The sequence below is a fragment of the Lissotriton vulgaris genome, chromosome 3_2 (assembly GCF_964263255.1).
Source record: "Lissotriton vulgaris chromosome 3_2, aLisVul1.2, whole genome shotgun sequence".
In the NCBI taxonomy this organism is placed as follows: Eukaryota; Metazoa; Chordata; class Amphibia; order Caudata; family Salamandridae; genus Lissotriton; species Lissotriton vulgaris.
In genome coordinates, this window is record NC_141690.1 from 325696735 (window position 1) to 325768823 (window position 72089).

Genomic DNA, 72089 nt, shown 5'->3' on the forward strand with positions numbered 1-72089 from the left:
ATATGTGTGCGGCCATGACAATAAGCAGAAGCAGGTGAAAGTGATTAGAATCTTTTAGACAGTGAACAGAATACAAAACTCCACCATCGTGCTAATAGTTGCAGAGTATATATTCAGGCATATAAAAGAATCTCGAAATCTGCTACTATGCAGTCCTTAACCTAGTGTCTAGTGATGTGTGTATGTGCTCTGCCAAGAATTCCTGTACTGGATGATCCAACCTAGGATGTCTGAAGGGAAAGAATGTAAGTTCCCATCTGGGTCGCGAATTGAGCACCCTTGAGGAGATATCTGCAAGTTGTTGGGCCAAAGCTTCAGCGTGTGAAGACCTCCCCACTGACAACAAAGCGCTCCTCTGCCTAAACCCAGAAATGCTTATTTATTTATAATGAAAAGCATCCTTACAAGTCCTATGAAAGTCAGCGTTGTTAAGGTCTAAAGATAGCTGTGCTGCCCCGTAGATGACAAATAGAACAACATTAGCACAATGTGCTTTGAGGCCTTGTACATAGTGATCAAGGATTTGTGATAATGTTCATCAAAGAGGAATCTGTAAGCAAAGCAGTTTTAGAGAAATAATCCAACATTGTCTTACATGCAAATATGTGTAAAAGATTATCGTGTGAAAGGGAAGACAACCTAGAAAATGTGTACATGATATAAAGATGGTATTGTTTCTATATGGGCCTAACTAAGACACGTAACACCCACTCCTCAGACAAAGGGATGACCAATAAGCCATCTGAAAAATAGAAAAGCCATATAAGTACAGTGTATTATAAAAGTGTACGATATAAACTTATCTAAAAACAAATTCTTAAAAAGTCAATCATGCAATTTGAAAGTCAAAGCACACAGAAAGCCATTGCTTAATAATTTAAGACATATAAAAGTTAATAAAAGCAAGGTAAAATCACCTTTGAGAAAAAAGCAGGCTAAATTTACAGTTCCCACCAAACAGAATAGCCAATTGTTTAAGTGTTTCGAGACTAAACAAATCTGTTCCCAGCAACTGCAGACGCTGTTCCCAGAGTTTCACCTTGAATCAGGTTTATGGAGCAAATATGTTCCCATCCAGTCCCTGAAGGAGTGACCACAGCTTGCAGAAGGGACACAGAACCAAGATCTATTTCAATAGGACCTGAAGCATCCCAGTATAACTAAAAGATACATTCAGCAGCAATGGAATACTCTAGGGACATCTATACAAATTGGCCTTTAAGGGGTTCCCAGTACATCTATGTCTGATGGCTAAACCAATTCCAATCCGAGACACAGATCCAGGACACATTTGTAAGTGCACAGTAAGCAATGGAATTCAGATTGCATGCAGTGAAGCCAGACAGGCCGAAAGGCCAAGAACCAATGCTCATTTAGTTCCTGAAGCGAAGCTGTGCCGAAGCATTGCACCACTCATTCACGGCACATAAGCACAAGTGGTAGTGTTTGTTCCACTTCGTTTTGCACTGAGACATCCATTGCAGAGCAGAAAAACTAAAATCACTGTCCCAGCTACCAGGACAAACGGAAGACCTCTAAAAATACTTCCAAGTACTGAGTGTAAGAAAGATGGAATTACTTTGTCTGGAAGGTTCTAACAAACCCGCAGCCTACAGACTTAAAAAAGGTTGCTATTCCCTTTGTATCAGACATGTTAAATATACAATAGACCCGCTCCTCAAAATGCAGTGGGATGGAGTAGCGCCTGTATCTCTGGAATGGACCTGCAACCTGGAGATCAAACGTCTCTTTAGTGGGTTATGGCCACCCCTTGTTGAAGCAGCATGGCTTTCAGTTTGCTCAGAGCATTAAAGCAACATTGTTGGAAACATTTATCGAAGGCCATGACATTACCTCCCTTAATGTGTGGGCAGATGGAAACAGAACTTGAGTACAACAAGTAACTGTGGAATTTACAGGCACCAGGTAAGCAATGCCAGGCTTCATTCCGCAACAGCCTTGATTGTTAACCATCAAATAGCTCCCATTAGAGAGCGGTCTGATAGCTAGATGAATCTCGGCCACCAGTAACCTTACAGGTAACAGGACAAATTTGTTACAGATGTATTACAAGCCCCATGAAGCAAAATGTCCTTGCATAATAAGGACCCAATTAAAATGTTCTCACAGTAAGAACCACTGAGAAGGACTTTAGCATCCCCATTCCCACATTGAAACTTGAAAGGCAGTTCCCAATACTCAGTCACAAACCTTTCCCCTAGCACTTTATATCTGCCTACTGGTGATATTGCAGACAATATTGGAAATGGAATGTCAAAATGGGCAAAGTAATAAACCCATGGATTATCCAATCTGAAGATGCCGTTTCTGCAGTGGTGAAAGGCAACTTCTTTATTTTTTCAATGTGCAAAGTCGTGTATTTTGCATCTTTACGTGCCATGATTATTAGCTGTCCCATCATATGATATGGGGAAAACATACTAGTGGCATTAACACGGTGCCATGGCACGTGGCCGGAACATAGTGTCTCAAGTGTCCAGCTTAATATTATAATTGATCTCAGTTGTGACTACCCATGTTGTAATGCAGACATGTCTTGTTGTACAATGTCTACGGTAGATGACACTCTGTTGCCCAAAGAGTATATTCTAGAGGATAAGGTGGTCTTACTATTGTGAACCACTGCCAAAGCCTTTTCTGAGCTCACCCTGTCAATTTCACAGAGGTTTTCAGCAGCATCTTGCTGGGAAACTTTCTATAATTCATTGTATATGCCATACAATAAGAGCTTTTGACGTGACTTCCAGGGACCTAATAAAAAGTCCCTGAGATCCAGGTCATCAGTCAAAAGGGACACTTGTTGTTTCACTTGAGACAGTGTTGAGGTTTTTAGCCAATGAAGGCACAACTTCCCAACACTGTAAGTTATTACAACTCATGAATGGTCAGACCGCACATAAAACATGTCAGGTATTTTTCATTTTGAAGCCCTTGTGCTATCCAGGTATCGTGCTTGACACAACTTAGTTTCCAATGGCCAAGCTAACCATTCCTTCCAATTGGGGTCAGATGAATTGTATGTGCTATTACGCAGCATGGCATCCAATGTATCCTCACGGTAGCTTGTAAAATGTTGCCAATTTTTAAAATGTGCAAATGTGGAAATTAGTGGTGTGTTCAAGTCTTTCATCTTGGCTACTCCAATACTTATTATTTGTTGCACAGTTTTGTTCAGGGAAATTGTTGGTTTTGCTATCAGGCATGCTATAAAAGAAATCTCCATTCCGTGAAGCAGCCAGTCTCTCGTCCCCCAAATAGATTTTACATCTGTAGTGTCCTTCCAGAAGTCAAAACCCTATAGAGACAGCTAGAAATGAAAAGTTTGGTGTCGGTTAGAATATTTTCCTTTGCAGGAGATGGTGCAAGCCTATGAAAAATATGAGGCTAGGTCAGCTGTGTCATAATTAGAAAAATAGACAACATTATGTGCAAATGTTCTTGAGATACTGTTTGATGGTTTAGGGCAATGTTCTCAATGAGTTTAATTGTAAATAGCACATGGATCACTTGCTTTATGCAGGAAATTATGACCATAATATTAAAACAGAACATGGCCTCATAATTAGATGTGCCTTCATACAATTCATCTAGGAAAAACCTAGTTGAATGCTCTAGATCTACTACCAATACATGTACTGTATCATGCCCCAATCATCAGAAACTGTACTAGAGGTAATGTCATCATTTAAAGAAATTTTGAACAAATGAGGTATTTGTAATAGTTCAGTGGGACCATACACATCATACGATACCCTATCCAAAACATTTTCTTCTGGAACTGAAAAAGCTGAAATGTTCACTAGGGAAACTTCTCTCCTTTAACACTGCTTGTCGTTTGAGTAATAAGTTCACCAGTTGTACTGCATGCATTCTGGAAGCCTGGAAGACAGTGTCCTTATAAAAGCAGGAAAAAGACAGTCACCAAACCAATCCAAAGAATCAGGAAAAGTAAACCAATTGTAATCCAAAGATGTAACCATGGAGAAACAAATTATATCGTTTTCAGCCAAGGATAGGAAACATACACTTTCAGCCTGAAAGGGAGAGGCAGTTGTGATGGATCAGTTGAATCCGATGAGAAGTCATCAAAGTCGATGAAATAGCCGGAGGCAATCCGATCAATCTTTGGTAGCTCAGCAGGTTTTGTAGAACTGGGAGATAACTTAATCTGTGGTACATTGACGTAGACTGTGCTCTTGTCAGGTTTCCGAATTTAAATCTCAGTTTTTGTACTTGTTGACTGTACTGTTGTTGTAGTTTTAACAGGCAGAAGACATACTTCGTTGTTGTTAATTGTTGTCTCTCATTGGAGAGAGGACACTTCTTTGGTTATCAAAGCTTCCATTTGAACTTCCTGTACTGTAGTGAGAGGAAGCAGGTAGCTACTCAGGAGCCCATGTGGCTTACAGCTGAGAATAGGCCACATAGTGTTGTTTGATCAGATCAATGGAGTCAAATATTTTGTCTTTGTGACCAAGAATGGGCAGAAAAAAACGGTTCTGACACCTTCAACAGCCAGGGCAGGTACAGGATGTCTAAAATACATTCTTTTTCACAATTTTCTCCCTGACCAGATCCCCAACCTTCAGGACCCAGCCATGCCTTGCCGGCACTGCCTTCACTTCTCCAGTGGTGGTTTGTTTTTCTTGGATGTTGCTTTGTTCATTCCGAAATCATTTAGTTCCTGTAAAACAGCTAAACACCCACTCTCACCCACAAAACCACTCCCACACATACCCAAATAGCCACTGACACACCCAATCTTTGACTTATATATCCACTCACACACATATTGTCAAAGGTTACAGGTAGGAAACAGAATTAGAAAAACTCTAGAAATTCACTGAAAAAACTGTGGGCCCGATTCACAGAATGAACTTAAGACTCAATCCTAATCTTACTACTATTTTGGTATTCACAGAATGCACTTACTACTTTTGGCATTCACAGAATGAATTTACTACTTTTGCTATTCACAAAAGTTAGGATTTTGTCTTAAGTTTGTCTTAAGACAAACTTAAGACAGACTTAAGACAGACTTAAGACAAAATCCTAACTTCTGTGAATACCAAAAGTAGTAAGTTTATTTTGTGAATGCCAAAAGTAGTAAGTGCATTCTGTGAATACCAAAATAGTAGTAAGTTTAGGATTGAGTCTTAAGTTCATTCTGTGAATCGGGCCCATTGATTATAGGGACATTGCAGTTTGGAAATAGAATTTCATAAAAACCTGAGAAATTCACTCATAAAAAAAACAGTGACATTCAGCAGCTATACAATGCACTGCTTATGACCTCACATATTACATCACTCATGACATGGTCAGTAACATCACTGATGACATCACTGAAGAGATCTCAAATTAAATAACTAATGACGTCATCCAGTGATTTTGAGTGTTTTCTAAGTTGTATACTTTGTGTACTACTAATGAGTGATTCACTTTCTAAACACATATTATGTGAGTGGTTGTGTGATTGTGGTATTAGTGTGTGAGTGGGTGAGTGTGTGGCTGTATGAGTGTGTGAGTGGCTGTATTGATCATTTGAGTAGCTGTGTTGGTGGCCGTATGGGTGGGTTGGTAGTTGTATGGGTCTGTTAATGGTTATGTCAGTAGTTGTTTGAGTATGTGAGTGGGTGTGTGAGTGGCTGTATAGGTCTGTGAATGGGTGTATGAGTAGCTGTGTTGGTCTGAGTGGGTGTGTGAGTGACTGTATGGATCTGTAAGGCGTGTTTGGGTGGCAGTATGGGTAAGTAAGTGTGTGTTTGAGTGGCTATATGCCTGAATAAGTCGGTGTGTGAGTAGCTCTAAAGATGAGTGACCGGCAATGTGAGTAGCTGTATTGGTGATTGAATGGGTCCAAAACCTTAAACATTCACTGAAAAAAACAAAGGTTACAGGGACATTATAGTTAGGCTCAGATTTCACTCGTACAGAACAAGTGAAATTCAGCACTTAAAGGTACCTGTGTTAACTTATGCCCCGCAATGCACTGCTAATTGCCTCACTCAGGACATGGTTAGGGACTTTACTGATGACATCAATGATTGAGTATGTTTTATAAATGTTTATGAGTGTTAAACATATATACCAAGCTACTACAAAACTTACATTTCTATGGTAGGTGTACTACTAGTGAATGATGCTACTTCTAACATTTATTATGTAAGTGGCTATGTGACTGTGTGTCAGTGTGTAAGTGGGTGTGTGAGAGGTTATATGGATGTGTGAGTGGATGTGTGCAGGGTTGTGGAGGGGTCAGAGAATGTGTGAGTGGTTGTATGGGTTTGTCGGTGGGTGTGTGGATGGTTGAATGGGTGTGTGACTGGGTATGCGAGTGGTTGTGTGGATGTGTGAGTGCTTGTATGGGTCTGTGAGTAGGTAGACGCGTATATGAGTTGGTGTGTGAGTGGTTGAGTGGGTGTGAAACTGGATGTATGTGTGTGTGTGTAGGTGAGTGGGTAGGTGTAGGAGTTCATCTATGGATGAGTGAGTGGGTAGGTCATTGGCAGTATGGGTGAATGAGTGCATGTCTGAGTGCCTGTATGGATTTGTGCTTGCATGTGTGAGTGGCTGTATAGGTTTAGAAGTGGGTTTGTGAGTAGCTGTATGACTGGGTGTGTGAGCGGCTGTATGGGTTAGTGAGTGGCTTTATTAGTGGCTGTATGGGTGAGTCAGTGGATGTTTGAGTGGCTCTATGGATGAGTGTGACAGTGTGTGAACAGTTGTATGGGTGAGTGAGTGGGTGTATGAGTGGTGTGTGGATTTGTGAGTGTATGCATGAGTGGTCCTGCGGAATATTTATTCCACTGCATCAGTAAAGTGTCACCAAAATTGGCTTAAATAACGCTCAAGGACCTTTTGTTAAGCTGTCCATCAACATCAGAAAAGGCAGGAAGACCTTCACATTCTACTAAGGTAAACAGGGTGTGACCATACAAGCTGAGATGAGAGATGATTTTGAGCATTTCCCTACCAGGGTAATTAAAAGGAACCATCATGGACTCTATTCTCACCAGGAGATGACGAGAATGAAACCACTCATATCAGTCACCCCAGGGCAAATTGAACTCCAATAGATAAATGATGCAGTCACCTCCATTAAGGATTTCACATTGTTTTTCAATGTGCAATACAAGAGGAAACACATTGGTTTTACACAAGGGGAAGACGGTTGCATGGTCTCCCTCCCAGGGCTGAATTCGGCCCCCAAGACCCTGTCCCTAGTAGCCCAGCCACATCTCCCTGGGTGCCCTGCCCCTCCCAGGGTGCATGTTGGGGGCCGAGAAGACCCACAATGCCCTCACGGTCCCAGCTGGCTCTCTGCCTCCTGCGGGAGCTGGCATTCCTCCTGCACACAGGGAGCCGCAGAAAATGCAGCTACCTGCATGCAACAGCAGCACTTTCATCTCTTTCAATGCCCACATTTCTGCGGGCAGGAAAAGGGATGAAAACTCCTCATCCAGCAAAGCAGGAGCCTTTTGACAACTCCTGCTTGCTGGAAGTGGAGTGTTTGCTTGTGCTTGGTGGGAGCTGTCACAGCTCCTGCCAACCAAAAGCAAACACCTAGAACTACCTACTGGTGACCGCCACAAAAAAACTAAAAATATAAACAATTGAATAAGAAAATTATATTAATTAATGTGGACAATAAATTTAAAAATTTGAATTGAAAAATCCTAAAACTACATTCACAAAAAATAATTTAAATGTGAAAACAAATATGAATATTAAATATACTACTCCAACTTTAGTTTATGCAGCAGGTCAGAAAGTGTTACACTTTGGAGGGGCTAGATTTACTATTCCTACTCCAGTCACTGCAATGATAGGGAAAGTGTTGGACTTCAGTGGAGTTAGATTCACTATTCCCACTCCAGTACAAGCAACAGTAGAGAAAGCATTGGATTTTGGAGTAGTGAAATGTAGTATTCTCATTCCATACTACACAACAGTAGAGAAAGCGTTGAACTTTGATATTCCCACTCAAACCAGTGCAACAGTAGGGAAAGTGCTGAACTTCGTATCAGTAAAAGTTACTATTCCCATTCCAATTTGTGCATCAGTAGTGAATTCGGACTATGGAGTAATAAAATTTAGTATTCCCATTCCAAACAACACCAACAGTAGGGAAAGTGTTGAACTTCCAAGGGGTTAAATTTACTTTTCTCACTCCAAACAGGCCAACAATAAGGAAAGCATTCGATTTTGAAGGGGTAAAATGTAATATTCTCACTCCACCCTGTGCAACAGTAAGGAAATAATTGGATTTCGGAGGGGTGAAATTTACTATTCCACTTCAATCTGTGCAACATTAGGGAAAGTGTTGGCCTACAGACAGGTAAGATTTACTACTCGCACGCCAGTCTCTGCAAAAGTAGTGAAAGCGCTGGATTTTGGAGAGGTGAAATTTACTATTAATTCCGAACAGCACAACAGTAGGAAAAGTGTTGGCCTTTGAGGAGGTAGAATTAGTTATTCCCACTCAAGTCTGAGCGCCAGCAGGAAACACGTTTGATTTCAAAGGAATTACTCTTCCCACTCCAAACAGCACAAAAGTAGTGAAAGAGTTGAGCAGTGAAGAGGTTCATTTTACTATCCCAACTGAAGTCTAACAAAGAGTAGCAGAAATATTTCAATTCAAACTTATTATATATGTGAGTAACCCCATGAATATAGAAACCATTTTAAACTCTTAATAAAAGAAAACTATAAATTAACATTAAAACAAATATATATCTATATATATAAAAAAAAACTAAAAGCAATCATTTAGTTTACATAATCTATATTTAAACAAAACATTATCAATGAATAAATAAGTATTTTTCCTTCATTAATTAATTAATTCCCATCTGTACCCCTACACACCTAGCAGCCTGCACCTAAAATATAACTAAAACAATAACTATTCCATAATTTATATATTTCAAACAAAATACATAATCAATTAATAATTATTTTTTAATTACATATTACGTTATTAACTTCCTACCCTAGACCAATACTAGGCCTCCTACAACGAAAAGAAAATTACATTAAATAAGTACTCCACAATCTACATATTTAAAATAAAAGTACATAATTAATATACAAACAATAAATTGTTAATCAATTATTAATTCATTAAATTCCCAACCTAACAGCCCAACAATAAAAGTGAAGTAAAATAAATGTTGTTGAAATTCAATAGTAATTAAACATCAATTCACTAATTAATGAACAAGTAATTGGTAATGAATCATTGCTTAATTAACATTCTACTCTATACTGCTACAGGCCTAATAACCCACAAATAACATATAACAAAAATAATGTTTTATTACATAAATTACAAAATAAATAATAATCATGTAATCAAATGTTATTTATTAAATGATTTGTAATTATTTATTGCCTAATTAACTCTTCACACCCTATCCCTTACAAAGCTAACAATGTACTATCAAACTATAAATTACTAGTCAAATGAATAAAACATTCAAAATTACTTTAAATTGCAAGCAATATTTAAAAAACTACTAATAATGTGCATTTAACCTATATTGACATAAAATTAATAGAGCAACTAAAACACATTAAAATAAATACAAAAAAATAGTTTAATTTATTTATTTATTTATTTATGCAATTTTATATAGCGCAGACTTTACCCGAAGGTGTCAGAGCGCTTCACATAAGGACCAATAATGATATACAGGAGGAAAATACAAATGCAAACAATAAGTTACATGGATCAAAAGTGACACTAGTGAGCAACCAAAATACATGAGGTAGCAATCGGTGCATTACAGGAGAAAAAAGTGAAATGGGTGCAGGTTACAAAGATGTCCAAAATACAAGTCGAAGAATAATACTGCAATAAAAGGCAGACACTCCATCACAAGAACAAACGTTACGTAGGCAATGGAGGCACTTGTGCAAGTATCTAAAACAAACAAAATGTGTGAGGTAGCAAACAGTGTGTTATAAAACAAAAGTGACGTTTGCATTTCCAAAAGGGTACCATACACAGGTATTGGGATATTACTAAACATTTAAACTACCAGAACACACTGGGGAGGAAGATCCTACTCCTGGCCAAAAGACTTTCCAGTAATGGGAGGTCTTCCTTCAAATGAAGGCAAGGGTGTGAGTTAGACTTGGAGGTGTCTTTGGAGGAGGAGAACTTTAAGGTCCCGTTTGAAGGCCTGAGAGGAGGAGGTAGTCCGGAGCTGAGGCGGGAGAGAGTTCCAGATTCTCACTGCGTTGCCTGAAAAGGATTGGGCCATTGATCTTTCCTTCTTGAAAGTGGGGGGTTCAAGCAGAAGATTTTCCGCATTCCGAGATGGTCTAGAGCCTCCAGAGAGTTTCAGTTTATTCGACAGGTAGTGAGGAGAGGAGGAGTGCACGGCTTTGTGGGTGATACAGGCAGTCTTGTAGATAGCTCTAGCCTCGATGGGAAGCCAACGCAGGGAGGATAGCAGCGGTGTGATGTGGTCGCTACTTTTAGCCCCATAGATGAAACGGGCTGCTGAGTGTAGGACCGATTTCAGGGTGGATAGGTGGGATTTGGGGAGGCCAGTAAGTAGAGAATTGCAGTAGTCCAGTCTGGAGAGGACCAGCGATTGCACCAGTGTTTTAAGGTCATGCTCAGGAAAAAAGCGACGAATTCCTCAAAGAAGTCGCAGTTGGTATCGTGCAGACTTTGCAATGGAATTGATGTGAGGGATTAGATTGAGATTTTTGTCGAGTAAGACACCAAGGGATTTTGCGCTTTCAACAATGATATGCTTATTGTTGAGTAGATTTGTCTGATCCATCCAAGATTGAACCGGGGGAAGGGGCAAGTGAGGAGGAGAGGAGGAGGAATTCAGTTTTTGAGGGATTCAGAATCAGTTGGTGAGTTGACATCCAGTTTTGAATGGAGTCGAGAGTTGATCTAAGGAAAGTGAGATCATGGGTGGAGGCAACTTTGAGGTAGATTTGAGTGTCATCTGCGTAGAGGTGATAGTTGATCCCAGATTTACTTAGGAGATTTCCCAGGGGTTCTAGGTAGAGGTTGAACAAAGTAGGTGCAAGTATAGAGCCTTGAGGAACCCCTTGACCTACCGCCAGAGGAGATGAAAGGATGTTCGCTATTTTGATCATTTGGGATCTATCTGAGAGGAAGGAAGCAAACCATTTAAGCACATTACCCTCCATGCCCATTCTCTGTTGCAGAATGTTGAGGAGAGTGTCGTGGTTGACAGTGTCAAAGGCTGCAGAGAGGTCAAGGAGAATAAGGAGACAGGACCCCCCCCCGAGTCGAGTATCCTCAGCGCATTTCAATCACTTGCAATAGGGCTGTTTCAGTGCTGCAGTTTTGGATGAAGCCGGACTGACATTTGTCAAGAAGATCATTGTCCCTGATATAACGAGAGAGTTGTTTCGCTACACATCTTTCTGTGATCTTCGCAAGAAAGAGAAGGTTAGTGATGGGGCGTTAGTTATACCACTATATTAGAGAAAATGATAGTTAACCACTATATTACAGAAAATTATATTAAAAACATTGATGTCATTTACAAGAATATTATTTACCTCTTAAACCGATATCCCTGTTAATATTCGTGGAGAAGTGTGACTGAATGGTTGGAGCGGCAGACCCTGATGCAGAGGTCTGGCCCGGGACCAGGGTTCAATTCCTGCCTCGGCGGGTCTTGGGCTCAATTTCCTCAGACCTGATCATTCTCGCCTCGGTGCCAATTTTAGTCATGGGTCCCGCTCTGCAACTCTGGTCAATAGCTTGCTTAATCTCCACAACGGACCCAACAGCGCTGGGATGTCTGGCTTAACCTTGGGGGTGCCCAGGAGTGGACATTTCACAGGGAAAAGCCAGGAAGGGTTCCACAGCAGTATGCGTTACAGTGCCAGGACACCCCAGTTGGGGTATCCTGCATTAGTGCGCTTTACAAGTACAAATTACATTACATTTGTGTCACAATATTTAATTTTCAATATTTCTATCTCCTGATATCTTTAAAATTATATTTTTTCCAAACTCCTACAATTCACTATTTTACCTGATTTTTGAAAACATTTTTTAGAAAGCACCATCTAAATCCATTAGAAGACGTCTTGATCGCTCACTTTACTCGCTACAATTCAGGGCAAGTATTACATCCGACCATATTAATCAAGCCAGCGCCCTTACCCTCTGTGTTGTGTTGTAATGATGCAGCAATTATGAACTTCAGTGGTGTCAATAATTGTGACATTAACAAAGCCAAGTAGCTCGCTCATAGCTATATGACTTTGTTCATTATTTTAAAATAAGGAACACCAGTGCAATCTGCTTTGCAACATGACTTAACATAAACAGAAAAGCACTATAACGTGCTCAACAATGGCTCGTCGTAGTTTTTTTTTTTTTTTTTTTTACTGTGTGCAATGGTGCTTGGCAGCTCGCGCTACTATACCTGTAAAAAAAATGGCAAAGCCAGTAGATCTCCCATGGGCGAAACCTATTGGTTTTGCCAATGCTTGTTCTGTGTGCGGCTTTCATTTTGCAGACTCCATTGGGTGCTTATTTTAGGCACGCCCAGGAAATAAAATCTGTTAACTGTTAACAGCGGCCCTGCTCCTTGGAGCGTGACCACATTGACGCGCTGCCATCGGCTGTCTGAGGAACCGAGACACTGCCGAGGAAGCGAACACCTTGGCGAGACAGGTGCCCATGCCAAGCATGAAGGCACACTGGCCCCGACCTGCACTTCCATTAGTAATGAGTGAGCTGGCCTGGTTCAGATGTACAGTAATCAGGCCTCGCGGCACCCGTCTGACGCCGTGAGACTCCGCCATCTCTCCCGGCTGCCAGCTCTGCCCCGGGCGTCTCGGAAGAGCTCCGAGTGACTGTATCACCTGTCACGGCTCCAGATAGTGCCAGACGTGCCGTCTCCTGCCTCCATGTTCTTGTCTAGCCATCTCGGTGTTCGATGAGTCGCAGATTTGCTTTCCGTGCCGTCTATCATTTTTTTTGGGGCGGGGCGGGAGTCGAGACATCTTTCAGACGTCAGCGTGTGCGGATGCTTTTGTGATTCCCATGCATTTATTACTGTCAGGAGGTGAATGGTTGGCAGAGGCCTCAAGTTACTTTCGTTTTGAGTTACAGTACATGCCTGTAGTTTTAGAACGGATGCCACTGGCAGACCAGATCGGGGTCGTACTTTATTCAAAATTGTTTCTCTGCTGCTTTTCGGAAAGAGTAAAATAGTGGTACCTGACAGCGGGTGTAAAGCATTTGAGATATATGTGGCTCTCTAAATAAAAATATAAAGATAGCTCGGCATATTTGGTGTGGGAGAGGGGCAAATGCTGACGAAGTAGAAGCCGCCAATAACTTGTATCATTATTTTTCTTTTTTATAGAAAACGTTAATCCCGCTGAACAGTTCACAGAGACTCTTTATTTCTTTCTGCCCAAATTAGCAATTTCTGCAACAAGTAAATGAAAACAGTGAGACATGTCGACTTTAAATAACGTGCCTTATATATTCAAATCTAATACAAACAAATGCTTTCTATGACGAGAAAATAGCGCTTTACAATATGTTTAAGTTTTAGAATGCCGGACAATAAAGACAACGGCGAAAGGCACGATCCAGGTCTAAATGCTGAATGAAGGCTGAGAAGTTGGAAGTGACGTCAATGGTTTCGTTTACCAAACATTAGCTTGTTCCAAACACTCACGCCCTGAAAAAGCCTTTCATTTAATGTCAGAATAAGCTTTTGGATGAAAACCTTTAATTCACAGAAGTCACTTTTACACTTAGGTTTCTGTGTGAATACATTTCTTTCTGTGGGCGCGAATGCCCATGCCAGGTTGGTTAATGCCCGCAATTTTGTAAACACATTCAGGGGCATATTCTCAAGGAACTATCGCCGAGTTATCAGCACTTTATCGCAGCCAAAGTTGCAATATATTTATCTCCCCATTCACAACCTGGTGCTAACAGCCCATATACTAGTTTACCTATGATAGCAGCCGCAAAAAACATCGCCACAGATGACCCCGGCAACTATCGCTAATGAGATGCAGAGTAGGCGTTCCTGTGCAAAAATCAGCAACCACACCACGTGACAACATTCATAACGACTAGTCAGATCAGCGATAAGATAACTAAACATGCAATAAGCCGCGTTAGTAGCAGGAAATTAACACCTGCTCTGACCTGGTGTAAAGTCGGACTAGAACATGCACCAGAAAAGGGAGCCCAGTGCAGAGCCACATCTGAAGAAAAACAGATGCCATGGAGCCACTGATCATGCAACACGGACACTTAAGAGGGCCACAACACCCACCAACACCCCTTCCTGGACCAACCTCCACCACCCCCCAGCTACCCCTAACCAAAATATTGCACTCAATGTCACAAAATCATGAATAAAAGTATTTGCCTGATGTCGCACCTTTACAACAATTAACATACATGTGAGTACTGAACATCTGAATAATTCATTCGCCAATGAAAGTCCAAACAAAATATCACAATCAAATTTGTCTCCAAACAACTATTTTCAAGAGTCATGGCAGGGCATCACTGGTAAGAAACAACCCATACGTCTCAACGTTGCACACACATACGACTCATTGCCCAGAGCTGTGGCATATAGTCCACCGAATTACCACTGGTCTGAGGATTGCCAGTGGTATGAGACCAACAAACCCAATGACAGGCAATCCCAGGCACTTGCACAACCCCTGTAACGTGGAACTGTACTGTGCACAAATGCGGCATCTGTTGAGATCACTGCCAATGGCAGTGTTGCGAATCAGTTTCCGTTTTGCCTATGTCACCTGCATCCAGCCCTGGTTCCACTGTTGATCATGCACCTTCGAGTGGCCCATGAACGTCTGCCTATCCAATGCATCGGTAGTTGAATTGGACTATGACTTGACAGTGCGCCCCATGTTGGCCCACGAACAGGAGTGGCTGTTGTGCATGGGAGATTGCACAACTCCTTAGGTGCAGTGACCACATCGAGGCGCTCCCCTATTGGTCGGTGTTGCGGATTGGTGAAACGACGTGGGCGAAGCACTTCTGCCCGGACTATTTAATGGATTGGCTCTTCCTGTTGTTCCTTGAACTCGACAACAACGTACTCTTGGTAAGGTGACGGTGGCAGTGTCCTCGACCCGCTTGTTTGACCAGATTGCTGAAATTGCGCGATACGCTGTGTATGCTGTGTTAGCATATATGTTTTAGCCCATTGTATTTTAAATTGTATTGGCCTGTTTTAATATTGAAACGTGCATTCTGTGCTGACGACTAGCATGCCAGTTTCAAACGCTAATACAGAGCGCTTTCGCGCCAATTGTGCCCACCTGATTTGATAGGAGGAGGAGTTGTTTTCTTTCACAAGAGGGCAGCGAGAAGCCTCAGCTCAATTCTCCTTCCTGTCCGCCCCGTTCCGACAGGGTAACTAGTACCGTTGTGCGGAGGGCGGGCAGGTGAGAGCCAGGCATTTCCGGAAATCACTGGAGCGGGTAGCGCTCTAGTGGTTCTACCTCAGGGTCTATTTAGCCCTCGCCCCCTATCGGGCAGCCAAAGACACGCCGAAGAGCAGCCAAAGAGCTGCCCGTCTGCGCCCGTCCGCGACCGGAACGAACTAAGGGCTATGGACTCGATTCTTCAGGATAACCCTGCTGTAGGGACACAGTGTATCAGGTACTCTGCCAAAACTTTACATGACTTAAGGACATCTCCACAGAAAGGGTGCAATAGACACTCCTGGCCATGTCCAGAAGGCGCCCTCTCTTGCATTAACTGTCATTTTCAGGCATCTCATGACAGTTCCTACTCTAAGGCTATTAACGTGAAATCATTACCGCTAAAAGGATTAAAGTGTTTCCTTCTCAATGTCCATTCCCTACCCAAACACCAGTTGGAAGTATGGGATCTGGTACATACATTACAACCAGATCTATGCTTCCTAACGGAAACATGGTTAAAAACCCATACCGTTCCGGCCATAGCACTAGGGGTTCCCCTGGGATATAAGTTCATAAATTTAGATCGCCCAGAGAAAATAGGTGGCGGCTTAGCCATCATGTATAAAGCACACCTGAAGGTTACTATATTGGAACAAAAATGCTGCCCAAAACTTGAAATAATGATTTTTAAAATTAATACTGCCTCACACATTTTCTGGAAAGGAGCTCTTGCATATCGCCCACCAGGACCAAGTGCGGGCTTCTCTCTCTCTCTCTCTTAGAGCTCTTATTTTAAAGCGAAAGAAGACTTTCTTCTTCTTGGTGATTTTAACATTCATGCTGACATTTCAGCACATCCAGAAACTATATCCCTGATCACTGATTTATTTACTATTGGTCCAGAACTGCAAAATAGTGGGCCTACACATATAGGAGGCCATTCCCTAGATCTAGTTTTCTCTAGCTGTCCTAGAGTACGGTGCCTTCCCACAGCCCAAATAAATTGGTCTGACCACTTTATAGAGGAATTTTCCTTATTAGGAACTAATATACCCTCCCAAAAGAATACTCTCCCATCGATTTGGCACCGACAGTGGCACAAAGTAACGGTAGAGGAATTGCAGAGGGTTTGGAAACAGCCTGCTCCTATAGAAAAGGATGATGTAGAACTTGCTCTATCTAATTTTAACAATTCACTCATAGAAGCAATTGATAAAATAGCCCCTCTGAAGTTGCACAAACAATACCCCACCTCCAAGAAGGAAGCTTGGTATACTGAAGCCCTCAGAATAGAGAAGCAGGGATGTAGGAGGATAGAAAAGAAATGGAGAAAAATACGAACAGAAGAAAGCAATAAATCATATCATGAGGCCCAGTCTAACTATTATAAGAATATTAAACTTGCACGGAAAAATAGCCTTACCCAGCAACTCGCAGAAGTGGGTAATTCCTCTAAGGAATTATATAAAATACTACAGGCATTTGTAAAACCAGTAGCATGTGAAAGCCCAGATGATTTTTCACAAATTCTATGTGATGATATTTCTGTTTTTTGAAAATAAAATCAATCTGATCTACGAAAAAATAATGAAGGCTTCTGGTCAAAAGAATCAAACAGATAATACCTTCACTCCTTCTACTCCGCCAACACAGAAAGAACTTCATTAATGACTTTTCCAGCAGTCAATGACTCAGATTTATCCTCCATTTTTAGTCATATCAAATCAGGATCACCAGATGATCTTTTGCCTGCTAAAATAGTTGCCCCCCTGAGTATCTTGCTTGGTCCTTCTATCCAAGGAATAATAAACTATTCCCTCAGGGAAGGCTGCGTGCCCACAGAGTGGAAAAAAGCGGTGGTGAACCCCATCCAAAAGAATACGGCTCTTCCCTGGACGGACCTCTCAAACCTCCGACCCATCTCCCTCCTGCCTTACCTTAGTAAAATGACCGAGAGGCATGTGAACACCCATCTGTCTTTATACATCGAGGCAGCGGAGGGCCTGGACTTTTCTCAATCTGGTTTCAGGCCCAACCACAGCACCGAATCTGCCCTCCTCTCAGTGACGACAACATCAGGATGACACTGGATGGAGGAGGATCCATGATTCTGGTGCTGTTGGATTTATCCGCCGCCTTTGACACGATGTCACATGAAATACTCCTCGGTCGCTTGAGGGAGGTGGGTATAGGAGGTGTAGCTCTGTCCTGGCTGGAGAGCTTTCTTTTGGGCCTCTCGCAAGGAGTCAGATTGGGCTCCCATCATTCCATCTTAAGGGAGCTCACCAAGGGAGTGCCACAGGGCTCATGCCTAAGCCCCACACTCTTCAATGTGTATGTGGCCCCCTTGGCAGATATTGCTAAAGCATAAGGGTTCACCCCGGTGTCGTACGCTGACGACACTCAGCTTTTATTCCCCTTCAAGACTCTCACGCCCACAATACAGAGATCCTTTGCGGAAGGCATGAGGGTTATATCAGACTGGATGGCTTCAAACTGCCTCCAGTGCAACGTAGGCAAGATGGAGGTCATGCTGTTCGGGGCGGCCACGCTTCTGTGGTCCCCCGAATGGTGGCCCCCAGACTTGGGACCAGTACCAACCCCCAGACAGACCGAAAAAAACCTTGGTGTGCGGCTCAATAAGACACTCCTACTCAAAGAACACACAAACAAAGTAGCAGGATCCTGTTTTCATGTCATCTGACTGCTACGACGTGTCTTCCCATTTCTATCTGACAACCATAGAAAAACACTTGTCCAGGCACTGGTAATTAGTAGACTGGACTACTGTAATGGCCTGTTCATCTCGGCCAATGAGGAACAACTACAGAGATTGCAAGTAGCCCAGAATACTGCAGCGAGACTTGTTCTCAATGCCCAGCCAAGGACTGCATCACGTCCTCTCCTGGACAAACTCCACTGGCTGCCGGTTAGGCAACGTGTAAAATATAAAATCTGTTGCACAATACATAAATGTCTGTATGGCACAGGCCCCAAGTACCTGAAAGAAATATTCAACCCCTACAGTCCTGGGCGCACACTACGTTCTAGTGGTCAGCAGTATATCCAGGTTCCTAGGATCAGAAAAGCCAGACAGGGAGGCCGAGCTCTTTCCTACAAATGCCCCATTTTATGGAACTCACTCCCCCATACTCTGAAACAAATCACCAACTTTCTGTCTTTCAGGAAGACATTAAAAACATTTATTTTTTCGGCCCCATAACATTCAGTAATATTTACCCTTTCACAGCTTATGGTCAATAGTAGATTTCTCTGGAAAAGCACAAGCGCGGAGATACCCCTTCGGGGGCCGAATCCTGCGCTCTATACGAAAATAAATAAATAAATAAACAGATTGCCCATGAAGCTGCGCTCGTATTCTAGTACGAGTAACTACATACCTGCAGTCACATCTGATTGTCATCCACAGTACAGGTCCCCACCAGCCTGGACTCAGAATTCATGTACGTAGAACTACGCATGTGTACACACACTTGTGCAAGGTGATGCAGTCCCATGGGCAGATCTGCACAGCGTCGTTTGGCAACGTTCCCAATTCGAACATACTGCTGGGGGGAGAGTACACACATGTTATGTTATGTTATGTTATGTTATTGTAATTTGTAGAGCGCGCGTTTACCCGTGGGTGTCTTGGCGCTATGGACGGATTGGGGAGTCTGCAATGACGGCTAATTCTGGAATAGCCAGGTCTTCAAGCCTTTCCGAAAGCTGATAAGAGAGGGAGACTCTCTAAGCTCAAGAGGGAGCGAGTTCCAGAGTTTGGAGGTGTAAAAATGAAAACTACGCACACCCCATTGCACGGTGAGGGTTTTTGGTACCTGGAGAAGTTTAGCGCCCGACGACCGGAGATTACTGATAGGTTCATACCTGGCCAGCAAGTTTTGAAAGAAAATTGGACCTTTGTTGTTAAGGGCCTTATAAGCTATGGACAGAGCTTTGAATTTAATCCGTTTCTCCACTGAAAGCCAGTGCAACTTGTGGATTTCGGCGGAGACTGAGTGGGTTCTGGGAATGTTGAGAAGCGGCCGAGTTCTGCACACTTTGGAGTTTTTTGAGACACTGTTTTTGGGCATTTCCTAATAATCCATTGCAATCGTCCAGTTTGGACTGGATCAAAGCTGTGACAACAGTTTTTCTGGCATCTACAGGAATGTATGGGAGAATTTTTCTGATCTTTTTGATGAGAAAGTGGCTTGCTGACACAGTAGCGTTGGTGTGGTGGATTAAGGAAAGTTTAGGGTCCAACCACACCCCCTGGTTCTTAACTTTTTCTGAATGGCAATGTAGTACGACATGTGACCTTGTAGGACCCTTTCACCTGTCACTGTCAGCAGAGCAGTCAGTGCAGTCCGTTGGTACAGCACTATGCTGATCCCATGAGCTGTGAGTCGTGTCCCATGACACGGGGCTCTGAGCATACGTCAAACATCACATGACTCGTCCATCAAGGTAAGGTGGGCTGAGCTTGTTGCCATTCATAATGATTTTTGTTCATTTTTGCCTCCCCATTTCTTGAACCTCAACATGTTCCCAAGCTGCGTGTAAGTGTTTTAAGCATTTCTCTGCATGTTGTGGCCCTTGCCTTGCCCATACTGACACGCACATGCTTATAAAGTCTACGCAACTTCACTAGTGTTCAACTGTGGTGAGTGTTGATTCAATTACCATTGTCCATACAAAGGGAGGAACTGACTGACACCTGTACAATGGGGGTGGGTCCCTTTTGCCCTTTTGACAGCTCCACCTCTGTGAGCCAGACATTGTGTTTGGGATAGTTGCTGGCAGACCTGTGCACTTACGTGTCTTCAGCAATGTGAGTATGGTGTCCAACATCTGGCCATGTAGAGCAAGTCATTACATTTACTGATATTACCAACACTGTAGTTCTACTAGTGGCTTGATATAGAGTGTGTGCAGCGATTCAGACTGCAGATTTAACTCTAAAGAAGACTCCACTTTGTTCTTCTAGAAGTATCAATATCATATACAGTACCTGATGAATCAGTGTGTTGACTCTTTTATTAATATTTTCTTACCCATGATCTTGTTAGATTTGGCAAAGCTTAGAATACGATGGCGAATGGTTTTCAATATCTAATCAACACTGGAAACTATTGTATAACCCCCTCACACTGATCATACACGTACTGTTGCCAGATCATGTGATTTTTATGAAAGCGATATACTGATGTGACCTCATGACACACCTGTGAGCAAGGCTTGAGAATACTGCTCACTACCACTATTTAATAAAGTTTTTTTGAAATGGCTAACAGACACAAATATATATATGTAAACTAGAGTATAGAGCTACTCTCACGCTGCCAATGCGGATAGGACGTGTATGATCATAGGGCTTTACACAAGATGCAACATTTTTTACGTAAATTGTGACTTTTGTTTTCGAATAGTCATTTACTAACAATATTGGAGAAAGAGACTCCATTTCCCATGATGCTTAGTACGTATTATGACGCGATTACGCAACTTTTTTCTCACAGGATTTTCTTCTCATGTTTCCTGACGATAAAGATGGCGCCCTTACACTGCCGATCACCTCCCCGAGACGGCTCAGCAGACCGTCAGGAGTACCGACGGAGAGGTGAGTTGGCAGTGTCTTTTCAGTGTGTCTGTCATGGAGTGTGCTACCGTGTCTGACTCTCATCAGTGGGAGCGCTTCTTGCTAACACCATTCATGACCTTGAGTGTGGCGATAAATACGCTCTCCACTCTCAATCCAACTAGGCTATGGCTATCTCAGTGCTCTTTTTAAATGACGGATTCAGCCGCCACTATTGGTGGGATAAGGGAGAGCCGACCTCCATTTACTGACTTTCTCAGCCTAATGCGACGTGTATACCCCTGTTGAATGGGTATTGACATTTAATCCATATGGAAGAATCTTTTGTTGGCATGATACGCACTCCGTTTGATGTCACTGGTTTACCATTTGCCATATAATATTTCTGGTCGTTGTAACACACTTACTAAGAATAGAGTCTTTTGAACAGTAATCGAGCTGGTTTCCACTCTTTCAGCTGGAATAAGACTTCTTTGTGACTTAAGCTTGAGGTCCACCAGCTTTGACTAGGATGGTGTGATTTATCCTAATATGCACATACTGATCACAACAAGTAGGCCTTGTGACATTGGTTATGTCCATACCTTCTTTTTGTTTTTAATAGAGCGGTGCTCCATTTCCCTGAGCCGCAGCCAGGTGAGGTGAGGCCATACCCTCCTGCTAAATGAGTAAGCAGGGACGGATACATATTTGAGTATATTGTGTCGGTTGTCACTTTTTTAATGACACTGGCTTAATGGCGACTGTGCTACATTTGGATGTAAACTGTCAATGACACCAACAACGTATGTTTTTTGTATTTCCTTTCTATGCCATGAAACCAACATCATCTAACAACAGTGGTTACGAAAATCCACTAATAAGAGGTGAAACCAGAAAACCTAGGATTCCAACTGAAATGTTTTATTATTAGTATTTCACTCATTGCAGTAGCAAATATTCATTTAGGTCCTGACGAAGGCAGAGGACACTGGTGTCCAATTGTTTTGCTGAAACATGTTGACCATATAGATTCCACTGGCAGATATTTGTTAATACTGCCATTCTTTGCTCTGTTTTTAACCTTGGGTAACTGAGGGATAATAATAAATTCAAGCCTCTCCCATTTACCCAATTTTATCGCACTTATTTTTCCACACGCTTTTATGCACTGCAATTCATTTGTCACATATCATTTGATAACCTGACTTCACACCTCCTCATACATTCTGAGCTATTGGACATATACATCTAGTCCTTGTGTATGGCTCGTATGTTCCACGTTATGAGGGGCATAAGGAAGCCCAGATGATGACTATGGCGGCATCGGACAGTGACTGATGGGTATCCTTATTCACTAAGGGGTACTCCTATTTCATCAGTTATACCTTTAAGATCCTCTTTTTACACTTCTATTGTGTTTATTTTGTTGGTTCATGTCGTACCAAGGTTTACTTACTCTAGACTCTGGGGCACTCTGTGTTTTCTGAGCAATGTTAGACATCAAAACAGACTGTGTCCACACAGATATGTGTGAGTAGGTATGCAAAGAGACGTTCTGTTGTCACATGTGATGGTGGACACCACTTCTGGCCTGCTACAGATTTTGTCATTTCTACACAAATCCCTATTTAATACAGGGGTGTGTGCCTACGTTGGGGGGTTGCAAGATTGTTGTTGGTGTGCAATGAAGCCACAGCTAGTTCAAACCTTCACAGTCATCAAATTGGCCATGTGGCTCAGGGTCAAACATTCACATTGATGTCATTTTCCAGGGTGTATCTTCTTGCGCAATCAATGTTTCTACATCCATCCATACTTGTATACTTGAGTGAACATAAACATGACACATCTGTGTGATTTTGAATGTTTTATTCACATTCTGGTGAATGCCGGAGCTGGAGCAGTACATGGCGATGCCAAGCCCACATTACATGGTAGCCCAGTGGTGAGCAAACCGGAGTCCTTTGGGGAATGAAAAGTGAATTGGAAGAGAAAGAGTTCAGTCCACAGCCGGATTGCTGTGTCATTGGTAACCAGAGCAGATATGGCAGTCTATGTCGGGATCCAGGTGAATGTTGCAGAGTGTTCCGGGGGACAGTGGGAGGTGTTTGTTCCAGGGCATGATGCATAGGGCTAAATCAGTCAGGGATAGGCCATATGGCGGGGATGGATGCTACTACCGCATTCCTCCCACTGTCATTACCATTCACATCTTACTCCTCTGATACATCTTCTGTGTCCGGTGTGTCGGGTGTGTGTGGTGTTGTTATGGCTGCATCACTGTGTGCCACTGACGCATCAGGGTGCGAAGGTGATAGGTTTGCATCACTGTATGCTACTGACATATCAGGGGTCAAAGATATGTGTGTCGAAGTTCCCGCAGCAGTTATCTGGGACAGACTCAGTGGCAGCAATGGCAAGATGAGGAACTGCAAGGCATGGAAGATCCCAGCTACATCTCGCTAGTGTTCAGCCGTGGCAGCCATACTTCCAGGCTGCATCGGTTCCATGGTCTCCATTGACCTGCATATCTGTACCAAATCTGTGCTGTCATCACTGGTGCCTGTCTGACTAGACAGTTCTTGTATCCGAGTAATGGCCCCAGCGATGTCAGCCAAGGATTGTCAGAGAGCATGGTGCGGACAGAGGGTGTCCATTAGAGACTGTAAGAAGTCCCTGATGGGACTCAGACCCCCACGTATGGCATAAAGGTAGGCTGCCATGAGGTCAAAATCCACCCGCAGCTGATCAGCAATCTCCTCTTGGCAACCCAACATACGGCGTTGGAATTCCATGTGTTCGTCGGGGGTCCTGGGAGACAGCTGTGGTGGTGTATGCTTCCTGCTGTGTGCAGGGGGTGGGATCACCTCGAGGCAGCTGTGCTGCCCTGCTTCAGCGGGTGGGGTGCGGAGGCCGTCCATTAGCCATTGGAGGGTGTCTGAGCATATGTGCAGGGTGTCCTCTTGATCATCACTGATGAGATTTGTGGTCTGCTCTGAAGGAGGTGTTGATTGTCCCTTTGCAATGTAAAGGGGAAATGCAGGATAACAGAGTGCTCGATGTATGTTGACGCCTTGTAGATGTTTGCATACAGACTGCATGACAATGTAAATTGTGACTGTTTAGGTGGAGCTTGCTATTTGATGGCAGACAGTGGACATTTTGACTAAATGACTGATGTGTGGTCATACTCATACATTATCATCTCACAGTGTCATGCAATGTCAAATGTGATTGGCCAGTTACTACGCACAAGCAGCACCAGTTGTGTCCTCTATCCTGTGGGATGTTTACAAGTTGGGTCATTTGTGCTCTTGGACAGATTTTGTGCTTTTGTGCATTGTTTGTCTGCTGATGCGTTATTGGTGTCATGGGTTGTAGGTGCCGTTGATGTGTCAGAGTGTGACCTGTTCCTTTATGGATGTGATCCACACTGGGCCCCCTCAATGTCGACTCGTGCACCATGTCAATTATTTTGACTGCAGCCATGCTATTGGTCATGCAGTGTCACTTGCATTGTCAGTGTGGCTCACAGAGCCACTGCTTTTCTGGATTTTGCACATGTGCATGGGTAGGTTGTGGCATTGGTGATATGGAGGGGGGGGGCATTTGTGCACATTGTGGACGGGGCCCTACTTGGTATATCTATGTGTGCTTCAGTGTGCCAAGGGAATCAGGGACATGTTCCACTATCATTGTGCGTGTGTACTGTTCTACACATGATTGTGCACGTGTGCCATTGTGCCCATCTCCCTCTGACCACCCAGTCCCTGGTGGTTACTCACCCTGTTGCTGTTGGGTCAGGTCATATCAAGCTGTGACCAGACATCCAACTCCTTGCACAGTCTCCACACTAATGACTGTGGCCACCATTTCCTCCAGCTCATCCAGCTCCTCCTGTGGCGCAGGACTCCCACCTCCAGTCGCCTTTGCTGCCTTCCTGTTGGTGGCTTTTCTGTTTGGTCTGGCTTTGCACATCATGCCAGTGGCCACTCCAACTGCATTAACGTTGTTGACGATGGGCGGCTATATTTCCGTTTGTGTTGCCAATGACGCAGTGGAGGTGACAAACAGTTGATGGTACTGTTCTATCACCTCTGTGACAATGATCTGGTCTTCCTGCGGACTGAACCCTGTCTTCCTCTTTTCCTTTCCCGTCCACGAACACGGGATTCCTGACTGGTCCTCCATGGGGTTTCTGGGGTTTGGTTTGTCCTCTGCACTCGGTCCAGATGCATCCATTGTGCTACGCAGTTAGCTTTGGTTTTGCTGCATTTTTTTTGTTGCTTTAAGAGTGCATTTTCCTGCATGACGCATGGGAATTGCAGGCCCGTCGCTAGTTGTCGGTGATTTTTGTATCGTGATTTGGGGCATCACATCTTTTTTCGTGTTTGTGTTTCGCATTTTTTCGGGGTCGCATTCGTTTTTAGCTGGTCATTTGGCGCGTTATCCTGCTACTATCGCATGGTGCCAGCGGGCTGGGAATACAATGTTATCACAGTGTTATTTCGTCACTACAGACTGCGATGTGAAGAGTTGCGTTTAGTGAATTTGGCTATGGTTATCACACATTCTTGAGAATATCCCCCTAAAACTCACAGCCTTTAGGGTACAACTTCTTCCAACCCTGAAAAAATGGTGAAAATGTAGGTGTGTCAATGGCATATTTAAATTCCATTCCAGGGTGGGAGAGGGTAAGGAAATATCCCACAATTTGCTGTAGGTGGCAGTAGGGTTTCTTCACTGGAAAATGGTAGTATGTTTGCAGAAACTAGGTTCTTCATCCCAAATCAACTTTTAGAGATTACTTCTACAATAACAATTTTTAATGATAACCATACATCTGTTGGACTGATTTAGAACTCTTGGGAACAGAATATTCTCCAATTTGAGAAGAAAGTGTTATTCTGAAAGAGTATTCACTAGCAAACTTTCCTACACTTAAAATACACCTATGTGACAGTTCCGCCGTCAGATTGTCCACGGTATATAGCACTAAAAATAATGAAAGGTTTTGCTGTCATGTCTTGTCTTGTTCCGATCCATTTACCCCCTGAATTTTTTCTTTCGGGCTACCGTTTTTTGGGCCTTTCACCATGAGTGACTCTCACTAATGGGTCTAACATACTATAAGCATTGTTAGAATGGAATACGTGTGCCAGCCTTTTAAAATAAAAGCACTGTGGACTTAGCCTAGGTGGGATTCTATAGATTCAACCCACCAGAGCCAGTGGTGCTGACCCTCTTGCACACTCTAAGGGACAGTAGAGGAATGGATGCTGGGGAACCATGGAGGAGAAAGGTTTGTCTTGAGGTGCTGAGGACAGAGCATGAAGATGGATATCTTTCATCAGAGGGCTGCCCTTTGACCTTTGCTAGTGCATGGAGGCCTTTTACGTAGCCACAACATAGCAGCGTGACTCTTGCCATTTAAGATGAACCCTACATTTTCCGCCCATTTAGGGATTTTATGGTTCTTGCCTTTTGCTTTTCTTTGGAAATTCTCTCTCCTTTTCTCGACCATATTTAAAAATATTTTCTCTTTTTCATGTAATAAGCATGTTAAGTTATTCTTGTGTGCTTTGTCTATATCTATTGTACCTATGGTTAGAAAATATTCACCCATATAACGTGTTACATCACTCCTAGTATGTACAGGATTCAGTTTGCTACGTATAGGAAGTTCCGAAAATATCACGTCTGAGTTCGAATAATAATACTGTAAGGGTCCTTTCTTATAAAATAAACTAGCTAAAATGCTACATGAAATGCCATATGTTAGGGGTAAATAGTGGTAAGTCACACCTTTGGCTACCGAAGTAGGTAACTTCATACAGACATAACAATTTTCTATTTCCATAGCTTCTACAAAGTGTACTAATAGGTTTTCAAATACATTTAAGTGAGTTCTATTCTTAATTTTAGTATAAAGTAATCCTTCCTCATCCGATGCTTCTAAATCTACCTTCTGTTGTCTAATGCTAAGTGCCTTTTCTTGTGTATCTATTTTTCTAAGTGTATCTATTGTTTCAGGAATGTTAGTTTTATTCTTTATGGCTCTACTCATTATATAAGGAATAGCTATTGTCAGTCCTAACCATACTATGAGTACTATCACTATACACATGTGCATATCCTACAGCATGTTTTCAAACAGTTTCTTTTCGGTCTTCCATTAACCGTATGATCAGCTATGGCTGATTAGGAGACTTAACCCCTCTTCGTAACTTTTACACAGTCTTTAACCTGTGTAATTTCTTTCAGGTTGGCCTCACTTCTTCGTCAGTCTGTTCAGCAACTAATTTGTCACCACTTTTTTCACTTATTTCTAAGTGTTCGAAATCTTCAAGGATGACTTAAGTCCATTCAGGGCCTCTGAATTTATTATTCAGTCTTTTCAATCGTGGACTTCTCCTTCTTGGTTGCTCTGTGGAAGGCCCAGCCTTACTTGATCTGGTTCTTCATTTATGATTTTAAGACGAAATTTCAATCTTTTGACAAAACCAGGCCACCTATCTCCTTTTCTGAGTCTTTTAGCTGGCACTGTGCTTTGATTTCCTTCATTTGTTCTTTTATTCTCGTTCAGTTGTGGCACAATTCGTACATCTTCATCTTCTGTATTCCTCTCTATCTGATTTGGTACAGGACTTGTTTCTGTTTCTTCTGCCTGAACACTAATCTAGCCTTGTTCAGGAGTGTGCTGAATTTGATTTTGACTTTGTTCGCCTTCTTCTTCCTGAACACTTTTTTCTACAACTATCTGGTCCTGCTCAGGTAACTTGATCTTTTGTCCTTCTTCTTCCTGAGCCTTCTCTTCCTATCTGTCCCTCCTCAGACTCTGGAGTTGTGACAAGTATCCGGAATGTCTGAGTATATTGACTTTCCCTTATCTGATCCTCCTCAGGATTACCATTGGCTTGGATTTCTGTAATCTGAGTACGTTCCTCTAAATCTATCTCATCCTCACTATCATTCTATCTTTCCAATAGGGTTGACTCCTTGTTCTTATGATCCTGGTAGGTATGTCGACTACTGGAATACTCTCATCCTGACTGGTGCTTGGTCGTTCATCAGCTATTTCAGGATCGATTTCTTGAGACCCTTCAGCTGTACAACCTTCGGCTTCAGTTTCCTCAGGTTCAGTCACCCTTTTTGTGTGACTGGCATGGATCCAATTCAGAATTCCCTCACATTTTACAGCTGTGGTGGTGACCAATATCACTTGACGTGGCCTTCCCCACCTTGGTGCTAGGCAAGATTCTCGAGTATGTTCCTTTATCACTACCCAGTCACCTGGAATCAGATCATGTGCTGGAGTTGATTGTTTGGCGACAGCGTCTTCCCCAACCTGGTGAGAGATAGAAAGCACTTGGTCAGCCTGTTCTTTGCAGTACTCTAGCACTAAGTCATTGGATATATTTATCAACTTATGTCCTGGCACCCATACCTGCTTCATTGCTCTTCCAATGAGAATTTCATGAGGACTCCAGCGTGTCTTTCTGTCTGGAATACTTCTGAGTCTAATCAGAACAAGAGGTAAAGCATCAGGCCATTCTAATTTTGTAGATGCATATATCTTTCCTAGTCTTGATTTTATTGTGCCATTCAGTTGTTCAAACACTCTAGAAGCCTCTGGATGGTATGCACAGTGCAGCTTTTGCTCAATTTTGAATGCTTCACAGATTAGACCAATTATTTCATTATTAAAGTGAGAACCTCAGTCCGATTCAATTCTTACTGGAAAACCGAAACGTGGAATCAACTCTCTGAGTAGAAGTCTAGCTACAGTGATGCTATCATTTCGTTTTGTAGGGTATGCTTCTACCTATTTTGAAAATAGGCAGACAATGACAAGAACATATTTCATTCCTCGACAGGGTGGTAACTGTATAAAATCAATTTATGAATGGGTCTTCTGCTTTCCCAATCTTCCCAGGGCAAACTACATTTTTCTTAACAGGATTCATTTGTTGACAAATCAAATATCTTTGGCAAAGCACTTCTGCTATGTTCCTGAATTTTGCATTAAACCATGATTGTCTGAATAGGCGCAACATTGCATCCCGCCCTAGGTGGGAATCTCCATGATACATCCCAGCCATAGGAGCAAGCATACAGTCTGGTAACACAGGTCTGCCATCAAGGTAAACAATAACACCATCTTCAGCCCTTTTCTGACAATCTATCTTTCTCCATTCTCCCTTTTCAGAAATTTCTACCTCATTCTGCAAATCTCTCACTTCTTCCCAAGTTTTCACACCTTGCAGCAACATAAGTTGGCAGCTGTTTCCACATGCATCAATTTTCTTATTTTTTGCCATCTTATGTTTGGCAAAATGTTGGGCTAATTGGTCAGCATATTGGTTACCTGCTGTCACTTTGTCATTTCCAGATTGTGAGCAGCACACTTGACCACAGCCACTGTTTCTGGTATTTGGATTGCTTTTAGCAAATCATTCACATAATTTCCATTTTTAATAGGTGTACCTGATGCAGTCAGAAACTCTCTCTGCATCCAGAGTTGGCCAACGTCATGCACAACCCCGTGTAAATGGTTAATTTAACATTTTTCCCAATTTTGCAAGCCCTTGCCAATGCAAATAATTCAGCTACTTGTGCAGACTTGACTCCAGGTAAATAGGATGCTTCAGCTAGGCCCCATAATGTACAAACTGCATATGCAGCACTCAAACCTCCTTCCTCATGTCGCATGCATGAGCCGTCTAAGAATAACTCATGTTCTGAATCTAATAATAGTTCTTCTCTTATGTCTGGATGAGGTTTGGTACAGTATTCTGTGAAGTTGATACAATTATGTTCGACTTCATTTTTGACTTCTGCAAAATGTGATTCAGACAACAATGTTGCTGGATTTAAAATTTTACACCTAGCAATAGTCACATTTTCTGCACCTAAAAAAATTTGTTCATATTCAGTCAGCCGACTAGGAGTCAGATATTGGGTTTTGGTCCTTGTCAACAAAATTACAACTGCATGTGGGACGTATACAGTCACTGCATGGCCCATAATAATGGACTCACTTTGTTCAAGGCTCATGCATGTTGCAGCTACTGCTTTCAGACATCCTGGCAATGCAGATGCCAATGGATCCAGTGTAGAAGGAAAATATGCCACAGGACATCTCATTAAACCATGGATCTGGGTCAAGACTTACAGTGCGCAAATTGTCTCGTGTATCACAAAACAATGCACAGTCTTTGAATAATCAGGCATTCCTAATGCTGGAACTGTACACAGACAGTCGCGTAATTTTAAGAAAGATGACAGGCTTTCATCATCCCATTCTACTGGGTCTTTTGCTCTTTTCTTTGTCATTTGTAACAAAGGCTTTGCCATAACTGCAATTCCCACAATCCATTGCCTGCAGTAACCTACAACTCCAAGAAACATTCTGACTTCTTTCTGAGTTCGAGGTAGATTCATGTTTTTGATTATTTTGATCCTTTCTGTGGTAACCCTTCTGACACCCCTTTCCATCTGGTGTCCCAGATATTTCACTGATGTAGTGCTTAATTGTAATTTTTCAGGTGACACCTTATGTGCTCCTTCACCCAAATGATTTAACAAAGTTATGGTATCCACTACACAGTCATTTCGGGTTTTAGACGCCACCAATAGGTTGTCTATGTACTGCACTTGGACAAATTTTCCAGGCAGCACCAAAGATTCAAGGCACTTTTTCCAAATCTGATTAAAAACGGATGGACTTTCTGTGTACCCATGAGGGACACAGTTCCAGATGTAGATATGGCTGTCGAATTTAAATGAGAAAATATACCTGATATCTGGATGTAAAGGTATCGAGATAAATGCGTGGCACAAATCGATTACAGTGAACCAACCCGCTGCCCACTGTATCTGATATAAAATCACAGTAGGGTTTGGCACTTCAGGAAAACATGGGACAACAATTATATTACTTTTGTGGAGGTCTTGTACGACCCTATACTTCCCACTCTGTTTCTCTATGCCAGTTATGGGCGAATTACATGGACTGCTCATTATTTCTTGCAAAATGCCTGTTTCAACCAAATGTTTTATTTCTGCTGCAAGTCCTGCTTTTATTTCTGGGATAATTTTATACTGCAGAGTATTTGGGGTAAACTGCACCTTTTTTCACAGTCACTTTTATTGGATCAACATTCGCCATTAATCCTTCATCTTTTCCTGTAAAATCCCACACTTCAGGATTCACAGTATCTTGTAATTCTTTTGGTAAATCTTCTATGGTCAAGGTTTTATTTTCAGTTTCCTGCTTTGCCAACATTCATTTATAAATTCCATCTTCATCTGGGGTTTGGATTTCAACTCCACTGGGAGTGCAAAAGATGGTGCAATTCATTTTGCACAACAAGTCTCTGACTAACAGGTTCACTGGACTAGAATCTCACACCACAAATTTGTGCATTTCTTTAAAATTTCCTATTCTAACATCCATTGGTTCTGTGACTGGGGTACTAATTTGTGTATTAGAAACGCCCACTACTTGGATAGCTTCTCCCGAGAGAGGTAGGTTTGGAACGTCTGGGGTTCTCATAGTAGAACAGGTAGCGGCAATGTCCAACAAAAAGGTAACATCCTTTCTCTCAACTTTTCCCTCTATATATGGACCTGACTGATCTACCGGCAAGGATGTGCCAAGTATGCACTCTATGTCCTCCCCTCTCAGGCACCCACAGTAGGTGTACTCTTCAAAAATGTGTCACTCAAAAGAAATTGTGGAGTCACTGAATCTCTCCTACCACTTTCCTCCCAATTTGTGGTAGCCACAATATAACCTGCTTTGCTCCCAGGATCTGGCATAGGTGCAAGGGGTATTTGGTTCTTTATTACCTGCGGCGACTGTTTCTTTGACACTTCATTCTGTGTCTGTGAATTCAAAGGGTTATTTTGCACGTTGTTATTACTCAACATGGCTTTACACTCGTTTTTCCAATGCCCCAACTTTCGGCACCCATGACATGGGAATTTCTTTTTAGCCCCATCTCTGTTATAATTTCCCTTTGGCTTTCCTCTATTTCCATCTCCTTGGGCTTGATTATTTTTCAACTGATTCAATTGAAGTTCCTGTTGCTCTGCTAATTTTACTTGTGCCCACATGACTTTTTCTTCCAAATTCATGCGCTTGTTGTCTATTTCATCTTCACAATATTTTGCATATTTGAGTATTTCATCAATAGGTTTGGCCTGCCAACAGATCTTATGATCTTTAATCTATTGTGAAATTTCTGGTCTCAATCCAGACACAAACCGATAGATGAAATGTGTCATATCTTTGGTATCCATGTTCTCTAGACCATTATATTGTTTAAAGACTTCTATGAGATGTTCATAATATGCATATGCATGTACAGATTCAGCTTAATTCTGTGTAGTTCTATCTATTCTAGTCCAGTCAGTCTCTTTTGGAGGTACCTTCCCTTTCAAGTACAGCATTACCTGATTGTATTTCTTCATAACCTCATCTGATGGAGCTCCTGTCTTTGAGTCTCTAGGATACTCATCACTTAGACAATCAACTGCTATTTTGCACTCTGTCCATAGAGTCTACAGGGACAACAATATCAAATAATCCATCTAGATCTTTTTACAGTACCTTTGAAACCTTTACAAGTCTTTCGACTTGTCTGTACCATTCTAAAGGTTTCTCTCGTAATTTCGGGAAATCATTTGTAAATGACAAAATATCCTGTCGGGACCATGGGACATGTCCATTACCTCCACCTGGCACTTCTCTCATTGGACACAATCTTTCCACCTTTGCTGTTTCTTTCAACATATACTCTAATGCTGTGCTTTTCTTCTGGGCCCCCTCCTTATTCTTTGCCCACCTTCCTTTCCATCTCTCTAGATCACCCCATTTTTGTAATATTGATAACAACTCTTTAATTTGCACTATCCTTCCTGAAACATTCATATTTTCCAAATCTTTATTAGTGAATTCAGCTTGGTAAGGTTTCTGTAGTACTTTTGATTTACCAATATCAATTCCCATTTCAAGTGCTGTATTCATTAATTTCTCATGAAATACTCTGGGGTTTTTGTGTGATACTTCGACATATAAACAACAATTCATCTTCGTTGAATTTGTTCAATCTTTCTAAACCCACATTTCCTGCCATAATTTCTTTTAATTCGACCCTTAATATGAATATATCCAATGCTTATGGCTGTAATTTTGGCTTATCAATTTCTCAGGTCCATCTCTCTAATTCTTCTGGGATAACTACTGTTGTATTTACTGTACCTGTTGGTGTTTCCATTCGCACTTCTCTAGAGCTTCCGGGAGTACTTTTCCTAACTGAGCTCCTTCCAGGTTCTCTTATAGTTAAATCCATAAGGGAAATTACCGATTTACATTCACTTGCTTGATCATCCACAATTAATGTTTCCTTTACAGGTGTAGTTAGAACAGAATTTTTAGGACTAGACTGCTTATCTCCATACAAAGGAACAACAGGACCAATGGCCACCGGAATTGTTAGGGCTTTAGGACTCGTATTTAATTGGGAAATGTTCTGAATTAATTCACTTCTTTGTTTATTTAATGTGTCTCTTTCCCTGTCCTGTAACACTTTTTCTAATGAAGTCTCATGTACTTCTTGCGGAACCAAAGGTGATTTTAAGAACGGTGCACTAGGATTAACTGTACTTGGCTCCTCATTATTAGGTGGCCGATTTTTCAGTAACAAATCCTCCAAATAATCATCTTCTGGATTAACGCTAATCATTAGATTTCTTGGTTTCTCAACACTTTTACTTCCCATTTGTTCCTCCAAAGTTCGGACAGGATATAATCCTTCCACTAGCATTGATTGTCTCCATCGTTTCATTTGCTTATCTTTTGTCTCTTTAGGAAATCTAGGATAACATATACTCCAATTTCTGTCACTTCTGGGTCTATCTCGTTCAAAAGCCTCAGTTTCTCATTCTTCTAATGCTTAATACTGTGTTAATCTAGGTCTAGGATCTAATTCATTCATGAGTGTCCTTAAATTATGCAAAACTCTACCATTAAAGGTACCATTTTCTGGGAATGCTAAAACACCACCATCTTTTGTGTACTCCATCCAGTTTTCTAACCACACACAAGTGTGATAGCCCCTTTCAACCATCATGTATGATGCGGGTGTATTTGGTGGCAGAATAATTATCCCGTCTCTAGTTTTAATTGGTTTTTCTTTCTTAAACAAATGTTTTGACCTTTTTAATGAACAACATTTTTCTTTTGTCTCCGTACATGATATGAGGTCTTCCTCTTATACGTTGTTCTTGTGCAAAACCTAAGTACCTTCTATTGGGTCTAGTTCCTATTATTGCTGGGTCTAAACGCCACATGTAATTTTATGCCGCTTTTAATTTACAAAGACCCTCAATTGTTTACTAATTGGAAATTAGGATTCAAATAAATCCAACCAATAGTTGTGTGGCTTTTCTTGTGAAACGAGTTTCTGACGTTCCTGCACTCACCCCTTCTTTACAGTATTACTTCAGCTACACACCAGCAGTCTCAACCAATGCCAGCGTGGCTCTGAGTGACATCAGCACAGCTCCGCAACTGACTCCCTCCTTTGCAAGTTAATATGAAACTTATTTCTTTTCACTTTTCAATGTAGGATTTCATTAATTTACAAATTGAAAAATATTTGCCACTGTGTCTGAGTGACTAAATTCAAAGGAAAGGTAATTTTCACCCACTGAGAGTAAATCCCTTCTGTTTACTCTTCAAACAGTATGAGTAGATCTCTTCCGCCTACCCTTCACACAAACATTAGAGAACCTGTTACTCCCTCGGGCTTACGCTCTCTAGGTGATATAAGGCTATGGTTTTACTGGTGAACCCCTTTGCTGTCAATCAAACTCAGAAGAACCTGTTACTTCTTCAGTGTGACCCTTTTTAGGTGATATCGCACCAAAGTTTTGCCAGTGAACTCTGTGCTATCAATTATTCACACATTTATTCAGAAAGTCCTGAAACAGTGTTTCCGGTTGTACCTAACCATGCACTTACTTCCTCGGACAAGTGACCTCAACTAAAGGGTGGCTTCTATTTACCACCTGTTATTCTGGCCCCGGGGTTTCCAAACAAACATAAAACAGGTACGAACAGTTTTACTTAATACATAAAATCAATACAATCAATAACCAATGTAATTTCAAATACGCAAAAATATTTCAATAAACCAACTAACTATAACTAACTACCTATCTTAACTAAACCCTAACCATACCTTTGCTACCAAAATAAGCTGATAGAGCTCGGGCTCACCTGCCAGAGATTTTACTATACTCACCTGGGCCCATAAATCAACCTACACACTTTGAACAGGTAAACCTATGCTTAACCAATTTTGTTCAACCATTCAGGACCTATACCATTTGACTTACCAATCCTTGTCACTGGTACCTAAAGTCCTAAGGGATCAAGGGTGTTAGCATAATAGGCAGTACATACACATTTGCACTCATATGATAACCACAAACTCGGGAAAAGTTAAAATTCTTTATCTAAAGTACATTATTAAATGTCAGTGTCCATACTACATTAACTGAAACTTGATCAATCAACAAAAATGTGATTAAAGTAAGATAGAAGGAGAAACTTTCATTAAGCATTGACACTTAGGGAGGGTGGAAAAGGGAAGAACAGTACAATGACAAACCCACATTAATTATAATTACCTAGAATGGTGTGGAGACCAACCCTGGCCACGGGCTGGGTCAAAGGACAGAACTCCAAAGTGCAGGTGCCAGCAGGAAAGAATAGATGCCAACCAGAATCAGAACAAGTACCACCTCAGGCTAAGACCAGCACCCACAGCTAATGTGCTATGCCTGCGTTGCACCTTCTCTGCAGCTAACAGCCAAATCAAGATTGGGTCTCTGAATTTCCCTTCCCAGTAACCCCGATTGGGTTATTGTTTCTTCTGACAGAGTGCTCCGCCAGCACCTCTGCTCTCGATCACCTATTGAGTGCGTTGGGTCAGTGACAGGTCAGCTATTCGGACAAGTCGGAAAAATTAAATAGCTAAGCCTACTATAGTTATACTATTTTCCAGGACAGTGTACCACCCCCCAGTGTTGTAAGTATAAGGATCCCCAATTTTGATTGGACAAAGGATGAGGAGAGATGTGGCTCAGGGGTTAGAGGTGGCAGACCTGGAGCTTGAGTTCGGCCCAGGACCAGGGTTCAATTCCCCGCCTCGGCGGGTCTTGGGCTCAAAAATTCCGCTGACTTGTTAATTCTTGCTCCGGTGCCTTCTCGACTCACTGGTTCACACTCTCCGACTCTGGGCAATAGCTTGCTTAATCTCCACAACGGCCCCTCGCGGTGGGATGCCTGACTTTCACCTTGTGGATACCCTGCCAGGGTTATCTCACAGGGGAATACCAGGACGGGTTCCCTAAGCAAGCGCTGAGATGCCCCAGGGTAAGTCGTGCGCTATATAAGTCTCATTCATTTCATTTCATTTCATCATCACACCATACCAAAATTAATCTTTTCTTCTGAATATTTAATTTTGCGTTCCCGCCCATCAATTTATTTTCCCATGCGTTTTTTATTCCACTCAACAATTGAATGTAATTGTAGAAATACAATGTTAACAGTTTGTCTTCCGCTTGGGCTCATCAAGTCAGGTTCTCAGGCACATCTTCTAGTGTGATGAAAGCTTGGCTTTGATTCAATGACAAATGATTTAAGCTCCTTCTGGAGTTTTGACAAGCGCAGTGTGGGTTTTCAAGAAGGACTAATAGCACCTCCCAGGCCCAAGATTATGATACATGAAAAACAGGAAAGAAACAGTTCTAGAACACAGAATAAATGAATGCACTGTATACCACTTATCTCTACTCTATTCCCATTGATTTATTTTAACTATTGCGTTTAGTGTTTAGGCAAAGCGAACAGCTTAACAAAAGCAGTGGTGCACGCTTCATGCATGCTGTAACACAAAGCAACCATCTTAATTCTAGTGTGCAGAAGCGAAAGTTTCCCTCCAAGCAAGTTAGTACGTCATGTCATGTGAGTATGACAGATGCATGCGCAGTAGAAAATCCCGCGTAACAGCAGACATTTTAATGCAAGCGGATTATAGTTAGTAAAGCACAATGAAAAGCTTCCCCTAGATGCTATATATGTCTTGTAATGCAATATTAATTAGACAAAACATGTTAATTAGTATATTATGAGTTATTTGAAAAGTATAGTACAAGTAAGTCGCTTTACGTGCGAATCCTTGCTCCATCAGAGGTAACTTCAACTTTGGAGAACACCAAACACTGGATAGAAGACAGGTCCTGAGTAGGGAGAGTAGGAACATCCTAATAGAATACACAATCTGTCAGTATGTTCCAACACCACCTAGTCCAGTTAAGATCATATTATTAACTGAAAGGGTTGAAAACATTGTCAACACAATAACAATGAACAAACTTCAGGAGCATGATTTTTAATACCAAGCACATGCATACCTTGCCTATGACTCATTTATGTATACAGTTGTCTGTTGAGAACACATAATCTTACCTCTTCAACAGTTGTATGGTTTATGTTGTGGTTTTGTTGTGTGATTTGCTTACTTGATACACAGGGCACTTAGCACCTGAATATGTTTGGAATAATCACTTAAAGAATTAATAAAGTATACTTTTTTGGGTACAAGGATTGATGGTCATATATTTTGTGAATTTTTTTGTGAGCAGTAACTTGTGCAGTTGTGCTAATCAGGAACTTGTGCTTACAAATTTCTATTATGAACAACATTATACCAATGCGAAACATTGTCATTTCATAATAATTGTATACCTGAGGCTCCCATGGGCCTAAGGGTTGCTCTCGTAAACAAAATCTATTTTCTGATGGGGAAACAAATCCATGCGTGCATTTGGTATAAATAAACTTTTGCAGTCTGTTTAATTCACTTCTCACTTTCAAAGCTTTATGAAATTGTTGTGTTTTTTTTACAAAGTTTATATAGCGCAAACTTAAGAGGGTATAAGATCGCTTTACATTTAGGATTGTTACGTTAAAAGTTACATCAGTTACAAGAGCATAGAAAGGTACAGTACACAAAAATAATGTTGCAAGAATTCATAGGAGGGAGGAAAGGAGTCAGTAGCAGGCAGACGAGGAGGAACTGTGCCCAATGTCCGGCTGGGTAGGTGACGGTCAGGGGGAAACCAGGGCCCATCTCCTCAATAGCAGTTCCACCGGATATCAGCCATGTTGCTCAGGTGTTAGCGAACAGGGCAACACGTTTTGAGTTTGCTTTGATAAGTATATATAGCGCTGGCTCTCCCCAGAAGTATCAGAGCACTTTACCAGAAGAACTTTGTGTTACAAGCTACATCAGTTACCATAACGTAGTAATGTAGTAAGGTACAGTAAACAAACAATGAGGTTGAAAGAATTCGAATGAAAGGAGGGGAGGAAGGAGCCATAGCAGGAAGACGAGGAAGAACTGTGCCCGATGTCCGGCTGGGTATGTGACGGTCTCGGGGGAAACCAGGGCCAATCTCCTCATTAGCTGTATGGCTGTCCACCGGGCATCAGCCATGTTGCTCAGGTCTCAGAATACAGGATTAAAATAGCTTAGACCTGAAACTGATGTTCAAAATTACATCAGTTACAGGTTACCTCGGTTGTAGGGGGAACATATAGAGATTTTTGAGGATGAGGTCAGAGGAAAGGTGGAGGGGTAAGGGGTGGGGTAACAGGGTAGGGGGGAGATACAACAGAAAGACAAAGGGAAAAATCTGCCCAAAGTATATCCCTCTTACTCTTCAATTAATAATTAAATTAGCAGCAACAAAAAAATGATGACAGGTCTTGAGGAGCTGTTGGTAGAAAGGTAGGTGGGTGTTAGGGTTGTGGGATAGTGCTGGCTAGACCCAAAGGTATCAGAGCGCTGTACATGAGGTTCCATAATGTTACAAAATAAACATCAGTTAAAAAGTTGCATCTCTTACTAGTAAAACATTTAAAGAAAATAGATGAATCGCATACTCAGGGTCATGATGGGTGATCCGAATGGGGGAGGTTGGTGGGAGAGCATCCCTAGCCTCGCTGGTTTAAGCTCAGAGAGCCAGTCCATGTAGTCAGGTGTGGTTGGAGGGGCTTCTCTCCTTGCTGCAGACCGGTGGAACGAGAAGGGGCTGGGTGGAGGCCAATTTGGTGGTGGTCGAATGCAGGTAGGTCTGCCATATTAAGGTCAGGCATCTGAGGCAGGACGGAGATTGGTGAGGAGAAAGGGCTTGATAGCATTAGGCAAGAAAAGGGTTTACTTGGGTCTCTTTGGAAGTAAAATACCTGTAGATGCCCTCCCTCGAGTCAGGTCAGCTCCATTTCAGGGTCAGGCATGGGCCCTCCCCTGCCACAATGCCTAGGTCCTCACGGTGGTCCACTCCTATTCATGCCTGCTCAAAAAGCCTCCTTAACCCTAGATGCTGTCTATAAAAAACCTCAGGTTAATTAAAGAGTGGTTCTGTCGGGTAGAAACACAAATAATTTGAAAATGCTGTTAATGCAATCAAAGAACGCCCTCTGAAAACACAATACCAGGCCCTCACAATGAATAAACAAAGACCTGAGAACAATTAGTTGTACTATGTATTTATCTGAATTAAATTCATTCAAATTGATGTTGCATACAGTACCTACATTGACTGTCAAGATGAATTAAAAGTGCAAAAACGTGACAATGCTGAATAGTGATCACGTGGTGAAGAAGTATATAAAGTGAATAGTCAATCCAATACAATCAATATATACAAATATATACAAGTATTTTTCTCTCTTATTATTTCTTTTAGTTGTGTAGATTCCTAGAGGTACTAGGCCTTTGAAGAATGTCGACGTTTCGACACTTTGGCGCCTGTGTCTATGGTTGCAGCGGGTCTTTCTCAAGACGGAAGTGTGGAGTGTGCTTCACGACAGTCTGTAATTGAAGTGAGAGGGTGTGTGTCAGAGGGTTGGTGAGGTGAAAATAATTACCTAACACCGAGGGCGGTGAGTCTACTCACCCTAGATTCCAGGTCGGAGTGATTCGCCTGAAATGGGAGGGCGCAATGGCCTCAAATCTGTTAAAAAACTGAATAAGTCAGTCCCTTGATGGAGTACTGGAGAGTCCAGCATGTTACAATCAAAACCAAATTATTGTGAAGTGCGGGTGGTTGGTAAGTAGCCTCACATGGGTATATGACAAGTGCTACTGGTTAGCAAGTGATGACATGCAAGGGTCCTGCGGAATTAAAAAGAACGTGTGCTCTGGGACCCAAATGGATTCAACATCCCGTGACTTGTGGTAAAGTTGTGGTGTCGGGATGTGAGCAAACGGAGCGGGTGGATTAAAATTATACCCCATTTGCCGTGTAGGTGGATTTAAAATTAAAATTACCCCGTGAGCCAGTGGCTTGGATAGGATGCTCATCCGTTGCAGTGTTAGGGCGTGCCTAACAAAAGATGAGCAGTCACGTACAATGATCACAGACTCTGCGGAAATACAAGGAGATCCAACATGTGAAGTGTATTGAAAACAATCTATCGTGGCATGGGGTAGAGAAGCAGGTGGGGCTGATAGATTTAAAAGTTACCCCGTTTTGCCGTGCGGGTGGATTAGAATTAACCCGTGATTCAGAGCTTTAGATCGGACGCCTGTTAGTACATGTGCGGGCCTCCCTCTCCTTGTGTCACTGGCGGACGAGGGGGTTTAAAGACTTACCCGCATCTGTTAGGAGATTAGTTCACTGATGGATGGTGCTCAGTCTCATCGATCGGCTGCAGTATGTCAGCTAACCGAGTTTCTTCTGAGTGAAGCTTTATGAAAGAGTGCCGCGAGAACGCAGGCATGTCGGTCGAAGGGCGTCATTCCCTAGCAACCATGTAGCGTCATGTAATGTATTACACGTAACGCGTGTGATCTGCTAACGTGATGCCGTAGACGCAAAACCTATGGGGGAAACACGTCATGTTGGCAAGTTAGAAATGGAACCTTTGAGGCATCAGGAAATTACTAGGATTATTTGTATGCAAAGCTGTTGTGGAGCAGTTGCGGTTGAAGATTCAGAGCCGGAATGCGTATTAGAATGTATCTTCTGTCCGATGTTGAAACGGACATTATTGGAGCAACAATGTATTTGAAAAGCAGGAGGTATATATTTGATGTTGTACATGTTGTGGTAGTGAAAACCCTCAGAAGTCGTTTTTCACTGTGGCAAGGTTGGCTGTTCCATAGGTTATCACTGATTTACACTATTACCAACTTAATGGCCAAGCCGGATTTTATATTAGAATTTTTTTAAGTGGTACTTTTAGAAAGTCATATTTTTCCTGCCTAGGACCTAAAGGATTTTCTGCCCATGTCCAGCTGTCACCTGACTCTCTTAACAGGGTGACCTGGGGCTGTGTCCAGCCCCTTCTTGAGGCCCAAATGATTCCTACATTATCACTGACAGATGCTAAGCTAGCTTACACCTAGACCATCCTCACTTTTTTCTCTCTAGTATGGCAACCCAGTGGGAAGGGAGGAACTGGCAAGAACTGGTCTAGGGGGTTGACAAAGACTTGCATTCTACCCACAGACAGGCACTGGGCATAAACTTGGACCCCACAGATCTCTCCTCTGAACACTCTTGGACCTGTAAGACCCTGCTGTTTGAAGAAGCTGAAGGAAGACTGGACCTGTGTGCCTTGAACCCAGGACCCCAGGTCAGTGAACTGACCTCCTGTTTTAGTGAACGGGACAAAACAAACTTCCAGAGGCCTCTCTGTAAATGCTCAGCTGATCGGTTCCAAATGCACCTGCCATGAATCCTGCTCCTGGTCTCTGTTAGAGTGAGTCTTGACACCCAAAATGCTACCTCCCTTTGGTTGGTGGTGGAGTATACTTCTCCTGTCCCCAAACATCAAGAAGTGAAATTACAAAAGTTTTGCCAACTTTTTGCCGGGAGAACCAAAGAGGCCGAGATCACTGTTGTAGTGGCAGCCATTAATGTTTCTGGTTAGCCTCAGCTAGCTGGTTTGCCCCGCTGAAGGATATCTGATTTCAGGAAAAGTTACGAAGTCTAAATGTAGAGGGCTTCATTAGGACCGATGCTGAGCAGCTTCCCATTGACGTTGGCTACGGGCGTCACCATCTCGGAGCTTTCCCGCCTTCGGCGATGACTGCACTGGTATTCCACTCTTCAGCAACCTACCATCGTTGAGACGTGCTTTGTATCAGCCTTGCAGCTTGCATCACTAATGACTCACGGGCTACCACCTTTTCGTAATAAACGTTAGAAGGTAAACTTTCCAACTGGCTGATTATGACCCCTTTATCAGTTTTGATGTAATTTTATTTAATACTATATTCTCTATTTTTCTACATTGGTTTGGGATTATCGTGTTATGTTTTCACTGTCTTACTGTTTGTGTACTGCATAAATACTTTACAAATTGCTTCATTTAATAATCTGGAGTGAGTCCCAGGCATTGCCCGCATGGGAGACATGGAAAAGCATTCAGATCCTATTTGGGATCGCAGAGAGAAGCTGGAATCAAATTTAAAAGCTGATGTTGCTTTTTACACCTTGCCCCTGTCTTTAGTTGAGAGCAAAACTTTTTTAAGCTTGTGCTAAAAGGAATTTTGTTTGTGCTTTGTGTATTCTATTTTAATTAAATGCGGGTAAACCCTGGAGTAAATACAGCACATATAATACCTGCTCCTAGCTTATATTAAAGACGGCATGACTCTTTCATACTATATATTGGCCCTATGTTTACTGTTGCAATATATATTTAAGCCTATTTACTATATTGTTTGGTTACAATGTCCATATAGATGTATTGAGGAATGGTTTTAATTAACTACTGTTCGAAATGTGCTATTCCCATAGGTTCACACAATTTTGTTTTCTTTTTTATTGAACTCTATTTTTGTTTACCAGTGGTAAAGTGTTTGTGCTCCCCTCTTTAAACATGATAAAATTGGCATTGACCTAATAGGTAACAGTAGATCAAGTTATTCTCCACTTTAAATGTCAGGTCCAAAAAGTCTATGTGGTTATGGTTATAGGATATGGTGAATTGGATATCTTCACTCCTTTCATTGAGCCAAATGGCATTTTGTAGATGAGATTCTGTACCTGACCAGATGAATGAATGAAATTAATGAAATGAAAAGGGGTTTTGTAAAAGCGCAGCAGTTGTCCTGAGGCGTCCAGGCGCTAAGAACCAGGATGGTGCCTTCAATTGAGTTGATCCGGTGGTTAGTCTAGCTTAGTTAAAAAGAAAGGTTTTTAGTTGTTTACGGAAACTCAACAGGTTAGAGTTAGATCTTAGATGGAGGGGAAGGGTGTTCCATAGCTTGGACACATTATAGGAGAAAGACCGGCCCCTGCTCTAGATCTTCGTATCTGGGGGACTTTGGCTAAAAAGGCGTGGGATGAGCGAAGTTGTTTATTGGGTTGGTAGGGAGTAATGAGAGAGTGGTTAATTACTGGGCCAGATTTCCAGTATGCTTGGTGAGTGATGCACATAGCTTTGAATTTTATTCTTTCCCTGTCAGGGAGCCAGTGCAGAGCTCTCAACCCTGGCTATATCGGGACTCTGCGTGGGATGCCTAGCAATGTGCGTGCTGCACAGTTTTGGATCCGCTGAAGTTTTTGCAGACTGTATTCAGGCGCCCCTAAATACAGGGCATTGCTGACATCAAGGCGGGATTGGATTAGGCCCTGTATGACTACCTGGTTGACCTCAAAGGGAAGAAGAGGAAGGATTTTTTTCATCATCCTGATGAGACCGAAGCAGGTCGCTGACACTTTAGTTGTTTGTGTGTTGAAGGTCAGGGATTTGTCCAACCACACCCCAAGACTTTTTATATTGTCTTTGGGTGTGGTAGGTACTCCCAAGCCGATAGGCCATAAGAGCTCCAGGGTGGAGGGGGCTGATGGGCCAAGAAGCAGAAGCTCGGTTTTATCCCCATTGAGCTTCAAACATGACTCGGTCATCCAACTTTTAACCTGTTCCAAGCAGGTTGTCAGACTGGTCTGTGGTTGATAGCCATTCTTTTGCGCAAGAGCGACCACTAGCTGAGTGTTGTCCGCATAGGTAATGATCTTAATGCCATGCGGACGAACAATATCAACCAGCGGTCTCATGTATGTATTGAATAGCGTAGGGCTCAATGATGAGCCCTGCGGCACCCCGCAGCCCAGAGGCTTGCTTGCGGTGACAGAAGCTCCTTCAAAGACTTGGAATGTCCGGTCACTTAGGAAGGATTTAAGCCAAGCCAGGGCTTCTCCAGATATTCCTAGGCTAAAGAGACGGCGTAGAAGGATTTTATGATTCACTGTATCAAAGGCAGCGCTCAGATCGAGGAGGATCACTGCCACTGACCCCCCCCCCGATCCAAGATCCACCTGGCTTCCTCTGTTACTGCCATCAAAGCAGTTTCGTCCCATGTTTGGGGCGGAAACCCGTTTGGGTAGCATCAACCAAATGATTACACTCGAGAAACCTGGTTAAGGAGATGTTAATATGTTTTTCGAGGACTTTGCTTGCCCAGGGGAGCAATGAGATTGGGCAGTAATTGTTGAGGTTGCCGGGGTTGAGGGTGGGTTTCTTCAGGAGTGCTCGTACCATGGCGTGTTTCCAGGTAGGTGGAACCTTTCTTGTCAATATGGAGGAGTTCAGTAACTCCATGAGTGTGGGAAGAATACCCTTATCGGCCAAGACCAGTGTGCTCGGAGGGGCAGGATCACACGGAGAGCCAGACTTTATTTGGTGCATCAGGGGCTCGAGTCTAGCTGGGGGAAGTGGTCTAAGATATTTTGATGAGAATCCTCCAATTCTGCAGCTGGATGAGATCCTTGGGTGGGAGGCTCTACAACTGAGTCCAGAAAGGATAAGTAAATTGTATTTACTTTGTGGAAAAAGAACTCAGCTAAATCGTTACATCTGGAAAGTGGTTTATAATTGACGGCCGAAGATGGTGGGAGCCTGGTCAGATCTTTTATTGTTTGATATATCTCTATAGGCTTAGATCTAGCCGACATTATTTTCTCGCTGTAATAGGCCGAGTGTGTTGATTTTATTTCAGATTTATAAGTTCTGATGGCCTCCCTGTAGATGGTTTTGTCCGTGGTGGAATAGCTCAGACGCCACCTCTTTCCAGCCTCTTGCATATACGTATTTTCCCTCTAAGCTCTTCTGAATACCAGGGCGCTGTTTTGTGCTGCCTTTTTGAGCCAGAGGTGCGGAGGGGAAGAATGGAGTCCAATGATTTCGTAATCCAATTGTCGTATTCATTGTTATTAAGAAGAGGGTTGCAGAGGAGTGCAGATCATGATGACATCATCTATATACCTCTTCCAGACAGCTATGGAATCAATGTATGGGTTGTCATGTGAGTACAGGTGTTCCTCCTCATAGCTGTCCATAGAGATGTTCGCCAGGCTCGGTGCGCACTTGGCACCCATCACCACTCCCTTACATTGGAAGTAGAACTGTTGTTTGAATACGAAGTCATTTCTCTTCATGGCAATCTCCAATAGATTCACTAAAAAACCCATTGGGACCCGGACGTTTATTCAATGTAGCCTGGATGACTTCTATGGCTTTTTTTGGGGGAATGGTGGTGTAGAGGGAGCACACATCCAGTGTTACCATAAATTGGGTTTTGTTATCGAAGGGCTGATTTTCCAGTAGCTGTATAATGTGTGTTGAGTCACGTACACATGACTTGGTTTGTTGTGCAAGGGGTTGCAAGAAATGGTCTATGAACTGATTGATGGGTTCCAGCACTGAACCGCAACCTGATATGATCGGTCTTCCCGGTGGTTTCTCCGAACGATTATGCACTTTAGGCAAGGTGTATATGGTTGGATTACGCAGTTCCTTTTTGATCAGGAATTCTTTTTCAAGTGGGCTGAGGAATCCTTCTTTGACACCTTCCTCTGCTAAAGTTTCGATGAGGGACTTGATGAAAGTCGTGGGATCTCTGGGTGTAGTTTGGTAACTATCCTGTACCCCGAGTTGTTGTTCAATCTCATTGGTGTAATCTCTGGTGTTTTGTAATACAATCGCTCCTCCTTTGTCAGCGGCTTTTACTACAATGGAGTTGTTCTCCCGTACTTCCTTTATGGCCAATTTCTCTTCTTTGGTCACATTGTGTCTAATGTATCGTCTCTCTTCCAGTGTAGCCATCACCTCTTGCAAGACAATTTGTTCAAAAGCCAGAATGCGTTGGCTCATGCAATATGCACTTGGTGTGAATGTGGAAGGTAGTTTGAATGGTGTTGATGTTGATTTTGGTGTGCATATATTACTTCCAAAATGATACTTTAACCTGACTTTGCTGAATAATTTTTGCAGCTCCAGTTTGGTTGTGAAGTCTTGTCTGCAGGTAGGGACAAAAGAGAGACTCTTACTCAGAACTTCTCTTTCTGCTGTTGTGATTGTATGATCTGAAAGGTTCATGATGGGATCTGTGGGGTTCGTGTTAGGTATAGGCTGCCCATTCATCTCAGACTGTTGCACAGTCATATTTGGTGTTGCGTCCGTGGAAGTTGGTGTTGTAGCCACCGTTACTGCATATATCTCAGTGGTTCCTTGGTTGATCAGGTTAAGTTCTGTATTTATTGTTCTTAGTGATCTCATGTCCATTACGTTTGTTTCCGTGTGGAAATCTCCCCGTGCCCCTCTGAGGAGAAGCACCTCACACGTGCGCCCCCTCTCTGGGATCCTCTTCCCGGTTCCATCTTCTCTGTGGGCCTCAGCCTTGTTCGGCCGATCCACCCCGGCTGGGTTGGCGGAAGCCCTGGTCTAAAAAAATGCTGTTGTTGTTGGGGGGGTGACTGAAATGGCTGTCTGCTTGTTGTTGGGCCGTCAAATTCAGATTCAGATCCACTACCAGCGGAGGAGTTGGAGAATGTGTGGAAGCATCTTGGTCCTTGTCTACTCTTGTTAGTGAAAAATCCTTGCTGGTCCTGTTGGTAATATTTGTCCGCCAAGTACGGGTATGTGTATTTTTTATAGTAATTCCTGATGTCTTTAGCTAATTTGTCTAGCTTTCTGTTGAGAGTTACAGTGTTAAATTCTGAGAGTGCTTTTTCGGCCCGCTCCAGAGCCTCTTTTGCATTGGTCAAGGCACTATCCTCCAGAATTTCCTTTTTTAGGTCAGCTATCTCCTGTGTGAGTTTCTTGACGTATTCTATGGCCATCTCCACCCCTAGCACCATCCAGTGCCTGGATCAATTGTTGATTCAGAAAAGGGGGTGGTGATGGACAGAGTATCTGAATTAAGCAGAACACTCCTACCCAGTCAACAGATCAGGGCTTGATCCATCACTGTTTTTTAGCTCACTGCACCATCCCAGCTCAGAACCTGGCTACATGCAAATTAGTCTGTCCCTGACCCAGTGCATCATGGGAACAAGGCAGGCCAAATTGTTGGCCACAAAACTAAAGCCTTCCCGGAATCGTGGCACGTCAATGAAAATGGCAGGTTTGTTTTTGACTTGCAGGCCTTTCGGGATTATGTTTGCTGTGAGGTATTTAGTTAGAACATGTCCATGGAAACGTGCTCTCACTAATTTCTTTTCTAGTCATTCTATCTTTGATAATTTTTCATTAAGTGTGGTGTCTATTGAGGTGTGGTTAGCTCCTAGTAAGAAATTAGAAGCGCCCTGTTCCTGTATTAGTCTGGCAATGTAGTCCTCACTATAGGAAAGAGTTTCTTTGTCTGCTATGTCAGTACAGCTCTATTGTGGGTAACATTCAATAGGCTCAGTATTTTCCAGAATTAACATTCAATACGCTCAGTATTTTCCAAGAGTAAAGTTGTTTCATACAAAAATACAAACAAATGAAGGTAAAAAACCTTCGCAGGTCAGCACCTTCCAATATAATTATTAAGAAAAAAGGGGTGCCCCGTGTCCCTCAGAACCTGGGTAATTAATGGTTAATTAAAGAGTGGTTCTGTCGGGTAGAAAAACAAATAATTTGAAAATGCTGTTAATGCAATCAAAAAACGCCCTCTGAAAACACAATACCAGGCCCTCACAATGAATGAACAAAGACCTGAGATCAATTAGTTGTACTATGTATTTATCTGAATTAAATTCATTCAAATTGATGTTGCATACAGTACGTACATTGACTGTCAAGATTAATTAAAAGTGCAAAAACGTGACAATGGTGAATAGTGATCACGTGGTGAAGAAGTATATACAGTGAAGAGTCAATCCAATACAATCAATATATACAAATATATACAAGTATTTTTCTCACTGGTGGCCATGTACTGGTTTGTATCTAGAAATTCTTATTATTTATTTCAGTTGTGTAGAATCCTAGAGGTGCTAGACCTTTGAAGAATGTCAACGTTTCGACCCTTTGGCGCCTGTGTCTATGGTCACGGCGGGTCTTTCTCAAGACGGAAGTGTGGAGTGCGATGCGCGACAGTCTGTAATTGAAGTGAGAGGGTGTGTGTCAGAGGGGTGGTGAGGTGAAAATAATTACCTAACATCGAGGGCGGTGAGTCTACTCACCCTAGATTCCAGGTCGGAGTGATTCGCTTGAAATGGGAGGGCGCAACGGCCTCAAATCTGTTGAAAAAACTGAATAAGTCAGTCCCTCGATGGAGTACTGGAGAGTCCAGCATGTTACAATTAAAACCAAATTATTTGGAAGTGGGGGTGGTTGGTAAGTAGCCTCACATGGGTATATGACAAGTGCTACTGGTTAGCAAGTGATGACATGTAAGGGTCCTGCGGAATTAAAAAGAACGTGTGCTCTAGGACCCAAATGGATTCAACATCCCGTGACTTGTGGTAAAGTTGTGGTGTCGGGATGGGAGCAAACGGAGTGGGTGGATTAAATATATACCCCGCTTGTCGTGTAGGAGGATTTAAAATTAAAATTACCCCGTGAGCCAGTGGCTTGGATAGGACGCTCGTCCATTGCAGTGTTAGGGCGCGCCTAACAAAAGATGAGCAGTCATGTACAATGATCCCGGACTCTGCGGAAATACAAGGAGATCCAACACGTGAAGTGTGTTAAAAACAATGTATTGTGGCATGGGGTAGAGAAGCGGATGGGGCTAGTAGATTTAAAAATTACCCCATTTTGCCTTGCGGGTGGAGTAGAATTACCCTGTGATTCAGAGGTTTAGATCGGACGCCTGTTTTTTTTGCACTTCGCGGTGATCTGCACAGTGAACCTCCGCGAGCAGGATATTGGATGTCCTGTGCTGTAAGTGGAGTTGTCAGTTATTATTGTCTAAAGCGGGTGCCATGTTGGAGTCAGGCTATCCACTCCGGTATGTTTGCTTTCTGTGGGACTGCGCCCCCTTGCCTCCGGGGGGTCACGCTGGGGTAGAGGTGCCCCGTTTTGGAGGATATTTCATGATATTTGATATTTCGTGCAGGTGTTTTGCAGGTATGTAAATAGGTCTGTAAACTGGACTTCAGACAGCTTCCATTACATCATCGGTGTAGGTTGTTTGTGTCTGAGCTTACATCAGTGGCACTCTGGTGAACTACCTTAGTGTCTCGGTGAGTGGCAGGGCACAGGTGTGGCGGAGTTGGAAGGTCTGGGGCTTCACGGATGGATGCGCTACTGAGGACATTGTGTGCTGTTTTTCAGCTCTGTTGCCAGGGGAATATCGTCCTGCTGTTGGCCGCCATTTTAGGTGCAGGTCAGGGGGCACTGTTGCAGTGTACTTTCCACAGCAGTCAGTCTATATGTATTGTCTGCAACTGCGCTTATTTCGTGCACTCACCGGCCTGCTCCTTCTTTGGGGAGAAGTTGGATTGTCAGGCGCCCATCACATGCTCTACGCTCACAGCATTAGATCCGCTCCGCTTCTCTCCGCAATCTTGCCAGCTCCAGCAGGACGAACTCTCTGAGCCAGTTTCTCATCAGCGTGGGCGAGTACGCAGATCATAGGGTATCAATCAATCGCTCTCCCGTTCCGATAATCGAATCTGCTGTTAGAGTGTCGCAGTGAATTGCATTACCACCGATATTTTGGGTTCAAAATGCATGCTTTGCATTTATATGCACAAAACGGCAGGCACCGCACGATGCCTGCCGCTTTGTGCATGTAAATGCAGGGGGGTACCATAGGTACCCCCCATGTGCACCCCTCACCCCGACACCCTGGGGGCCTGCAACGGGCCCCGCAGAAGCAAATCTCCACATGCTTTTCCGCAGCGAAAAACTGCCGTGGAAAAGCATGTTTGCAGTTACATCGTAATTTGGCTGGCAGTGTCGTACAGACACCGCCACCAAATTGCGGTTTACACCCCGCGGATCAGCGGCGGACGGACTTGCCGTCCACCATTGATCCCATCGCCATCCTAATGTGGCGGTGGGTGTTTCCAATGTCCGCGGCGGTGAATACGCATCCTCCAGGCCGGCGGTGGCTTCCGCCGGCCCAGAGGATGCGGATTCACCGCCATCCTAATGACCCCCCAAGTCTGGGTTGTGAGCTCGGCTTGTGAAGTTTGTGTAGTTTTCCGCACTCTGCGTTACGCGGAGCTCGCGGAGTTCTGGAAAACTCTGCTCCGTAGAGTTATTTTTCTTGCTCTCAATGTGAGATTTTTCCTCGTTCGTGATCGTCAACATCAAGTTGGCAAGCGAGCATGGAAAATTAAGTTCCCAGCAAGATTTCTCAATGCGGGTGAACGGATTTCTCATTGAGAGTGTTCACGAATATTCGCATTTGCTAATGTTGAGAAACCATCCATCCACATTGAGAAAGCTGCCGCTTGAGTAAAAAATCTACCCCAATGGCAGAAAGGAAGCAGCGCCCGCTTGTGCCCGCTTGCACTGCGCATGATGCCATTCGCAATGATTGCACAGTGCAGGCAAACACCCAGTGCTGAAAATGGCAGCAAATAGCATTTATCTAATGCACTCCGCCATTGGCATATTTGTTTTACAATTAGGTCCCTAGTAAAGTGCACTGAGTGTGCCAGGGCTGGTGATTCAAATGCTACTAGTGGGCCTGCAGCACTGATTGTGACACCCACATGAGTAGCCCTAAAATGGTGTCTCAGGCCTGCCATCACAGTGCCTGTTTGCAGTTGCTAACTGCCATGTTGACTGAGTAAGGGCACCCACTTGCCAGTTCCTAAACCTTCCCTTTTCCGCATATAAGTCACCCCTGTGGTAGGGCAAGGGCAGGGTGCATTGTAGGTAAAAGGTAGGACATGCCCTGATGTGTGTCACATATCCTGATAGTGAGGTTCAGCCATTTTCATTTTCACTATTGAAGGGCTATCTTGACCATAGGCTAGAATGGGGAATGCTGTGTTTAATGTTTACCTGCATATCTTCCCATAGGAGCAAGATAGAAAATTGAAGTCTGGTATCCCTGAACTCAGAATTTAATATCCCATCTTTTAAGAAGGATGTTTTTTAAATCCTGTGTTCGAAAACAGCACTTTTAGAAAGTGGCTGTTTCCTTGGCTGACCTTTCTGTGTGCCTCTGCCTGTTTGTGAATTGACTGTCTGGTTTGTGAGTGACAGGGCTGGAGTGGCTCCAGATGGCTGGGTGAGTCAGCACTAGGCTGAATAGCTTCATCTGCATCTTGAGTGGTGGGAGGGGATAACACTTGGGCCTCAACAGGGCTGTGCCTGCCTTCCACAATGCTGTCTCCACCTCCTGCTGGGTGGCTGATGACCCTGCCCCTCTATCTCAAAGGTAAGAAGGAGTCATGTAAACAGAGTGCTCCCGGACTGACCAGAACTGGTTTGCACTAGGCAAAGGCCTCTCTGCCTTCAGAGAACAAACAAAATATTATATAAATACTGGGACCTAGACCCCAATACTTTAGATCATCCTGGAATCAAGAAGGAACCTCTGCCAAGGAGAAAAGCTGGAAGAATGAAGAGGAAGGACTTCCCTGCTGAGTGTTTGTAGGCTGCAGTTGCTATTCTGCCAAGGAGAGGGGGACTTTGGTGTTGTTGTGTCCCCTGCTTGAAGAGATCTCCAAGGGCCTGAGAAGCGCTGGCTTCCTGTTAAGAAGTCCACGGAACAAAGTCTGTGTTTCTATTGAAAAGGCATTTTTTGTTTTCTCAATAACTGTGCCGTAGTTCCACAAATCTTCACAAAAACTTCAACAAAAAAAAGACATCCACTTAAGGTTTTTCATGGCAAGTGTCTTGCAGATCTTTCACGTGGGGCAATGAAAATGTGTTCCAAAGTGTAATTTTCCATTTTAATTCCTGTTAAAACTATTGCTGCTCAATACAGAACAATGGCTCAACGGAATTACAGCAAACTTGGCAAGCAAATGGAACACTGCTCAATGCAGTGCCTTTATTTAAAAATACCATTGCAGATATTTTGGACCTCAAATTAGGTCTCAAGCTCTAGACTTATAACATTGGACCAGGTGGTCAGATACATCTAGTGCTTCATCCTAGTCAAAGATTTTGTATTCTGACTAAGTATCTGTAAAACATGTTGTAATTGGTTGAACCAGAAAATGCCAATTGTGGTAATCTGGTCACACTGGACCGGGACAAAGTCACCAGTTCAGGCTGATTGTGCGGGACCATGGACCAGATACAGGAACCTGCTGAGAATTGTACCTTTTGTTCTTGATGCAAGGCATTGTGTTACGCTGCTTATGTTCCAAAGAGGAGGTGCGAGGATTGAGATGCAAGGTCCTGCATAGATTTGAGTTGCTTTGTGCCAGTTCTGATTGAACCCACAGTTAGGCAGGGAGGAGTACACTCTGATGCCAGCCAAGGGTCTAGAATCTGGGGGGCACCTCTTTGGGATCAAGACTCAATCCAGCAGAATACAGCAGCACGGCTCAGAAGGTCTAGTCACAGATCAATGCAGGTCAAGTTGCAGCAGGTCAGCTGGGCATTGGTGGAAGGCCTCTATAGTTTGTTCTGTCCCTGAAACTCAAACAGGACGGTAGTCAACTGAATCTTGTAGTCAATCAGCTTAGCCTGGAATGAAGGTAATCAGGTCGTCTTCTTTCTCTTACAGCAAGGCAGTACTCAAGCAGCAGGACAGTCCTCTGGTAGAAGCAGAACAGTCCTCTGTTGGCAGAGCAGTCTTTCTTCTGTAATGTCCACAGGACCAAGAGTGTACTCAAGAGAGGCTCTAGAAGACCAATAGGTATACCTAAGAGCAGTCTTTTGAGTGGAGGGGTTCTTATACCACCCTACCTTAGGGTGACATATGCATTAAAAGAGAAAGTTTAGGCCTGGCATAAGATTTATTTTGCCAGGTCGAAATGGTAGTTTAAAACTGCACTAAAGGCTACAGTGACAGGCTGAGACATCATTTACATGCTTCCTTAATGGTTGGCACAATGAGTTCTTCAGGCCTTCTAGTAACATGGATGCATGTAGTACCATTACTAGAAACTTATATGTAAATAAAATATACCAATCGGGTGTTGGTCAATTTTACCATATTTTAAGTAGAGAGCCAAAGTACATTTGTACTGGATAGCATTGGTAATGTGCACAAAGTCCTAATGCCAACAAAAACAAATTCAGAAAACAGGAGGTGTGACGGAAAAAAGTTTGTGGGAATACGACGCCAAATATGTCACGTATATCAGTCTTTGAAATTAAAGTTGAAATGGGGATACAACGCGTCCTGGATGGTTTTGTGGCGTTCTGTGGGGAGAGGGGGCTGGAGATCAATGCCCTTAAGACCAAATTCATGATTCTCAGCCCCCCACCCACGACTCACCCAAACCCAACCATAGGCACAACAAGGTTAGAGAGGGTTCACGCATTTGAGTATCTTGGGGTGACCATCAACCAAAATATGACCTGGGACACTCACCGAACAAAGGCTAATCTTAAACTGGTACAGTCAATGGGTGGTATTTCTAGGCTAATAAATAGATCAACTTTTAAACCACTATGTCCTCTGCTCGAAATCCACAAAATGCAGGGGGGCAGTTACACATGATGGGGAACTCTGGGGGCACACACCCGGCCAAAACTTGTTGATCACAGAAAACAAGTTCATTAGGCAATTGGTAGCCTTACCCTCAAGCACCCCGCTTTTACCCCTTAGATTTGACCTGGGCCTGAGATTGATTGAAGAAGAACTAGGTCTAAAGCCACTAACATTCTGGCGACAGCTCTGGCCTACTCCAGAGCTCCTGAATTTACAGGATGGAGCTGAAAGAGATTTTAAGTCTATCAAATATGGCAAAAATACCCCGGTTAAAATATATAAAAAAGTCATGTGAAAGTCTGGGAAGGCCTGAACTATGGCTAGACCCTGAAAATGCTTGTAGCAAGGTCTCACGCAAATGCTTAGCAAAGGATTATTATGATTCAAAACTAAACACCTTACTAGAGAACATACGGTTGGGGTCTTTATCAAACTCATTTATCCAATCTAAAGACTCCTACCATTTGGAACAGGTCCTTGTTGGAATCTGCCCTGTCCTTACCAGAAAGTTATTTTTGCAGTGGAGGTATGGCACTCTTCCCCTCAGAGCATTCACAAGTACCTGGTCTCAGCCTTCATCTATTAAAAAATGCCCTGCATGCTCATATGAGTTGGAAAGTGAATTACATGTTCTATTATTCTGTAATGCCTACTCAAAATCTAGAAAGTACTGGCTTGTTCCCCTTCTCAAAAATCTGGACTTCAGGCAGTGCGTTCCAGCCTTCAGAATACTAAAACGGACTTAGCACCTCCGATTGTATTTGCAGAAGCTAAATTCCTAACAGCGATCTGGCACAAACGCACTCGTCATATCCTGAACTCTAATACGGATGCGGCACAGGCACTACAATAATCTAATGCACAGATAACCACAATTTAGTAGGGAGCGTAACTCATTTTATTAATCATAACAAATGTGATTTTTAAAAGTATATAGCAGTCTGGTTCTTATCTTGCACTAGCACTTTGAATTTGTATAATAAGACGATAATTATGATGATTTTTTAATTCCCATCTTTCGGATTATGTACTGTTCTTGAGTGTTTTTTAATTGTGATGTAATCTTTTATGATCCCAGCGATTGAAATAAAGAAAGAAATGAATGAATGAAAGTTGAAATCCTCCAGTGGTGCAAGGTAGAAGGCTGTACCCAAAAAAGTAATCTCAAAGCCAGATAGCTGATGGACAAGATCCAAATTAAGCCATTTGTTCTGGCAGGAAAAACTCTGAAAGGAAGACATTATAAAATGTCATGGTAGCTTAAGTCCTAGCATAGGGAAGAAATTGCCACACCTTTGCCCAGTGAAAATTTCCATCTTTTCAATTAGGGACCGATTTTAAGATTGACGGATGTAGTAAAGGCTTGCAAGGTAACAAAGGGCTTAATGGCCACCAACCTGCCTTTATTACACCTGCCTGTTATGAACACAAAAACAATCACTTGTCACCATGTTGATTCACCTGGGTAGATCGATAGCCCGTGGGGTGGGGGCAGGGACTCTGACGAAGAAGATGAAATAGGGGGTACTGTACCACCCAAGATACTTGATCGGACCCTATGAGGATACTTAGCATGTGACAACACCCTAGACAACTGGGCAATAAGTGAATATTTGGATTTTCCAACCCTGATGAAGTCCTAAGGGACAAAACATGTTGGCCTGGCTGATTGCAAATTGTTTTTGATACACATAATTCAGTCAACAGTTGAATGAACAAGACTCCAGAGGAATTTAATTTGTTTGAATCGTCCTTTTGAATACATATGGACATTGCAACATATGGAACTTTCACAAGTATTATTTGCCCAAATGATTTGTGCTAGGCATTGCCTGGTGGAAAATGTGTTGGTAAAACCGCCAATGTGTTTAATATATGGTTGTAATCCTAGTTAAGATGAAAACTTCAGTTTGTACCCAACTCAGGATTAGAGCCCTAATTGGAATAGGAGCAAAGGTGTGAAGTGTACCTATAATCTTTGAGAGTTTGAAAACAATAAATTAAGGAAATGGAAGATTAGTCTAAACTGGTAAAATTCTAAAGGTTCTTTTAAATAAATTGTGGATTTGTTAACAATGTACCAAGGAGTTAATCTGAAACCAAATGTATTAAATATACCAGTTCTTGCACCCTAGGGGGTGTCTCAAAAGTATGCATTATTTTACTGCCAAATGTACGGTATGAGCAACCATTAATAAATCCACAGATACATGAAACAGCCAAATATTAAGATGACCAATTAGTCTCAGAGGGACTTGTTTATCCTTTAGTTCTTACATCACAAAGAAGACATGCTTTTATTTAGAGCTAAATAAGGATGGCAAAGCCAATTTATTTCCACGCAGGAAGTCATTTCGCTTAAATTTGTCCCACCACAGTATGGAACCAGAGATTGTTATGAAGAGATAGCAGCAGGAGCGGCCTGTGCAGGAAAGAGGGGTGGGGCAGTGGGGCAGGAGGGAGGGGAATCGACAGATGAGGACGAGGAGAAATTAATATTTATTTAAGGTTTCCTTGTCGTCGTCAGTTAAGTCCTTTCCCACCACGTTTACCTGCAGGGGCCGCTCCGGATGCTCACCATGGATAGTATCCTAGGATAAACATGGATATCAGGAATAAGGTGTCAGGGAAATAACACCAAGATGAACACTAGGCCAAGAAAATGTTGCTATCAGAAATACTGAGGGGCAGATTTACAAGCCACTTGCGCTACTTTTGCGTCACTTTTCCCATGTTAAAAGTGACAAAAGAGTGGTGCAAGGGGCTTGCAAATCTGCCCTTGAGTGCCTACCAAAACTAAACTCCGGAGCGGTTCTGTGCAATTTAATACTATGCACACCAACAAAGTTCTGCAACATATCAGGCCCAAACGATGCTCAAGAATTAGTAGAGAATGGAATATATCCATACAATATTGCTAGGTGAAATGAATCCTTGTCATAGATATCTACTAACAATGTAATTTTAGCGTAAAACACATGTGTGCCAAAACGCCATCCTTATTACCTAAACGCACACCTGCTAGTACTGAAGAGGGTCCTAATCTGAGAGGATGTCCATCTAACACTGTTTGTTTATTTATGGTTCATGCTGTTTGTTTTGTCAATAGTGGTCAGGTAAAATCTTTTTTAATGTTTGTCCATGAAGTGAGCTTGATAAATCACGTCCAGAGCCCTGGAAATAAACCATACTCCAACCTGTCCTTAAGAACCACTCGAACCACTATCTTTGGATTCTATATGGAGGACACAATCAACAAACCACATAATCTGTGGAGAACTAATCTGTGCACATATTTCCAAAGCCAATAACTGTAAAAGTAAACCTCAGTTCCTTGGGAATGTCCTGGTTTTGCCATTTGAGTCAAATGTGGGCCGAGATGCTTTGACACCTTAAGCAAGCCATTGTAAGACTAAAAAATATTTGTTGATACTGATGATGAATTATTTCCAAGGTGTCATTTTGATAAAACTGTACACATTATTATTGGGTAATTACAATGTTCCCATACATTTAGAAATATAAATGAATGGGTCTATTTTTATAAATAGGATAAGGGGAGGAGCCCTTCACATGCTAAAAGGATTTGACTCCTCTGTTGCACTTGTTCCCTCAATTGCATGATCATTTTTTACAACCTCTATAATTCTACTAAGCATATGACACTAGGCTACACCCCTACTCTGAAAATTGTTCCAGCACCACTGTCACGGATATTCATTTTGCAATTGAACTTGCACAAGATAGACACTTAAATGAACTGAGTTTCAGAGAAGCTTTCAACTGAAAGTGTCAGAAATGCAAACGTGCAGTAAATCTGAGCTGTAAAAGTTGTGCCTCCTTTTCTAGAAAGTTCGTACAAAGAACATCATGTGGTTGTGTGTCAGACAACTTCCATGTTAAGAAAATTATTAGAAAGTGTGCATTTTGTATTGCAGCATATAACAGTGTTGTGTCATAACGGCAAACAAGAGTGATTGAAAAAGCTACAAGTATGAAGTATACAACTATTTGTTGCAAGCTCTTTTTGTATGTGACCTATCAAACTGAAAGAAACCTGTCAGTGTAAACAAGGGGTCTACTCTACATGAAAACCTGGCAGTAATAAAACCAACCAGTCACAGTCTTGTATCTGTGTTATTTATAGGGATGTGCTTTTAGAAATAATGTGACTCAGGCCTACCACTGGCCTTCATAGCTAGAGCGTAGCAGGTGGAGACTTAAAAATCTAAAATGTGGCAACCAGCAAAATGTGATGGTCCTGTTATAAAATTCCTTTCATGAGAAGGGCAGGAGAACAAGGGGCCATATTATCAAGAAAGGGCGATACATTATCTCCGCTTTTATCGGCAGGAAACGGCTTCTATGGCAAATTATCAAGCCCATTATCGCCGCTTTAGCGGCAGTTTCCTGCCGATAAAAGCGGCAATAATGTATCGCCCTATCTTGATAATATGGCCCATAGTGACGCAGATACCCAATTGGATATGCTGGGGAGCAAAATAAACACTACTGTCTCAGTGATTTTGGGCCAGATGTAAAATACTGGTCTCAGACTGCGACCAGTATTTTTACGACCACTACAGATTTTTAAGAACTGACTTATGTACTAAAAGGTCAGTTCTTAAAAACTTGGGTCATACTCATAATGGGTTAGAACTAGACCTACCTCATGAATAATGATGACTCACTGTGAATAGAGGATTGTGGTCAGCTAGGGTCTCTGCCAACCATGTCTGTGATTGCTTTTTCATAAAGCGATTTTAAAAAGAAATGCAGCCTGTTTTTGCATTACATGAAATAGGTCTTAATTTAAAAAGAAAAGCTTACTTTTTTGGTGTGTGATTAATAGTTGTCCTACTCTTCAACAAACTCGTTTTACATTCATAAAAGGGCAGGGGTCCCAAGTGCACCCCTTCCCTTTTGCGACTGCAATACCACCTCTTTTGAGGTGCTGGTAAAATGTCAATGCTTTGCAATTGAAATTTGGTCGGAAAACATTGATACATAAAATACCAGTTTTGTACTTTGAAGGAACAATCACAATGATCACTTTCCAGATACTGAATAGAAATGACATATTAGAGTAAGAAATTGAAGTGAAGTTTCAGGCCTTTCTGAAATAGCTAGGTCTCTTGGCAGAGTGTAGCTTGTGGGGAAGTTAACACAACAAACTATCTATGGGCAGAAACGCTATGTCTCCTCAAGTGGAGACATCAGGGAGCAGTAAGCAGGTTGAGAAAAGATTATTTTAACATACTGTAGGGTGAGGAGGGAGTAATTAATGTATGCATTAATATATGAGTAACCGTATAGTAATAGGTAGAAGCTGCAGAACACAGTAAATGGCAACAACCCTTTAACCGCATCGCTGCGGGCAATATTTTCCTCCTGTGCTGGGCCCCTATGATAATGGGTATGGTCGTGACGGAACCATTCCGTCATCAGCACAGCCCAACCGTGACTGATGACGGAATGGTTCCGTCACCAGCATCGAAGGGGTGAACAGGGAGCAAGAATAAAGCAATACAAATCGGGGTAGCAGGACATAACTAATCCACTCCTGTTACTAACATCGCTGTCTGGTTTTAAAATGTTTGCTATGATTTGAAACAAAGGCTGTCAGACCACGACAAATAGAATTAGTATCTGACCTGTCAGCCTTAGGGTGATCTTCCCCTAACTTTTTGCCTGCTTGCCTCCAATGTTGCTGAATTTTTTTTGTTGGCCTCAGGATTCTGTTTGTTTTACCACTGCCAGCCAATGCTACAGAGCTTGTGCTCACTCACGTAAACATGGTTTGATTGGCATATACCTAACTGGCATATATAATTTGCTTAGAAGTCCCTTGTAAAGTACACTACATGTGCTCAGGGCCGTAAAGTAAATGCTACTAGTATGACTGCAGCATTGATTGTGCCACCAACTTCAGTTGTCCTTTGAACATATCTCAGGCCTGCCACTGCAGAGCCTGTGTGTGCAATTTACAATACCATGTTGGCATTGCAGGTAAACCCCCTTGCCAAGCCTTAAACTCCCCATTTATTACATATGGTATACAGTCATAATATCGATTCCAAAATATAGAATAGCACAAATGTCGAAGTCAAAATATAGAATGGACAAAATATCGAATGAACAGAATATAGTGGTGAAAATATTGAATCTAAGGTAAGTAATGTAATATCGATTTTCAAAATATAGAAAGTTAAAATATCGAAGTATATAATATAGGTATTAAAATATATCGAATTTTTAATAATATCGAATTTTTTAAAGTGTTTTTATATGTTATGTTTTTTAATTTGTGCGTAATTTAATTCTGTAGCGGGGTGTGGGTTTATAGGGGAATAGGGTGGGAAGTAATTTAATTGCAATTAATTAACTATGTTTATTTATTGGTATTCATTTATAATTAATTGTTAATTAATTGTTGGTTATTTTTTATTTGGTAGTTAATGTGTATTAATTGATTAATTGATAATTATGTTAATTTATTTAATTCATGTTCCATAGCGGGTTGTGTGTTTATAGGAAAATAGGGTGGGAATTAATTTAATTGTAATTAATTAAATATGTTAATTTATTTGTTAGTATTTTTTAATTAATTTTTAATTAATTATTAAATTGTAATTAATTAATTTTTAGTAGGTATTTAATTTTTATTAATTGATTGATTGATAATTATGTCAATTTTATTAATTTATTTCCCGTAGCGGGTTGTGTGTTTATAGGGGAATAGGGTGAGAAGTAATTTAATTGTAATTAAATTAATAATGTTTATGTTATTTTTTATTTATTAATAATTAATTGTTAATTGATAATTAATTTGTATTAATAGGAACATAATTGTAATAACTAACATTTATTTGTATTTTTACTTGATTAATTATTACATATTTTTAAATTGGTAATTTATTTTAATTAATTTTTTATTGGTATTGATATTTAGTATATTTTTATTATTATATTAAATCTTTACTTTCCCTACTGTTAAACTCACTAGAGTGAGAATAGTAATGTTTATCCCTATGCTATCCAACGCTTTCTTGACTGTTGCACTCTCTGGAGTGGGAATAGTAATTTTTACCCCTACGCTATCCAACGCTTTCCCTACTGTTGCACTCACTGAAGTGGGAATAGTAATTTTTACCCTCCCTCTATCCAACGCTTTCCCTACTGTTGCACTCTCTGGAGTGGGAATAGTAATTTCTACCCTCCCGCTATCCAACGATTTCCCTACCGTTGCACTCACTGGAGTGGGAATAGTAATTTTTACCCCTACGCTATCATACGCTTTCCTGACTGTTGCACTCACTAGAGTGGGAATAGTAATTTTTACCCCTACCCTATCCAACGCTTTCCCTACAGTTGCACTCACTGGAGTGGGAATAATAATTTTTACCCTCATGCTTTCCAGCGCTTTCCATACTATTGCACTCACTGGAGTGGGAATAGTAATTTTTACCCCTACTCTATCCAACGCTTTTCCTACTCTTGCACTCTGTGGAGCGGGAATAGTACTTTTTTCCCTTCGATATCCAACACTTACCCTACTTTTGCACCCACTGGAGTGGGAATAGTAATTTTTACCCCTATGCTATCCAACACTTTCCCTACTGTTGCACTGATTGGAGTGGGAATAGTAGTTTTTACCCTTACGCTATCCAAAGCTTTCCCTACTGTTGCACTCACTGGAGTGGGAATAGTAATTTTTACATAACAACAAAATTTCAGGGCTCCTTCGCCCCAAGAAACCGTGGCGACAGCCTCTTCTTAGAATGCAGTTGCAACCTATCATTTCAATGTTTTACTTCTTCTTCTTCTTTAAATTCCTTCTATTTCTCAAATGTACCATTTTCAATTGTTTACGCTTTTTTATCCATCTCGACATCACGCAAGGTAAAATGCCATATTTTCATAGTTTCTCATATTCAAGCGGGCTGTTCACGCCCCTCTTCATGAATACGTACAAAAGACACCATGCTTCTCTTCTGTCATGTAGCAGTTTATTCATGGCCCAATGCATTTCGGACCACCCAGGGTCCTTCGTCAGGGGAAACTAGAAATAACATAAAAAATGTTTTCTGTAAATGCTCGACTTAACATTTTGGTCACTGTTTAAACACAAAGCTTGTGATATGTGTATTTATTCATAGCTAGCATTCATTCTAGGCTCAGTCGTGATCGTTCTGAGGCAATCACATTTACTTAACTGTTCTTAACCCTCACCTTCGTTCCATACCTTCTAATTCCATTACATTTCTCCAACCCCTACTTCACCCTCCTCCCCTCTCCTAACTTCGTGACACTTTCTCATCCAATATAATGAGAGAGGGCGGGTGATGCCGGCTAAAGGAAAGGGAGTGGTTACTGGATGGAGTAGATCCTGTGGAAAGATTAGAGATGTGAGGATGTCATCGTTTTAGCAGGTACGCATAGATGAAAAATGGGAGAATCGGAAACGTAGTCACTGTTGGGAAGGGATTGTAAGTTTCACGAAATATTGGATGAGAAAGTGCCACGAAGTTAGGAGAGGGGAGGAGGGTGAAGTAGGGGTTGGAGAAATGTAATGGAATTAGAAGGTATGGAACGAAGGTGAGGGTTAAGAACAGTTACGTAAACGTGATTGCCTCAGAACGATCACGACTGAGCCTAGAATGAATGCTAGCTATGAATAAATACACATATCACAAGCTTTGTATTTAAACAGTGACCAAAATGTTAAGTCGAGCATTTACAGAAAACATTTGTTTATGTTATTTCTAGTTCCCCTGACGAAGGACCCTGGGTGGTCCGAAATGCATTGGGCCATGAATAAACTGCTACATGACAGAAGAGAAGCATGGTGTCTTTGTACGTATTCATGAAGAGGGGCGTGAACAGCCCGCTTGAATATGAGAAACTATGAAAATATGGCATTTTACCTTGTGTGATGTCGAGATGGATAAAAAAGCGTAAACAATTGAAAATGGTACATTTGAGAAATAGAAGGAATTTAAAGAAGAAGAAGAAGTAAAACATTGAAATGATAGGTTGCAACTGCATTCTAAGAAGAGGCTGTCGCCACGGTTTCTTGGGGCGAAGGAGCCCTGAAATTTTGTTGTTATGTCTAAGCACGTGCTGTTTGGGCTTAGCGCGTTAATGTGAGCACGCCACCCGTTTAAACAAAGATGGTTAAAATTGTATAAAAATATGGAGTTTAAAAGATTGGGGTGCTACCCACGAACATGTGAATAGTAATTTTTACCCCTACGCTATCCAAAGTTTACCCTACTGTTGCAGTTGCTGGAGTGATAATAGTAAATGTTATCCTCCCGCTATCCTACGGTAAAGATATGGTATATTTTTAATTAATATTATGTTAATATATATATATGTGTTAAAAAATCAAATTGTATGTTTATTTTTTTATACTTAAATTAATTATTTAACAATTTTAAAGTTAGTTAAGTATTTTTAAGTATGTTTTAGTTAATTATAGTTATTATTTCCTTAATTTTAAATTACTTTTAAGACATTTAAAAAAATTTCATATTTTCCCTAACTATATATATTTTGTTCGATATTTTTGTACTTACCTGTTTGTAGATAGGACTTCGATATTTTTGCTTTCTATATTTTTTCTTCAATATTTTAGGTATTCTATATTTTTTCAGTGATCCATTACATATAAATCACCTCTACAGTAGGCCATAGGGCAGGGTGCTGTGTAAGTAAAAGGTAGGACATGTGGTTTTAAGTTTTACATGTCCTGTTGGTGGAAAACTTTGAAATTCATTTTTCACTACTGTGAGGCCTACCCCTCTCGTCAGTTAACATTGAGGATTCCTTATTTCATTTATTAATCTGTAATTCCTAGTTGAGAAAAGGTAGGTCTGTCATGTTTTGTACCTATGGAATTGTAATGATAAATCCTCTTCAATAGTAAAGCAAAATTTACCATTACAATTTTGAAAAATGCCACTTTTAGAAAGTTGGCATTTTCCTTGCTCCTAGCCCTGTGTGCTTGCAGCTTATCTCTAATACATGTCTGGATAGGGTGACAGCTGGGTTTATTGCAATCACTCTAGACAGCCACACACAATGGTGGCTTAGGTGTGACTCAATGAGCCATCCTGGGAAGATAAGAGGTAGGAGCTGAGAATAGCCTTACACTTACACCTAAATATGTTTTGTCCTTTCTTCACACAAATGGCTGTACACCAATCTGTAGTGAACCTGGAGCAAGGGAAGGAGGGGAGAACCTCTGTGTACTTCAAATGCCCTTCTTTGAAGTCGCTCCCTCTTCAAAGGCACCACTGAGTATAAGATATTTACCTCAGACCCCACCACTTCAGTACACATCTGGAATTGTGAAGACTCTGCCAGGAAGAAGAACTGCTGTGCTGCTGAAGGACTGCAGCTCTGGAAGAACTGATATTTACCTGCGCTGGTCTACTGGCTGTCCTTGTGGTCTGATTGAGAAGGACTGGTCCTGTAGTTCTTGAACCCAGAGTGACTTCAAGAGCTTAGTGTTGTGCTTCATGATTTGAGCTTTCAGGGACATAAAGGACTTCCAACTCTCCTGCTTCTTCACCTGTATCAACTCTGTTGTGAGGGCCAGAACCAACACATAGTTGTGCTTGCATGGATCAAAGAGTCAACTCTGCCTTCGGACCCACCACTGTGTGATGGTCTTCAAGCAAAGTCCTTGCATCTCTGTCGATGAAAACATCGATGTCGAAGCTGAAACCCCCGTTGCTTGCTTCTCACCCCAACTAGGATAATGGTGGTTGCCTGACTAGGGCTCATACCCCAGTCAACCTGTACCCTAATTTCTAACATTACTGATCAGCTGTAGGATAGGACTTGCATTTGTTCAGAGCCATACAGTAAATTGGTGTACACTACCATCCTATATCTAAGTCCAATTCGAGTCAATTCTCCATGATTGTAATTTTTTGATTTTTCCCCTCTCAACCTACCTGTTATATCTGTGACTTCACCTGCAAAAGAGGGAGTTTGAGCTGCCAACCTGGCGAGCTACACTGTGATCCAGCTCAAGGAGTTTTGCCAGGAGAAGGGGTTGCCTGCCAAGAGGAGCACTAAAAATGCAAAGCTCCAAAAGGCTTTACGTGCATAGACAGCGCCCATCTGGCCCCACAGACAATGAGGAGGAGCTGGAGGATGAAGAATAATTGGTCCAGGACCCACAGGAAGGTCTTTGACTGATACCTGTAGAGAAGAGGAGCAATATCCTTCCAATATTGGAGACCCAAGCCCGGCCAGGATGCTGTATGTCATGAAGAAGCCTGTCCCCAGAGGAGCTGAAAGACAGGCTGGAGGACAGAAGGCTTAAGCTGGAACTTGCTAAGATGGAGAAAGAGCAAGCCTTGAAAGAATGGAGGCTAGCCAGGGAGAAAGGTGGATGGCCCATGAGTCAAGCCCCAGGAAGCTGGACATCAAAGTCATGCAAGTGGAGCCCAGCAGTAGAGGTAGCACTGTACCTGCAGTGTTCGCTGGAGGAGGAAAGGTCCACATCCCAAATGAATTTGTAACTGATGATGTGGTGGGAGATGACATTGATGAGTGGTTCTCAGCATATGAAGTGGCTCATAGGTGCACAATTTTCCTGAGTAGTACTGTGGCAGCAGCTTGTGGAGGTATATGCCCACATGGGGAGGGCGGACTCCTAACACTAGAGGTAGAGGACCAGACACAGTACACTCCCATGAAGGCCATACTCAACAATATATTTGGGTTGACCCCGGGGAGATATATGCAGAAGTTCAGTGGCAGCCACAAACTTTCCACAGAGACCTGGGTAGACTTCTAGAGTATTCCAGCAAGACACTGAAGGGCTGGGTGAGGGGCAGCAAGGCAGAAGATTATACTGGCCTGTACAACCTAATTCTGAGTGAGAACATGTTTGATATTTGTTTTACAAACCAGCACTAGCACATTGTTAATAGCAAGCTCACTGATTCCAGGACATTTGCCACAGTGTCCAAAAAGGCATCTGAGGGAAACGTCCAAAAGGATGGTCAGGGTTACAACCAGAAGAAAGAAGGGGAGATAAAAAGAAGGAGTTCTCGCTTGGCCTCCAAAAGAGTTTTCAGGAGACAGGGTCCCATTCACAATCTGGCCACCAGAAAAAGAGCGTCCCTGATAAGAATCAGAACAAGACTCCCAAGTGCTATGAGTGCTATCAATATGGGCATAAGAAAGGTGATACTAATTGTACCAAGAGGGCACAGCCTCCCACTGAAGGAAAGACACCAGGGCTTGCAAGTGTAGAGCTTGGGGACTAGTTTGTCCCATTCAGTGGGGGGGAGTCAGTGGCATTACCCTAGTGTCCCGGGGTGACGTCAGATGGTGCCTAAAGCCCGTATGCCTTCTAATGCTGACAAGTATAGGCAGTGGGCACCATTAATGATCAAGGAGTTGAGGCTTTGAGGGGCACATGAGCCATTGTGACTATGGTAAGGAGTCAACTGGTTGCCCCAGAGCTGATTTTACCCAATACATTTAACCAGGTTGTAGTAACTGACAACTGGGAGGGTCACTACCCATCTCAGCCTGGTTAGGGAGGTGTGGGAGCTAGCTCCCAAGAAACCTCCCTAGGATATGGTTAGCTATATTCTAGCCCTCTGGAGCTAGATGGCCACGTTTTGAAAGAAGGCTTCTGAATACTTGCAGACCAGCCAGGAGGTAATGAGGCAGTGGTATTATCAAACAGCTACCCCTGTGGAATTCCAGCCTGACCAAACCGTGCGGGTGATGGAACGCTTGGAACCAAGGGCCCTCCAAGACAGTTGGGCTGGGCCCTATGAGATTGTTGAGATTAAGGGGAGCCTACCTACTTGGTGGACCTCAAGACACCAAACACCCCCTAATTGCTCTCCATCTCAAACTACACTTTGAGAGGTCTGAGATCACCAAATTGCTGGTGACAGATGGTGAGGAGGAAGAGGAGAGTAAACCTCTCCCTGCCTCCAAAGAGAAGGATGGATCAGTGAAAGATGTGAACATTTCCCTTACCCTGACTGCAGAACAGCAGAGGAACTGTAACAACTTGCTGGGACAATTCTGTTTCCCTCACTCCTGGGATTACCCATCTGTATACCAATGATGTGGGCAGAGGATACAGCCTCCCTGTCAAAAATAAAATCTACAGGCTGTCTGACAAAGTGAGGGCCAACATCAAGGATGAGGTATCCAAGATGTTGGAATTGGGGGTTATTGAACGCTTCAGAATCCCTTGGTCCAGCCCTGTGGTGCTGGTACCAAAACCTGCCCTACCAGGCACTTCAACAAAACGTGGTTTCTTTGTAGTTTACGAGGGGCTCAATTCAGCCACCAAGACTAATTCTCATCTCATTCCCGAGTCTAATGAGCTAATGACAGCTTAGAGGCCACCCAGTTTTTGAATACCTTTGATATTACTTCCGGGTACTGGCAGATTTCCTTAACTGAGGGAGGCAAGGCGAGGTCAACCTTCTCCAATCTAGAGGGCCACTACCTTATAAAGGGATGCCCTTTGTATTAAAGAATGTCCCTGCTACCTTTTTGATGACAAAGGAAACATTCTCAATAATGTCTCCTTTTGGATAGTAGTTCCGCACAGACAGAGAATGCATCCGGGCAGAACCATCATTTTTTTTTTTTGTGTACTTGTAGAGCGCAGTCCTGTCACCCAGAGGGCATCCTGGCGCTTTGAACTTGAGCGGTTGCACTATTCGCTTACTCAACAATTTTAGGAAACAGATGCGTTTTTAACGCTTTCCAGAACGGGAGGTAGTCCCTGTGGCTTCTCAGAGAGAGTGGCAGGGAGTTCCAGAGTTTGGCCGCTGCAACACTAAATGAGCAGCCACCCATCCTGACTCTCTGAAACCTCGGGACTACCAGCAGATGCGCCGAAGAGGAGCGGAGAAGTCGCGGGGCAGAGTACCAGGTGAACATGTTCTGCAGAGGTATCGGACCCAGTTGATGTACTGCCTTAAACACCAAACACGCGGCTTTGTACAGCACTCTCAGATGTACCGGGAGACAGTGTAGCTCTCTCAAACTAGGGCGTGAGAGCGCCAACTTGGCGGCCATATTCTGCACCCGTTGTAACTTCCCCACCAGATTTTTTGGGGCCTCTAGAAGTAGCGCATTACAGTAGTCTAAACGACTTAGTATGGTACCGCGAACTACTTCCGGCCTAGCTTGGGTGGGGAGAAGGCGCAGAACTTTACGCAGCATGCGTAACAGCATCGTAGAAGTGGTTTTGTTGACGTGCATGTCAAGCTGTAAATTTGGGCCGAAGATCACCCCCAAGTTGCGATCAGATTCCGCCGCCGACACTGGCTCGGGAAAGGTGGCAGGCCAGAAATTCTCTGGAAGTGCCCGCGAGATCCGATCTGTGGAACAATAGAGCACCTCCGTCTTTGCGCTGTTAAATTGTAAGGAGTTGTCCAGTAGCCAGTCCTCTGTGGCTGCCATGCAGCGATGAAATGTCTCCAGGGAGACCACATTATTACCCTCCATGGAAAAGACCAGCTGGGTGTCATCGGCGTAGTTAAAAGCCGAGACACTAAAAGATTTTAGAAGCAGGACCAAGGGGCGGAGGTACAGATTAAAAAGTATTGGGCTGATGGCCGAGCCCTGTGGGACCCCCTGCCCTACTTTCCTTGGCTCAGAATGAAATGGAGGGAGCGAGACCAACTGTTGCCGACTGCCAAGATAGGATATAAGCCAGTCTCTTGCATCCTCTGTGACCCCACACTCCTCCAGTCTCCTGATAAGGGTCCGGTGGCAGACCGTATCGAACGCGGCCGACATGTCGAGCAGCACTAAAAAGGCTGCCCGACCACTGTCGACACGCGAACGAAGGTTGTCTAATACGGTTACCAGCGCGGACTCCGTCCCGTGCCCGGGGCAGAAGCCAAACTGTGCCTCATCGAACCATCCGATGTTCTCCAAGAAACCTGAGAGCGTGTGGGTCACCCATTTTTCCATGATCTTAATAGGAAAAGGGAGCAAGGAAATTGGCCTATAGTTGGAAAGACAGGTCGGATCCAGCGTTGGCTTCTTGAGCAGAGGTGACACTACTGCTAGCTTCCAGCACTCGGGGACAGATGCCAACTCCAGAGACTGGAGGCAGATGGAATACAAAGGTTGGAAAAGTTCCACCTGAAAAGCCTTCCAAAATTTGGGAGGCAGTGGGTCAAGCGGAGAGCCAGAGGACACCGTATTTGCCAAACTGCAGAATTCCTCAAAGGAGGGCCGGGGGAACATTTTTAGTTGGGGTCGACTGGAAAGAATGTCCGGAGCTCCCAAGCTAGAAACTGGGATACTCGGCTGGGGTCGACTGGGTGAACTGTCCGGAGCTCCCAGACCAGGGCCAAGGGCACCTGTCTGGGGTCGACTGGGCAGGCCAACCGGAGCTCCCAACTCGAGGGCTCCTATTAGGAGAGCAGAGTCGGTCGACTGGGGTCGACTGGATAACCCGTTCGGAGCTCTCAAGCCAGGGCTAAAACCAACTGGCCGGGGTCGACTGAGCGGGCTAACTGGAGCTCCCAAGCCGAGAGCAGCGGGCAGAGGGTGTTTTAGGCCCTCTAGGATCTTACATTGAGAACTATGTGTATGAAGAACAACACAATTTTACCTGTTAGGAATTTTACTGTTTTAACTTTTTTAAGGAGCTATGAATTTTCGCAAATATGTAATTTTATCTTATCATGATTTTATTGTATTATCAGAAACTCGTATTGCAATCGTTTTTAAGTAACTATGCACATGTAATAAAATTCTATTCATCAAGCATTTGGCATTTGCAATATTGCATTTCCAACACAAAATTAGCCTTTCACAACCAAAGTGTCTAATTAATTATTAAATCAAACAAAGCTTAATATCTTTTAATGACATGTAAAACAAAGAATTACGATTAAGACAGATGATAAATAAGTAAATTAATAGCCAATCATGCACTATTCAAGTAATCATGTGCAAATCTGCCCCATATAGAGTCAAATTTCATCATTGAGCGTAATTCTCTGTCTCGGTCAAAAGCCTTATCTCTTTCACAACTGTCCATCAAGATAGCCCCACTCCACAGTTCTAGGGTGTCTTGGGAAAATCCATGCCATTGCTATAGAAAGTCGAGAAGCGTCTAAAATGATAGAAAGAAGAGATCTCCGTGAAGAGCTAGTTTTTGCTTTATAACCCAACATGATCTCTTTGATAGTCAGGGAATAATCTAACTCAAGGCGGACCCTAGAGTTATGCCTGGTTTCTTTCCAAAATATCTCCAGCGCTGGGCAGGTGGCAAACATATGTACAATATTCGCAGCAATCAGGCCACACTTTGTGCGTTTACCCCGATTGCTCTCATACCTTCCCTCTTTGTGTCCCCAGCTAGCTATTTTACCAGGGTATAATATAGCACATGTATCATCCAGAATTGTTTCAGCTGTAAATTAGTTGAATGAACAGACCCATCCAGTGTTGCTAATGCATTACTAACCACTATGGGAGTAATATCTTCCCCAAGTGCCTTACTCCATTTTGTACCACACAAGCAGGCCATTATCTCAGATACCTCCACCATCTTTAGCCCTTGTCGTCTCAAGAAGTAGTCCCTAGGCTGCAAATATTTGAAAAGTGACTGATGCAGGTGTAGGAAGGAAGCTTGTAAGCTTTACAATGTTCAGAAGTCATTACAATCATAGAGATGTCCCAATCAGTCCACTCCGTGGCTAGCCCCTATTCTAGAAGTGCTATCATGGAATATCTCCAGGAAGATCAGGTTCTCCCATAGAGGTAAACTGTTGTGAAATAATGGCGAAGAGCATTTAACAAAAATTTCATGTGATATATATACTATATTTCTGAAAGTCTTAAAGCGGACTCTCTTAAAGTAGTTTGGGTCATTGGTTCTATAGAGAAACCGTCCGCTGTTGTGCCCAAGAGCAAGATGGGGGATAAAATCTTGGTTCTCGGCTGAAAGAAGTCTGTGCATGTGACCAGGAAATGCTGCCCAATACTATAATTTAAAATCCAGAAGGTGTAGCCCTCCTTGATTATATAGAAGTTTAATACATTTTAATTGCAAGGGGTGCTTCTGCACATCCCCAAATAAAGCTAATTATTGCACCCTCTAGTTCCTTAAAGAAAGAGTCAGGAATACACAAAGGAATAGAACAAATTAAGTATAAAAAAAGTTGGTAGTATTTTCATTTTGATGACTTTACATCTCTCAATTATGTTAATTAGCACTTTGTGCCAACTTCTCAACTTTTTATTTATGGATTCAAGCAAAAGATCATAATTCAGTCTTAGTATTTGTTCAATCTGCAGGGAAATACAGATCCCCAAGTTGGCAACAATTGAGCACTCTCCGGATATTGGCCTATCAGGTTTACAATTAAGAAGTACCTGTGTCCTATTATAGTTTATCTTATATCCCGAAAAGGAACCAAATATATATGTTTTGGGTTCAATAAAATCAACAGAAACTGCTGGATTGGGAGTGAAAACAGCAATATCATCAGCAGAAGCTGTAACTTTCAGCTCAGGGAGTCATGATTGCAAAGGTAGTATATATGTATTATTGTGTAATGCACGTAAAAACGGTTCAATATATCGCACAAATAATAACAGTGAAAGGGGGCATCCCTAACGAGTACTCTGATATATCCGAAATGGGGCAGATCCTAAGCTAGCATAGTTTGTTCTGTTGTTCATTGTATAAGGCCCGTATCCACATGGTATATCGCCCGCCCAGCCCAAATGCTGACAATGTTGCCCACAAACATCACCAAACCACACGGTCAAACACCTTTTCAGCATCTAACAATATCATCCAAATGTTGCTGGAAGTTTTCCTTGCTGAGTACTTAAAAGGCAAAGATTGCTATTTTAACATGAGTTGTAGTGTCCCTGCCTATGATAAACTTGTGTTGTTGTCTTGAGACTTAAACTGGCATCAAAGGTGCCAGTTGGCTTGCCAAACCCTTGGTGAATATTTTAGCATCTGTGCTTATGAGAGATATCGGGCGATAGGGACTACATTCCTCAGGTGGCTTACCCCTTTTTAAAACAAGTACCATATT